Raw genomic sequence first — 61,605 nt, forward strand, 5'->3', positions numbered from 1 at the left:
CATTAAACATGCACAGCCATGCACAAACATACTTCAATGCAACAATTAGCAAGATCCAGCACTTCAAGTGAGACAAGTCTTCAATTACTCATCAAATGCCTGTTGAAACAGAAAAATCTTTAGTTTTCCGTGAAAATGAAAATCGGAAGGGTGCCAGTTGGACTCTTCTGAGAAAGGAGTTCCAGAGCAAGCAGACAACTACAGAGATGGCCTTCTTCTGTCTTTCCTCAAGGTATACCTGTGAGAATGATGATATAAAGACACAGGCCTCCCCACCAGATTTAAAACACAGACTAGTTTACAAGAGAACATAAGGTCCATAACACAACCTGGACCTGGGTTGTATAGGGCATCATAGGTCAAAATCAGCACTTTGAATGGTGCCTGGAAACTGGCTGAGACTCAAGGAAGCCACTTTTTAGGAACTACAACTTCCAATGATAGCTAGGGTTTCAAAAAACTGTCATCTGAAAAACATCTTCCATGTGATAGCTCTCTCCTGCCCATGTCAATTGTAGTGATTGCTAAGAATGAGAGCAGATTCCAAGCTGTGTTCCTGAGAACACCCCCCCTCCAACATCTTGTTTGTGAAGCAAGAGGGTTTTTAACCACACAAATCACTGCTGCTTGTTAAGAAAACTTCTAAAGCTGCTGCCTGCTTAGGCTATCTGGAGCCTGAGTGATTATACACATGTGCTTGGCTAACAGCCAACTCCAAAGCTGCCTTTTCTTCCAAGCTGATGTTTTCCTGATAAAGGGAGACGCTTTTCAAAAGATTCTTGTAAGCTCTCAGAGACAGGGCAACTCTTACTACTCCCACAGGGATGATGAACTCCCAATAAATTACCCTCAGAATGTTTTTTGATGTCAGCATTACCTCGAGTCCCTACCGCAGCTGCTGCTCGGGCACAATAAAGTTACATTGTAAGAAGCCAGACCTCCAGAGATACTGAAAGAAATCTTCCATAGGGAGGGTGGTCTCTCAAGCCATGGGCAGGACAGGAGGTGGTCCCTTTCAAATGCATTATTATGGGGAACCAAACTACTTTCATGGTGCAGGTGTTTCATGTTTCAGGGGCAACAAACTGATGTAACCAGAAAGTGGGCTCTTTTGCTACTCCTGGAAAAAAGGGTTGAAAATATTTTTTTTCATATTTAAAAAACATTTTATTTGTAAGCTAGCCAAAAACAATTCTAGCTGTCTTCAGTGGAGGCAGATGGGAAGCAGAGCATTTCTTTGCCTTTAAGGAATTTTTAGCACTTTCCATGAGAAAATAACACCACATCAGAAAAGGAGGGCATGCATATTGAAAGAATCAAGTAATTTCCAATGCAGTTTCTAGAAGACAAGAAAGAGAGTACAACATTGGCTAAGTTATAGCAGTGGTGGTTGGTTGCTGCCACATCAGTGGGATGATGAATCTGCTCCAAGTTTTGGTTAACTTTGCAGGAGCTGCTCAAAGTGCTGCGACCTCATCACTTTTACCTAAATCAGTGTCCTAGAATGCTTCCACCCAGTCTTCTGGATGGAGCCCAGAATGTTTGTGACTTCCAGCGGAGGCCCACCCCAGACTGGGCCTTTGTGATGAGGCCCCTGAACCCAATGGAAAGTATAAGTTTAGTATCTTTGATAGCTCAGGTGCTAGATAAAATCCATATTATATTTAAATTGTGAATTTTAAACCATGCACTGGTTGTTTGAGTATGTATTAATTGTGTATGTCCTTTTAAACTGATATTTTAGCATAGATTATGTGTTTAAATGTTTACATATGTATATTGCTGTTCCCCACCTGGTCCATGAAGAAAGGTGGATAAGGTGTTGTTGCTGCTGCTGTCCTGGTTCAAAAGCTTCTGCAGTTGAGATTCTAAATCAGTGGTTCTCAACCTGTGAGTCCCCAGATGTTTTGGCCTTCACCTGGGGACCCACTGGTTGAGAACCACTGTTCTAAGTTGTCATGGCCATTCTATATACAGTGTGGTCATATAATGATTTTATGTAATATGAAATTATGGACTTATGTGCTGTCCTTTTATAATTCGATTTTCCTTAAGAAGACCTTAGAGAGGAAAAAGAAAGAGGAGTGGAGAGGTAGAGGTTTATTGAATAGATACTTCAAACTTAGTGTTTTGGAAAGTGGGTTCAAAAAGTACTAAATAAAAAATAAAGCCCCTTTGGAACAACTAATTCGACATTTATTTATTTTAGAAATGTGGTAGGGGGCTTTGAACTGCTTACTTCCACATTTGGCCTAATAAGGAAAAGGGTGAAGGACCCCAATATCACTGGAGTGGAGAGTCTACTTTGAGTTTATAATTAACACTCAGAGAACTCTCCAAGGTGCTGAAGTGCATCACCAAATGAGGTTCATATCTCTAACCATCTCTAGTAGATAACTACCTGTGTGTGTTTGATACTTGCATTTCATATTGTATTGAATCTGAATGTAAAACACTAGCACTATAACTGTACATTACCCATTCCTCTCATAATTAGAATTAGGGAATATAAAGGGGAGGAAGGGAGGAGGAGTTCCCAGGCCTGCCTCAGTCAGGTAACTGGTTCTCCTACTTTCCATATATTGGACTGTAAAGCAAGGATTCTGCTGTAGTCATGTAGGCTACCTGTCTGATTTTGAACATGAGTAATTAGGTTTAAAAAGCATGTAGGCTATATTTAAAAAGCCTATACAAATAATACAGTTTTCCCTGTTTCACATCTTTACCTTCCAAGGTGTGGGAAAAGGTGAGGCTAGGCAACCAGCATGCAATAGTAAAGCCAGTTCTGTAATTATAGCTCTGTTCTTTATGCCTGAATCAGCAGATTCAAAACATTGTGTTGCCAGAGTCAGAACAACAAACAATACCCTTATCCACCCAGGTCAAAGTATATAGGTGCATCTACACATTAGAATTGAATGCAGATTGACACCACTTTAATTGCTATGGCTCAGTGCAGTTTACAAGGTTTTTAGCATCCTTCATCCGAAAGGGCTAGTGCCTCATCAAACTCCCAGGATTACATATTGTGAGCCATCACAATTAAATGGTGTCAAGCCATCCCAAGCAATACAATTATAACTATCACTAATTAAATCACCACCTACTGACCTTTCATGACACTTACAGCAGCTGGCTGAGCCAGTTGCCTCACTTGGTCTCATGGTACAGCTCCAAATGAGTATCTTTCTGTTTTAGCAGAGTAAGGCTCTCCACACACAACTGTTCTGCAATTCCAAGCAGCCCTAGCCAATGCTGGGAGCTGGAGTCCAACAGTCTCTGGAGAGAGCAGTTCTCACCTTTGCTCTCTTTTAATGAGACTGTTAAGGCAGAGGGATGGTATGTGAAGAAAATGCGTTAATCCCTTCCATGCGCACACACATACACTGATTTTGTTGCTACAACACAAAAGTACAGCACAGTGAAACTTGAACTGTACTATTACATTTAATAGAAGCTTTCCATTAGTAACACAGAGGGCAATGGCAGGTTGCTCTCTGATAAATATTTTTTAAAATAGGATTTATTTACATTATTGCACTGTGTGTGCACACACAAAATGCCAGTTTTAGAAACTATCAATGAAAATAACGGAACAAGTCTATCACTGCTTAACTGAAATTTCAGACATTCCATGAGCTTTCTTGGAGTGTGTCACAGTCATCAGTTGTATTAGAGCATCATGCCCACATGGAAGATGAAACCAACCCTGTCTCTTAATGATGCACATACTCTGAAACCTGATGGGATAATACTGATAATACTCATACTTGTATTAACAGAGTATCTGAGCACATTTTTGATCCAGTCAATTTGGGTCCAGCTTCCTTATTGCCTTGGAAGTGGAAAGCCAAAGGCAGAATGAAATAACATATGGGCCAGTGTTTCCAGCTGTGATGATCATATTATCTGCCTTGTCAGCACACAAAGACCTCAGAGAGGGAAAGCAAAGGATCAGCTTCAGTTCTTTTAAAAACCACCAAACGCTTTTAAATTTTACAGCATAGAGACGCCTTCGTTATTAGTCCCCTATTACACACAGAGTGGTGGGAAACCCAGGATTTTTTGTGGGGCTTTGCCAAGGTTCATGTGAAACCTTTGTTTTTGCATTTGGTTCATGTGGCTTCCATCCATACCCGCCTAAAGCCTTTCTAGAGTAGATATCAAAACACAAGATAAATTGAGATGTGCACTTAACCAGCATTTCCTGGCCTTTGGCCAAGCAAACCTTGTTAAGATCTTATGAAAATGTGAATTGCCCTAAGTACAAAGCTGTATTTAAAAACAGGGAGAGACTTCATTCATTTCTTAAGGCAGGATTTTTGAAAATTCTGATAGCATCACAGATACAATGGAATTGGAATACAGAGACTTGTGGGAAAAGACTCTCTGTCGACCACTCTGGTCACAGCTTGGAAAAGTTTCTTATGGGACTATAGCTTCCCAGAAAGTAACTATTTTGGGTTTTGATAATAGTCAACAATTTAAATGTTGGGATTCCAAATGCAGTCTTTGTAATCCTTTTTATACCCCAGTACTCTTACCTAAGGATTAGAATTTGTTGAACAGCATTGAGCATGTGTGGAATATATTGAACCACAACCCATTTTCCTGTATTTTTCAAAGTACTAGTTAAAATCAACTGTTTTCTACAAAACTGGTACACGTGGACCATATGGGGACAAGTGGGGCTGTTGCATAAAGAATGAAATGTAGTGGGGGCATGTATCCAGTGATTGACCTGTATACCCTTTCCCTTTACCATTCACTTTGGAGGACTATTGCCTGGTTTCTACTGTAATGCAAAGGCCATTTCAATGACAAGAGACTTTGGTATGTATGAATGCATGACCTCTGGGTTAATTAGAAGAGATATTCTGTGAGGTCTCAGAATGAGAGTCACTGACGTTTATCAGTTACCACAAGAAAGTAATACCACAGAGCTTGGCAGAGAAAAAGTAGAGTGAATTCAAATTCATTTACTGTACTTTCAAGATTTGTCACCCCCTTCCCTCAAACCAGGTACTTGTAGGACCCTGAAAGTAATGTTAAACCTAAAAATCACAGCTGTAAAAATTGAGCTCTACTAAATTTGAACATGATGTAAGTAAAAGTGATTAGTGTTCTTCCCATAATAATTGAAGCTGCCTTTCCACAACTGGACACTCCTATCTGATTCCCTGAGATGGATGTCACGTGGTCAATCTATTTCAAGGAAGAAAACATGAGTTCTTCCATCTAATTCAGATGGGAATTTCTAAGAGCTCACTGTTTTGCTTGAGAAACCAGGCACCAGGTTAGAATTACATAGGGTTCATTAAACATTTAAAATGTGTGTCCAGCTCTCAGCCACCGCCACCACCCCGGACTGCTGTTGACAGAGAATCCCCTGGAGACAGCTTCATTTGTCATTATTACTAGGTGTATCTAGATGCATTGAAGAGAGAAGTGAATGAGAAGAAATAGTTAAGTACAAGGTTTTTTTTTCTTTTAAAGGGTGTGTAGGGTTGTCCCCTCCCCTTGTTTGTTTGCTTGTATGTTGTTTTCTTTATTTCCTTCTCTGCATGCTAGGGCAGAGTCTCAATAAGTCCTAAATCAAAGAGAAATAAGATTTTATTAAAAGTACTGGGGTAGTTTGGTTCACTGAGGATTAATGTTGTTCTGAATCCTGTCTGTCACAGGATGTATACAACTTGATGTTAGAAACAAGATTGTCCCTCCTCTTTCATCTACATCCTGTGGAAAGGAGAGGAGCCCAAGGCAGCTGGAACAAAATATTCAAGGCATCTGAAACAAAAGAAGATAAGATAAGAATTCCTTATGGGCATTTAAATGGAGTTTGAGGAATGTGATACCTAGGCCTGTATTGGTGTTTGTCAAATGTATATAATAATAATAATAATAATAATAATAATAATAATAATAATAATAATAATAATAATAATCTTTATTTTATATCCCGCCCCATCTCCCCGAAGGGACTTGGGGCGGCTTACAACAGGGACAAGCCCGAAAACAGCAACACAAGACATTTGACCAAAAACATTCCAACGATTCACAAAATAAATAATAAATACATTAAAATACAAGCAATAAAATCAGAGAATTAAAAACAAAACCAGCGGGGACAGGTTTCATAAAGTGCTGTGTCATGGAAATGAGTGATAAAGTGCCGTATGCCCTTAAAACAGAGAGAAGCATTCTAATGCCAGCTGTATTGGGCCTGTTCATTCAAACGCGCTCTGGAACATCCATGTTTTTAATTCCCGGCGGAAAATGGGCAGGGAAGGAGCTAACCTGATCTCCTTAGGGAGAGAGTTCCAGAGCCGGGGGGCCACTGCCGAGAAGGCCCTCTCCCTCGTCCCCACCAGCCGCATTTGAGACAATGGCGGGTGTTTGTCAAATGTATATAAACCAAACATCATAGAGACTGGGACTCAGGAGCCATGGGTTCAAAACACAGGAAAGGAAATTCCACCTGAACATTAGGAAAAACTTCCTGACCATATGAGCTCTTCAACAGTAGAAATCTCTGCCACAGAGTGGGTGGAAGCTACTTCTTGGAGGCTTTTAAATAAAGGCTGGATGGCCATCTGTCAGGGGTACTTTGATGGTGCTTTTCCTGCATGGCAGGGGGTGGACTGGATGGCCCATGGTCTCTTACAACTCTATATTCTATGATTCAATGATCATAGCGGTATCTGACATGGTGGAGACATGTTATACAATGGATTGTACTTTGTGTAATATTTAAAATTACTTTTCATCTGGTCAATTGTGTAAATACCACATTTTTTCAGAGTGCAGGGAAGGGTATAGCTGGGATCACATTAGGCTAGCCAAGAGCCACAGAGACTCCTGGATCTAAGAGAAAGGAAAATTCTGCTGAAAATATTGGTGAAGGCCAACTTTGTTGGGATTAAAATTTTTCTAAGATCTCTATATCACAAGATGCATTAGAAACATGACTCACTCCTTGTATGTATGTATGTATGTATGTATGTATGTATGTATGTATGTATTTCCCCAATATGAAACTCAAATCATAGAATCATAGAATCATAGAATAGTAGAGTTGGAAGAGACCTGTCATCATGTAATTGCAGTAGAAATTGTTACTTATGCTCAAGGCTTGTAAACAAACAGACACCGTAATTGCCTCAGGCATAACATGCACACATATTGATCTACACTGAAGGGTAAGGCAATCGTTTGCAGTGTGCACTGATATAAGGAGAAAATGCAATTGTTTATTTGAAAAATGAACTCTAAGACATAGTGCTGTTTCTTGTATCTAAGGAGTGACTCTGCTTTGCCACAAGGTACTACTATCATTTATTGTAGTGGCTCCCAACTTTTTTTGACCAGCGTCTACTTTGACCATGCCCACTTTGACCAGGGTCCACTTGCCCAGAGACCACTTGAACAGGGATCACTTTGACCAGAGACCATTCTCCAATATTAGTACCAAAAGGGTTACGAATCAGTTTTTGGTCAACTTTAGATTTGGTTTGGTTATTTGGGATGCTGATTCAGAAAATTGCATTGGATAGACCACATTAGCTCTAGTTTCTGATACAGAACATATGCCATCCAGTAGTCGCCATCTGCTCGCCCACAGAAAACCATATTTAATAATCTAGAGCTGATGTGGTCTATCCGATACAATGGTCAGCTCTGCAAAAAGGAGCAGAAATAAAATAAATAAAGAGGAAGGAGGTTCGCAGACTTGGTTTTTATTCTCATGGCCCACTGCTGGGCCGTGGCCCACAGGTTAAGAGCCATTGATTTATTGGGTCCCATTTTTAAAGATGACAAATTGCAGTACTATCCCTTTATTAAAATGATCATCAGAACTGATTCTGTGTAACTGTTTTTCTGACCAGGAAATTAAAGAAGATTTGGTTACAGGCCAAAACCCAGCTGGATTCCCTGCAGCTCCATATGACAAGAATCAGGCCCCATCTACACTGCAATCAAATCCATTTCTGAATGCAGATTAACTGCATTGAACTCAGTGTAGACAGTGTAGACTCATGTAATCCAGTTCAAAACAGTTTATCTGCTTTCCCAAACTCGATTATATGGCAGTGTAGATGGTGTCTCAGATGGGGGAAATCAGATCACACACCCTATAGAGCTGCTGCTTTATAATGGAATTTGACAGCTGAGGGCCCTTTGTTGGAAGATTAGGGATAAAAACCATTAAAATAGTCATTTGATTATTTGACTTCATATTTGTGGCTTACTGGAACTCCTTTTCCTCCAGGCAACATCCTGAGCCAGGTTATAACCTATATTTAAGTCTGATTTTGGTCAGGAGATTGGAATTAATAACTTTTTTTCCCTTTTTTTAAAAAGTGAATATATAGAAATTTTCCCCATTTTGGCCTCAGCCAGAAATAATTTATTCTGACCAAGGAATAATACATGTTAGCAGCATTTACTAAATAGTTATGGCAAGACCTACTCTCTGTGAGGTCTGATTTGACAAGAGACCCAAACAAGTTCTCTTAAAATTTACCAAACTCAAGGGATATTTATTTTAAAACTTTGAGTAAGTGCGTGTGTGTTCAAGTTACAGAGAGAAAGGGGAAAAGACCAAAAAAAAGGAAGTTCCATAAAGTCATCATCCTTTCACCTATTTTTAAAGTGAAGGGTAAGTTCAAACCTTCAAAGATTTTTGCATTTGAAATTATTATTTTCTTGTGAGGGATACATAAAGTTTTTTTAAAAGATAGAAACATTGCTTCCAGTGAGGGCCTGTCAACACTGATCCAAAACCTTAAGTTCAACTAGAAATTTCTTCTGGATGCCAAGATGACGTCCAGAGACTTCCAGACTGTAATGCAAAATAAAATATGATGCTACTGGAACCTGTCCATCTGTCTGTTATTTTTGGTGTTGTTAATAATATTAATAATATTCATAACAATCTTTGAGAGTGTAATAATATGCATAAATAATATGCATAATAGTCTCATGCATTTGTATGGAATCGCTATTTGTTGCATTTGTATGGTCCCATTTCTGTTTCTGTCCATCACTTCAGAAAACAGGCACCTATATGAATGAGCCTATCCGCCTAAGGTAAAAAATAACCAAAGATTTTCAGACCTTGGGCGGCAAAGCGGCAGGGCCTGCCAGGGCCTGTAGGCCCTGCCTTCTGGGCCTACAGGCATCAAGCACTAGGCTGTAGTGTCTGCCTGCCAGGCCTATAAGTGTTGAGTGCCCGGCACTTAGCTGTAGGCCCTGCCAACCAGGGCCTCCAGCCAAGTGCCGAAAATCAGCCAACCAAATGATTACCGCCCCCCCCCCCTCTTTTTTCCATTTTGCTGCTCTTTGTCAGGACCCAGGCTGCAGAGCACCAATAACCATGCGCAGAGGCCAGAATCTATCTAATATCTTTATTAAAGGAATATATAAAGTCAGTAAAAACAAGTGAAGAATATAGTTCAGAAGTAGACCTTTCAGGAAAGGTCAAATATAGTCCAGGAAAACAATGTCCAATATGAGATATTAAAGTCCAAAGTTATAATCCAATAACCGAAACACACACCTTGCCAAGCAAAGCGTGGGGAAATGACAGGGTCCTTTTAGTCCAATGGAGCTTGACAACAAAGGCTGGAAGCAAACTAGATGCTTGGCAAACAAGGCTTGATATGTGGCAACAAGAGGCAAGAAGCAAGAACGAGGTCCGTGGCAAGATCCGAGGACAAGGCAGGCTTGAAACTGGAACAAGGTCCGAGGGAACTGGAGTAGCGTAGTCCACACACAATCTACTCCCGAAGCTGACGAATTGACTCCGCAAGGATTTCTTTGTGGCAAACACCTATATAGGATCTTGTTTTCCCGCCAAGGAACACTTTCCCTGGGGAACAAGAAACGAAACCCATACTGTGTCCAGATGCATGACTCCTTAAAGTTTCCCAAGGGAAGCAGACTTAATCAGCTAATTGTCTGGCAGCTATCCTGGCGCTCCGGCGAGTCGCCTCCCGAGCGCCTCTATCTTGATTATAATAATCCCGGCGAGAAAATGGGGGAGATTTCTGCTCAAGGCTTGTTTGGCTGATTTCTTGTGGGCAAACATCTTGCAGGTGCAAGGGCTCCAATTCTGGCTGAAACGGTGGGAAACCCAAGTTTTCCTCTTCATCTGCCTCAATAGTACCAGGAACGGGACTACATGGCCCATGAGTCATCACACTCTTTCAGTTCCAGAGGGGTTGTATTGTTCTGTGCTATCCGAATGGACAGAACGGTACAAAGACATGAAAGAAACAGATGAAACAGTATTTGGGTCCAATTCTAACGCATAATAATAATAAAGAAATATATATAGTACTTCTTTTAAAAGAGACAAAACTTCAATTCTTGAGTATGCTAAAGATATCAAATAGTGGAAGCACTAGGAAAGGCAAGCTCCTGCAATACAGGTTTTATGATTATTTTTCATACATTGCTGTACTTCTCTTTTAAACTCTTACTTGAAAATCTACTTGAAGATCATTACTATGATAGACCCCTCTCCTTCCCCTAAAAAGAGGGTTCGATTTGCATGAGCTGTTATAGATATATAGATGTATAGATGTAAATTTAATTATTATGGGCTAACCAGAGTTTTATTTATCTGGCAGTTCCTCTGGGAATAGTTTCTATAGTGGATTTGAATTTGACCTTTTCTCCTGCTGCAGCACTCCCACTTTCAGATTTTGGAAGGCGTTGGGAATGTGTGATGGGGAAAGAAAGATTGAAAACACTCTCATTCAACCGATAGAAAAGTAGTCTGGGTGGGAAGAATAAAATTACTATAGGATTGCTGTGAGTTTTTTGGGCTGTATGGCCATGTTCCAGTAGCATTCTCTCCTGCCATTTCACCTACATCTATGGCAGGCATCCTCAGAGGTTTGTGAGGTAAAATACTATAATTTTACAAGAAGTAAAATTCATTTCTGACTTATTGGCTGACCTAGTTTTGAAAGTAGGTGATGGGCAACTTTGAGCCTCCTGCTTTTCTCTTTATTAGCTATTTATATGTCAGACAAAGAGAAGTTATTAGACAGCCTTACAGAAGACACTTTAACAGTTGACAGTCTTGAAAATTCTCAAAGAAGATAATCTCAAAGAAGATAACATAATCTCCTGAATTTTATAAATCTTATGTGAAGATTAGCTAAAACAGTGATCATGATAATATCTTCTGATTGTAGACTCTATAAACAGGTATATAAGTCTGTAGAAAAGTACAATTCCTTCCCATATTCATTGGGATTTTCACAGAACTCTGTATTTTCAGACTTTGATTCATTTTTTAAAAAATTTGGGCTATTTATATCTAGTTAATTTCATGATTATTTTTATGCTGTGATACAACGCTATTTAACTTCTTGTGAATGTGCAGCTCATAGCTTTCATAGCATATTGTTTGTTTATTTGCAAATATTTCACAAAGAACAAACAGAACCATCATTTCTAAGCTACATAGTGATACATTACTGACAGGCTCTTCTTGTTATCTACCGTTTTATATCTTACTTGCTGTGAAGACACACTGGGGGAATAGCTTTCTATATGTCTGCCTACCCAAGCGGCTTTCGGTTTACCCTTTATTATTCCTCAAACCCTAAAGTAAACACTCTTGCAGCTGGTTACAGATAACCAAAAATATGTTTATTGAACACAGAAAATGGTAATTTCAAGCAGGAATCTTGAATGTTGAATCAGAAACATATACAGTAGAGTCTCACTTATCCAACACTCGTTTATCCAACGTTCTGGATTATCCAACACATTTTTGTAGTCAATGTTTTCAATATATCGTGATATTTTGGTGCTAAATTCGTAAATACAGTAATTACTACATAGCATTACTGCGTATTGAACTACTTTTTCTGCCAAATTTGTTGAATAACATGATGTTTTGGTGCTTAATTTGTAAAAGCATAACCTAATTTGATGTTTAATAGGCTTTTCCTTAGTCTCTCCTTATTATCCAACATATTCGCTTATCCAACATTCTGCCGACCCGTTTACGTTGGATAAGTGAGACTCTACTGTAATAGAAAACAAAGATTGTAGACTGAGTTTAATCACACAGAAAATAAACCTTTGCTGTATTATAATATATGATAATATGAGGTAAAATCACTGAAATTATACAGAAATAAAACTATATTGATTGAGAATGAAGGCTATAAAGACTATATGAGATAAGCACACAAGCTGCGAGGAAACTGTAAGGTAAGGTAGGTACTAGGCTGTGAGGTGAGGTAAGTACCAGCTGTGAGGTGAAAGCTTTCTATGATGTAGGCACAAGCAATTGTGGTATAAGCTTTAGGCTATGATGGTAACTATAAGCTGAGATATCTTTGAGGTAAGTACCTAAAGCTATGAGGAAACTATAAGCTATGCTCTTGGTAAGTACTAGCTATAGTGTATGGTAAATACTAGCTATGATGTTAAGTACCTAAAGCTATGAGGAAACTATAAGCTATGCGTTGACTATAAGGTAAGTACTAGCTATGATGTGACTATAAGGTGAGTACATAAAGCTATGAGGAAACTATAAGCACTATCTATAATGGTAAGTATGTGATTTAGGTTGCCTGTCTGAATTTGCCAGGTCAAAGAACCAAAACCAAATGCTAAGACCTATCTCTAAGAGGTTTTGCTCTGGAATGCAAAAGGAGGGAAAAAAGCCTCTAGAGACTAGCTCACAGGCTGAACCATCTCACCCAAACCTACAGGGGAGTCCCAAGCTCCACCCCCAAAACAAGAGCCAATTGAACATTCCACCCAAAAGCAGCAACCAGGAAATAAGCAGGAGAGGGAAAACCAAGTAAGACATCACACTTGCTTTCTGACTGCTTACAACAGCATGTTTGTTTAAATGTAGGACCAATTACAGTAGAGTCTCACTTATCCAAGCCTTGCTTATCCAAGCCTCTGGATAATCCAAGCCATTTTTGTAGTCAATGTTTTCAATATATCGTGATATTTTGGTGCTAAATTCGTAAATACAGTAATTACAACATAACATTACTGCATATTGAACTACTTTTTCTGTCAAATTTGTTGTATAACATGAAGTTTTGGTGCTTAATTTCTAAAATCATAATGTAATTTGATGTTTAATAGGCTTTTCCTTAATCCCTCCTTATTATCCAAGATATTCGCTTATCCAAGCTTCTGTCGGCCCGTTTAGCTTGGATAAATGAGACTCTACTGTATAGCAATCTGCTTCTCACACCGGTCTCTTCAAACATGAAATTAGTATATACACTTTCACTATGCAGTTGCATTCATTTTAATTTTAAATTAAAGGTCTGCATTACTAAAAGAATACCATTGTCCACAGTGATTTGTTTTGACATTTATATATATTAAAAAAAACCTCTCATATTTTGTTTTGCTCTTCTTGCTTAAAAGAATTTCTAATTAATCTTTGAATTTTCTGGCTTGATTTGCAACTTTTTATCCACTGGCACTGTTTGTGGGATGAATATTTCTGATTGTTTTTATTTTTGTTTCTTCCTGAAATGGGTATTTCATGAGAGGGAATGTTATATAAATACAAAACTGTCTTTCAAATCGGAAGTCTGGGTTTGACTTCACAATACACAGTCCATCTGTTATGAAGAAGGGTATGGGCTCACTGTTCAGAATGTTTCTTGCTCTGTTGAAACAAATACTATTTTTGGTCATCTCCAGAAGATCTGGTGTACATTCACACAACATGGTTATAGCACCTTTTTACCACCTCAACTGCCATAGCAATATCCCATGGGGTACTGGGATTAGCAGTGGAGGGAGGGGCCTTTAAAAAACCTCAGACAGGGATTTTACCTGGTGCCTCGGATCAAAATACAAATCTCAGTATTCAGTAGGAGGAAGCCATTGAAGTTAAAGTGGAATAATACTGCTATTAAGGACCTCATCAGATGGGTTTAGGGCTTCTTTTCCATGGGCTTCAGAATCGGAGCCCCACAAGAGTCCCACGGAGGCCATCACATGATGTAAGGGCATTTCTTGTGGGACTCCGTGGGACTCCATTTCTTCAGCGCATGGACACAGAGCCCTACACCTGTCTTCAGGAGTCTGGTGTCACCTGAACCCAAACAGCTTTAAGACAGGAGAAAGCAAGAGAAAAATGGACATCAATGCAGTAAGGATGTGCTATGGCTGATCATCCCAAAAGATGGAAAAAGATGGGAGGGAATGGGGTAAGATGGTGCTCTCTATTTTCCCCCGCTCTGTCTGATCAAGTCTTCAATGCCAAAAGTAAAAGAGGGCAGGCAAGGGGAGTGAATTCAATCTCCCCCTGCCTGCCCTCTATCTCTGTTGGTACTGTGGGGTGAGTGAACTAAGAGTGTGACTATTATGTGGGGAATGGCAAACTCCATGTTTGCTTTCCTGAAAATGAGGGTGTAACTATTGTGCGATGGCAACTATTATGTAATAATATATGCTATGTACCCTCAGGGAAACCTAATTATACTGTGGAGATAACATGTTTCCTGAGAGAGAGGGGGGGGGAGTGTGAGAGAGAGAACGTTGAAAGTTGCCAGCAAATAAGAGACAATTGCTTCATTCAGAAGCAAAAGTTTGAAGGTACAACAATGAAAATGATAAACCAAGAGGTGTTGTTCAGAATACATTAATATACTTACATTTTAAAATTTAAAGTGACAAAATATGTCACTTTAAAGTGATAAAGTACATTAATGTACTTACATATTAAAATTTAAAGTGATACAAAATTACTTGTTTTTTTCTATGCAGTGGCTATGGGCCATGTGGCTCCAGCAGAACATAAGTAGCCTGTATTGTTCCTGGAGCAATTAGCACATTCCAGTTGAGCCACTGGGCAGAGTGAGAAGGAGAGAAGAGGCTTCCTCATAATAGCTTTGCTGAGAAAGCTCCAAGTTCGTGGGAGTTCCTCCAGACACTGAGCAGAAAGCTGGCTGCTAATCGTAGAGGTCCTGATTTTTTTTTCTGTGCTAGCAAAACTATACTGAGAATGTACAGGCATCAGATGAAGACTAAGCTGATACTGCACAACCAAGAAAGAGCAATGCTCCATGCTGGAGGACATAGAAATTCCTAGAGAGAACACTTCTCAAAGCATGTGTAGGTTCTCTAGTACAATTCTATGAATAGCCTCCTGTGGAAGTTGCCCATAGAGTTGTGCTGCAAGACTTAGAGATCTCTCGAAGGAGGTTATCTCAGACCCCTATCTAAACAGCCAGTTAATGCAGTGTAGGGGAACAGTGTGGTTTATTCTGGGTTAGAATAATACTTGCAAATATCTAGACCAGGGGTCCCCAAACTAAGGCCCGGGGCCCGGATGCGGCCCTCCAGGCTCATTTACCTGGCCCCCGCCCTCATTTTTATAATATAATATTTTTATATCAGTTTTAATAATATAATATATTGTATATACATATACTATTGAGAAAAATATTATAATGTTATACACTATAATACTAATAATAATACCATATAATAATATTAATTATATGTTATATATTACATATACAGTAATATTACAGTATAGTGGTATAGTTCAATATAGTAATGTATAATGCTAATATTGTGCTATGCTAATAATATAATATATTGTATGTACATACAGCTGCTCCGAGTCCCCCTTCGTGGTAAGAAGAGTGGGATATAAATGTAGTAAATAAAGGTTGTAAATAAATAGATAATTAATTTTAGACTTAGGCTAAAGTCTGAAATGACTTGAAGGCACACAACAACAATCATAATTAACTTGACTATCTCATTGGCTAGTAGCAGGTCCACACTTTCCATTGAAATCCTGATAGGTTTATGTTGGTTAAAATTGTTTTCATTTTTAAATATTGCATTGTTCTTTAATTGTTATTGTTGTATTGCACTACAAATAACACATATGCATTGTGCATAGGAATTTGTTCGTATTTTTTTTCAAATGATAATTCGGCCCCTCAACAGTCTGAAAGATTGTGGACCGGCCCTCTGCTTTAAAAGTTTGAGGACCCCTGATCTAGACCTTCCAGGAAAGTCTGAATCTTTCAAGCTATGTCCCTTTGGGTACTGCTTCTTGGGACTGCCAGGCAGAATCCCAGGGGGGCAGTTTCCACACCTATTCCACCTTTATGGTCCCAGGAAGCCTAAAGGAAGCACCACACACACACCCCTCAGGGAATGACTACACAATGGTTTGCATAATCACAGTACCCTGAGAAGATACACAGAACACATAACGGGTTTCAGGAAGAGCCATGAGATTATCCCAATATAATCTGATTTTCTCCTTGGAAAGGTTTCCTCATATCTATAGCTAAATCATATTCCCCCTCCCCTGGGATAGCCATTGAATTTTCCAACATCCTGACCACCCTTTTGTCTACCTGACTGGCACCCATTGTATTGACCTAAGCAAAGACATCAAAACCCATTTCAATTGATTATCTCATGCTGCACCACATTCCTTTCTACTCACACTTCTCTCATGGGTGGATAAATAAACAGACACAAGTATTCAAATATACCAATTACAGTTTACTAAATTTCTCACCATGACTGAAGCTAATCAACAATGAGGATGAATGGAGCTCCGGGACCTATCTGAGAGTAGATCCTTGCCAGCACTGTTTTGGACGAATCAGAAGCTAGAACAGTAAAGTATCTTTGTTTTGAATAGCTGTAAAAGTGCTATAAATAAACCTGTATGTTTGCAATTACACTTATGTCATTTTTGGAGCACTGTCTCCGCTAACATCCTCTTTGGCCAAGGATAATAAACCATCTAATTGTTGCCTTAATCCCATCTGTGTCTTATTCAATCCTTTGGGAGCTTGACACCCCAGGCTCCGAACCTGTGGTTCTTGCAGTAGCTAAAAAAAATCACATACTATAAAGATGTGTTTCTGCTTATAGTCCCAGTATATGAATTTTGTTGTTGAACATTCGTCCTATTTGATTATTATTCTACATTTCCTAATCCTTTTGCTTGTACTTTTCATTCCATCATGGAACAAATGTGCCAGCAACTAACTTGTAATATTTTTGGTAAATCCATTCCTTGATCCAGGCCAGATTTATCAAAATGTCCAGGACTAAGTATAGGTAACCCACTCCAGATTTTCTACTGGGTGTCATGGAAGGGTAGAATAATTAGTCTACTGTCTTGGAGAGGGAAGAAGCTACAGAACACTAAATGCTGCATTTTTAAAACATCTGACGAGTCTTCAGTCTTAACCTGATTCTACACTGTTTGGAATAATATTCCATTGTCAGTGTAGATTCATATAATGCAGTTCCCAATGGCATTATATGGCAATGTAGATCCAGCCCACTAAACACAATACAGCCTATTGCTAACATGGGTTCGTTTAATGTCCAAAACCACTTTAGAGAGACCAATTGTAGGTAAACACAGCAAGACTATTCCACAATTCACAGTTTTTAATACACTAAATTCTAAAAGTCCCTGCATTGTACAGGACACTATTCAGCTATCCAAACATGTTACAGATATTGCAGGAGCTCCAAAGCTTTTGGTCTTAAAATCAATACTGGGATGTTTAGGGTGATAGAGACCTTTTCCAAACACCTCTCTGGGGCCAAGAATTGTTTCACAACTTACATGGAAGAAATAAACAGTATCTGCTCAGGAAACATGCAGAAAATCAGGTTGATCAATCTGACTGATTTTATTGCAGCACCCATGTTTCTGACTTCTCTTCCTCATAGAAAAAAGCCATGGGTCACAGGGTATACAGCTAAAACTGCAGTCTCTTGTCAGAGAACACTTGCCTGCATCTTCAAATGTCCTGTCCGACTGCTTGACATGGGGCCAGAGGCAGTTCAACCACCAGGCCAACTAGGCAGTTGCCTGTGGCGCCATCTTGTTGGGGGCGCCATTGAGGCAACTCCTGTCTCCTGCAGCCTGCCTCCGCAAGGTATTGAACTGCTTTTTCTGTTGATTTGTTGTAAAACATGATATTTTAGTGCTTAATTTGCAAAATCTTAATGTAATTTGATGTTTAATAGGCTTTTCCTTAACCCCACTTGAAAAATACCTAGGGGCGGCTCTGCATGGGGCCAGCCTAAATTAGATGATACAATATGATCAGAACTATAATTCTCAAATGTGCTGAAAAAAATATGTGTTTAAATGCCCTCCTGTGCACCAGTAGCATTCTTAAGAACTGAAAGAACTGAAGAATTATACTGGCTATATAGTTATATAAAACAGGTATGAAAATCAAATTGCTGATAATAAATAAGCATTTGCTAAGCCTGCTAAACAGGCTGATTTTCCTTTTTATGAATGATAGGTGAAGCATTTTCTGCAGAGCCCACTGTAAACGCTACATGTCATGGCTAACAGATTTGTGTAAATTTTTAGGCCACATTCAAAAGCTTTTTAATGCTACCAAATTGGTTGTGTTCCCAACATTGAGCTAAAGTGACCCCATTTGGGGTCAGGACCCACAGTTTAAGAAGCAGTGCGCTATAAGAAGAAGGGATGAAAAAGAAGATTGGGCTATATTAGGTCAAAATTTAACAGAAGGTTTCAAATTTTAAAGCTCATTGTGTTCTTTCTATCACAAAGAGATGTGCCAGTGATGGTGTTAGCTCTGTCATCTCTGTAATGAAATCAATTATTCTTACCACCTTATCACATGGCAGATGTCGCTTCATGCCCCGCATTGCCCCACTCCTCCAGCTGTTGGTCCCATGAGGGGAAGCGTGGTGTGCAAGTGAAGTTCCCCCCATTAAAGTCAATGAAAACACGGGAAACCCCCCTTCACCCACAGAGCTGGCACAACGTTGTGTGATGGGAGCCTGCCAGCTCCATGGGTGACCGCAGGTAGATCGACTCATGCCACCAATTTTAGCCACATGTGATAAGGTCATTAGGCATTGTTCACTCCAAGAAGGCTAAAAGCATAATATATCTGGAAGCTACTGAGACCCAAGATTTGGATGTGGACTTTTAATCACAACTTGTTGTATAATTTTCCCTCCTAACTGTATCTCTGGATTAATATTTACTCATGTGTGTTCCTTTTATATACATGCCCCAGACCTCTGAGTGCCTGTATCAAGATCCATATATCAAGAATGAAGCTGCCTCTGCATTTCAAGCTGTGATTCAACTTGTTGATTGCCTGTGACACTCACCTGAAAGGAAGCCAACCTGGTGAAAAGTTACAAGAGGTGGAGAGAAAGTAATTCCAGCCACAGGCATTGCTTCATTAGAGAAATGTCTGTTTTCATTAAATGGAGAAAGAACAGATTGCACTAACCTACAATGCATGGCAGGGGTAGTGGAGAATAGAGGGGAAGCAGCAATAGCTGGGCTATTTTATGTCCAATTCAAACAGAAATTAGTACAACTGTAATATATGAGCACAGTATTCCAGCGTCAGAAAAACCTTTACCTCCTGTAACAGCAGCAAGGCATTATTTCATTGTTTTAGGGATTTTATGTTTTACTGTATTTTGCTGTATAGACAGTACAGGTACCCCTGCATGTTTCCTGGAATTGAAGATACGTAATTTATCTGCAATTCTAAACAAGAGGAAGCCAAGGGATTGGGGTGTAACTCTTTTAGGTTCCTTCCTTCAACAAAGGTAATATCTTAATATAAAAATGGTAGCAAAGGAAAACAGAAACAGGAAAGGCTACACATAAATATCCATACCATTGCTTCTTGCAATGCTGTCTTAAGCATGCATGAAGTTTATAACAAGAGCTTTTAATTTTTGCTTTTACGGTGAAAAGGGCTCTGCTATTCCCTGTGATAAACAGTGCTGTAGCTTTGCAGTGGCCAATTAGAAAGAAACTGTCTAAATGTGAAAAATAATGTAAAGCACATGGCAGAATTGGTATGGTGGCACTTATATAGAGCTAAAACACATGGTCTGATAATAAATAATTGTGTATTAGCGACAATTAAGAGAGTGTATTGTATACTGTGCCCTTAAAATCATTATTGTAACCACCACAAACCTGTAACCAGGGTTGGTGCCATTAACTTCGCAGCTATTTCAAGTGTGGATCTCAGGGGATACTGACATTTGAGGGGCACCATTTTATAGAAGTTAGACTTTTTAAAAATCCTTGTAAAATGAAAGTAACTATTTTCCAACAACTATCATGTCAGACTACACAGAGAAGCCATTGAAATCCACAAGCATGTGGACAACTTCAACAGAAAGGAAGAAACCATGAAAATGAACAAAATCTGGCTACCAGTATTACAAAACTCCAAAATCAAAACAGTAGATGGGAACCAACACTCTGAGGGCAGAGGACAGAGGATGCCCCCAGGCAAGAGACAAAAACCTTTCCAATGCTAATTAGGGTGATTAACTGAAACATTAATGCTGGTTTCCCAGTGACAAAGGACTCTTGCCACACCCTGGACTCTACACAGATATATATTCTTTCCTTTCCTTACTTAGTTTATCCATACCTCACAACCTCTGAGGATGCCTGCCATAGATGTGGGCGAAACGTCAGGAGAGAATACTTCTGGAACATGGCCACACAGCCCGAAAGACATACAACAACCCTGTGATCCCGGCCATGAAAGCCTTCGACGACATATTTATATTTTCTTTCCTTTTTATTTTGAGACACATACTGAAACGGTGCCATGGAATACAATTGAATATAAAGTCAAATAGTGTTGTATTAATTATTCTTGCAATTCTAAATACATTTTGCAGTTTCAAATGTTGTGCTTTCTGTTTTTCTTCAAGTTAGCCCTATGAAGGAGGGGAAAGTGCCAACAGAAAGCTTTGCCCAAGATGCAAAATAACTTGGCACAGACTGCCTGTAAGACAAAATGCTGACCATGATATTACAATAGGGATACCAGATTTCTGAGGGAAACACAATCCTGATTCTGAATGCTTGCAAATTCTATTATGGAAAGTGTAGGTGGTCCACTTTTTTGGAGTTGGTCCCCAAATGTTATGGCTGCCAGTTGAACAGCACCCCCTAGCAAAAGACTGGGGAACATGACTGGCTACTGACTTAAAGACATTGACAATGAAGTGTTTTTTCTAAGTGTAAACTACAATTTCCACAGAGGATTAAACATCTTCATGAATTCTTTCTTCCTCTCCTCCTGGAGAGCCTATCTATTATTATGTTTACCAATTTGAGGAGATGAGTGGGAAGCAATGGATCCCCACCACCTCCATTTTGTCTGGCTCTGGAACTGCAATTCTGCTCTCTGTTTCCATTTTGTACATATGACTGCCTGCCCCTGTTTCAATTGGCTTAGCCCTTTAGATGAGAATATTCTGCTACTATTGGAGTTTGGATTGTTTCAGGTGACTTACAAGGAAGCTTTTCACAGGCATTTCTTCACTTTTGGGTGAAGACGAAGGATTCTGCACTTTACAAGTGTTATATTATTTGAGAGCAAGGTGGGGATGTCTTGCAGGAAACTCCCACAAGTTCATCTACATACAAAGCTTTGCATCATTAATGGCAGCAGCCAATATTTCAAGGTGATACATCAGCACTTTTCTTTCATTTGTGCCGTGAACAAAAACAGGATTGATAAATGGAAAAAGGCACTCCATTTAAACAGAGGAATCAAAGGAAGCTGTGGAGTATGACATGAGAAAACATCTGACAAGTTTGTCATAACGGCTTCTGTGGTTCCCCAGGTCTCCTTTATTGTGTCTTTTGTAACATGACATGCCTTTAGGAAAGAGCAGGTCTCATTGGTCAAGGCCTCAGAGCTCAGAAAATGGTTCTGAGGCCCAAAAAAGGGAAATTTGCATACAGGAAACATACAACTGGAAAGATAGATCCTTTCAGCACTAACCATGTTTTTATCTGCCAGTTCATTACTTCCTTTCCTGCTTTCAGTAACTAGAATTCTCTCCAGCCCTGTACTTTAATTTTTGTATTAATTAATGTGTGTGAGAGAGTGGGAGGGGGTGTAGAGAGATTGGAGGGAGGCTACTAGCTTTTTGCTACTCACTGAGTTTCACAATAACTGTTGCTCTTGTTGGGGATGTATTTGCCTTGCCTTTCCCATTCTCACTTCTGTGGCCTTTTCCTGACAGGCTAGAAAGGCTAACTCCTCCAATATGATCACTATTTATATAGCACTTTGTGTATACAGCATACCCAGCATTTTTCAACTTTTCATCTTGCATGCTTGACAAGGTAGGTTTCCCCAAGTGACTCATCAAGGATTAATCTCATCTGCCTATTTATCTATTCTTCCTACAAGAATGTGTTCAGGGCTGCTTGCCTTCAGGGTTCATGGATTACCATCCTCTTGTTCCACATACCCTCAAGCTTTTCACACCAGAAAAGAGGAAAAAAGCTCTTAGGTTCCTCTCCCACCATCCCTGCTTGTAATGTCTGAAGGCTCATCTCCAACTTTTCATTGTTAAGATGACTATAACTGTGAAGGAGCTATGATCGTGCAAGGTAAAAGTGTTTGAGAGTTCTTCACCAGGAGTGGCATTACTAGCTTAGGGATTGACCCAAGACATTTTGCTGCCAGAGATGGAACAGCAAATGGTGGCCAACCCCTCTCATGATATATCAAACACCTCTCTCTATCTGACTGACTAGAAACATACAACGAAAATATAGCCACTGAAAATTAATTGCCTTTTCATGATATCTGAAATCTATTGCTTGAGGAAATTGTATTATGGTGCATCTTCAATTGCATACTTATCAAAAGGGGTGTGTGTGTGTGTGTGTGTGTGTGTATGAATCCATGCCATGGCAGTTGCATGGCAGTTGCTACTGTGTCTTTGAACTACATTAACAGGATTTGTGGGATACTACAAAACTTATCTAAAAATCTGGAGTAAACTGTGACTTTGGGCACGTTGAAAAAGCTTATGCCACCATCCCACTTTCCCTTGGCTGAGACATCCCAGGGACAGGGGAGGACATCCACCATGCCCCATTGATCTGGCAGTTGTGGTGTGCTAGATATGAAAATGGTGTTGGACACTGCTTGCCACTTGGAGTGATGATATTCAAAGTAACCAAGCAATTGGAGAAGAAGGGTGAAAGGAAGGAGTGATTCCTCCCCATCCCCCTTTCATGTTGCCTCATTGCTCTGAATATAATTATTCCAGATACTGAGCAGTATCCAGCACCATTTCCATGCCCAGTGAGCTCTGGAAACACCAGATTGATGGAGGGCAAGGTACATTTCATGACTTAGTGGTGCCAGTTACAGTGGTGCCTGGCCCTCCAGCTGCCATCCAACTCTGAAGCCAGCTCAGGGGCATGCTGATCTGGGGTACCCCAGTCCGGATCAGCATTATCAATGACCAGTGAAGATGCACTCTTCATCTGCGTAATGGTGGGCCCAGACCAGTAACAATTGCAACAGAGTATTGTATACATATCTATCAGGAAGTGGATTGCAATCGTCCATGTTGTTTAGATGGATATAAATAGCAGCTCCTTCACATAGCTCCCTTCTCTCCTTCAGGACTCACTGTTGTTATTTTTTTGTTCCCATTGCCATTCAATGGCCAGTGAAGAGTGAAGATCAGTGGGGAAGCATTTAGTTATGGTATATGCCTGTAGATAAATGAACACTAATGTCCAAAGAATTTCCATATGGTCCTGGACATGGCCTTCGTTATTGTGCATTTGGCTATGGTTCAGCCATCATGACATAGCCAAATATTTTTCTATTACTCCTTGATCTCTATTGGCCACTAAATGGCCACAGAGAGGGTAGAAGAATGAGATACTTGGTTTCTAAACTAGTTGGAGATCCTTGCACAACACAGTGAATTCCTCTCTCCATAATGACAGAAAACCTACCCTAGAACTATGCTTGTATATGTTGGTGTGTAAAATCCAATATATGCCACCTACATATATGTTCAAAAGAAAACAATATTTTGAAAACCATTATCATATCAGAGGTTTAAAAAGGCTCACTGGAAATTCCTGTTGCATTAGACCTGCTCTATAAAGGTCATGTGCAGAAATAAGGGTCAAATCTTAATTTTGAAAATAAATTTGTGGTTTTGTGCATCATGGGACTCGCAGCCCATGATCTGTCAGGAACAGTTCATACCTCCATCCTCCCTGTACTGTTTTTATAGCAGATTTCCAAAATATGAAATCGTATGTTTTACGTTTAATGTAGTAGTCACAAGTTGTATCTGAAACAAAAATCAAACATAAGTTTCTAGGAGAGATGGCAGTGATGCAAACATAACTACTTTTCTACTATGTATTTCTTTTTGTGCTGCTCTCAGAAATCAAATAAATTTGCAGGATTTTAAGCGCTGAAAATCCTGCAAAGTATGTTTGTAAAAGAAGGCAGTTGGATGAAATAACAGTGCTCACTGGAATTGACAACTACCTATGTCCAATTTTCATCACTTGTGTCACTGAACTGGCCTCAGAAAGTCAAGAGGCAAGTTTCTTTCCAAATTCTGAGAACAGAGGGATTGATGAGGGAATACAAAGCAATGGCCACCTCATATTAAATCTATGAATTTGCCACAAGACTTCAGCCTGAATCTTGTTGGTTAGTCCTAACTAAAGTAGAACCATTGAAACAAATGGTGACTGGTGAGCCATGACATAGATAGATCCGTTCCCTTTAGTTGTCCTACTCTAGTTGAGACTAACCAACAGGATCCAAGACTGTGTTCTTTATAGTGAGACATTCCTTCATGATTCCCATTCCACACAAAGAGGCAAAGTTTATCCAGAATGACATTTACCTTTCTGAAAATTCCCCTTTCTAATTGTGACACTCTGGGTGTTGTACTGATATTGAAGGCCAAAATGCACAGAGACCTAACTGAGAAGCACATCTGTCAGAGCATTTTCTGCTGCTGCACTGAATGGTACTGCTAGGACCTCATACTTAGTTCATTCCTACAGCACAGCATAAAAGCAATTTTGTTTCAGCAGGGACTTGTGTGGTCTTTCCTTTTATTGTATTGAATCAGCTGCTGTGCTGGGTGGGGGCTGTGATGACTTAAGTTAATGATGCCGGTGGTGGCAAAGGCTGTTCAGATCTGGCATTAATCAGTCAGTGGGAAGTTTGTTTTATTGTTAGGCTGTGTAAATAAAGACAGGATAGCCTCCCCCTTAGGGCGGAGGTCCAGGAGAAGCCCAGACAACACTTATAACCAGCCCCATGGGATACGGGTGGAGTAGGTTTAAATAAAATAAAATAAACTAGGGCTTCCAGATGGCTGGAATGTCCAGCAGAGTAGAGTAATCATGCTAAATGTACAATAACAAAAGCAAATTCACCAATTTTCATAGTATGCACCAAAGACATAATTGGATGTATAAGACAGTATGCCATATCATTTGTGACTGATCCAACAGCTAAAATTAAAGGTACATAAGATTTATAGCTAGAAAACAAAAATAGTAGTTTAGAGTATTCTGGCCGCTTATCAGATATACAGTATTATTAAGCCTCGTAAATTCCTGCTTCCAGCCAAGCTCCTCTTACCAAAATATGGATCACTTTAATAGTGGCTAGGTTTTGTGCTGCAGCTATAAAATAAAGGTATCAGATTGTGGATGATTTTAGTGGATTATGTTTTAACCCACATGTTTTAATATGTATTTTCACATATTTTAATCAAGTGTCATTTGTAAACCATGCTTCAGACTCCACATGGATTTGTAATTGTATATACCATGTTTCAGACTTGTTGTGGATATGTTTTAAAGATGAAGCCAATTACATTGATGGTATATCTTGGATTTTCTGCCTTTAATGTTTTAAATTTCTGGTTTTAATATTTCAGAAACCTCTGATTTTAATGTTTTAACATTTCAGAGTTCTGGTCTGAGACTGTGATAACTTCAATTCAATTCAGGTACATAACAACATTTCATGTATTGTCAAAGGCTTTCATGGCTGGAATCACAGGGTTGCTGTGTGTTTTCCAGGCTGTATGGCCATGTTCCAGAAGTATTTAAACTATTAAGCAAATGCACATCAAAGCCTTGCTAACATCAGTTCAATAAGGCTCAATGCAGATGAGGATGTGCAGTCAGATCACATGCATCCTAGACCCCTGCCCATCCTGGCTGGTGAGAGAAGCCAGAGGGGGATTGGCCGAGTGGGTGAAGGTGGTGATGAATGCCTCCCTTTGGGAAGGCATTTTTCCAGAGAGCCTTAAATTGGCTGTGATCAAACCGCTGTTGAAGAAGCTATCACTGGATCCCACTCAATTGGATAGCTATCGGCCTATTTCCAATCTACCCTTTTTGGGCAAGGCCGTGGAATGTATGGTGGCCGCACAACTCCAGGCATTCTTGGTAGACACCCATTTTCTAGATCCAGCGCAGTCTGGCTTTAGGCCGGGACATGGTACCGAGACAGCCTTGGTCGCCTTAGTTGATGATCTACGCAGGAAACTGGACAGGGGGAGTGTGTCCCTGCTGGTTCTGCTGGACCTCTCAGCGGCCTTCGATACCGTCGATTACAGTATCCTTCTGGGACGCCTTGCCGGGATGGGGCTCAGAGGTACTGTTCTGCAGTGGGGGACACCAGCTCGGCCCCACAACAATTGTCTTGTGGGGTCCTGCAGGGGTCAGTACTGTCCCCCATGTTGTTTAACATATACATGAAGCCGCTGGGAGAGATCATCCGGAGTTTTGGGGTGTGGTGTCATCTGTACGCAGATGATGTCCAGCTCTGTCACTTCTTCCCACCTGTCACTAAAGAGGCTGTCCAGGTCCTGAACTGGTGCTTGGCTGCTGTGTCGGACTGGATGAGGGCAAACAAATTGAAACTGAATCCAAACAAGACAGAGGTCCGCCTGGTCAGTCGTAGGGCTGAACAGGATATAGGGTTACAGCCTGTGCTGGACGGGGTCGCACTCCCCCTGAAGACACAGGTTCGCAGTCTGGGTGTTCTCCTGGACTCATCGCTGAGCCTGGAACCCCAGGTCTCGGCGGTGGCCAGGGAAGCATTCGCACAACTAAGACTTGTGCACCAGCTGTGCCTGTACCTTGGGAGGTCTGACTTGGCCATGGTGGTCCACGCTCTGGTTACATCCCGTCTGGACTACTGCAACGCTGTCTACATGGGGTTGCCTTTGAAGACGGCCCGGAAGCTGCAATGAGTACAACGGGCGGCAGCCAGATTAATAACTGGGGCAGCATACAGGGACCGTACCGCCCCGCTGCTAAGACAGCTCCCCTGGCTGCCGATATGCTGCTGCTGCTCAGTCATTTAGTCATCTCCGACTCTTCATGACCACATGGACCAGCCCACGCCAGAGCTCCCTGTCGGCCGTCACCGCCCCCAGTTCCTTCAAGATCAAGCCAGTTACTTCAAGGATACCATCCATCCATCTCGCCCTTGGTCAGCCTGTCTTCCTTTTTCCTTCCATTTTCCCCAGCATTATGATCTTTTCCAAGCTTTCCTGTCTCCTCATGATGTGGCCAAAATACTTCAGCCGATATGCTACTGAGCCCAATTCAAAGTGCTGGTTTTGACCTATAAAGCCCTAAACGTTTCTGGCCCAATCTACTTGTCCGAACATATCTCCTCCTATGAGCCAACAAGATCCCTAAGGTCATCTGGTGAGGCCCTGCTCTCGGTCCCGCCTGCCTCACAAGTGCGGCTGGTGGGAACGAGGGACAGGGCCTTCTTGGTGGTAGCTCCCTGGCTGTGGAACACCCTCCCCAGAGATATTCGACAAGCTCCAACACTTTTGGGCTTCAGAAGAGCCCTAAAAACATGGTTATGTGCTCAGGCTTTTAATGAATAATGGCAAAGGCGACACGGACTGACTTATGGCTAAAGCATGACTTTTTTGGGAAGAATGGATCTGGCTATATGTTTTAAAATTTTTATACTGTATTTAATAGTTTTAATTGATTTTATGTACTGCGTGATTTTGATTTTGTGTAGGCATGAAATTACTGCCATTGTTATAAGCTGTCCTGAGTCCCTTCAGGTGAGAAGGGCGGGATATAAATGTTGGAAATAAATAAATAATCTCCAGTAACATTGCAGAAAACTGTTTACATGGCCTAGATTCTGACTTCTTCAGGATAATTTCAGCATCACAATTATTAGCTTCTAAGCTTAATACTTTTCCTTAGAGGAAACAAAGAATTAGCCATACAAGTTGCTAGATGCTACTACCCTGTTTCCCCGAAAATAAGACAGGGTCTTATATTAATTTTTGCTCCCAAAGATGCACTAGGTCTTATTTTCAGTGGATGTCTTAGTTTTCCATGAAGAAGAGCTCACATTTATTGTTGAAAACCAAAATGAACATTTATTATATACTGTAAAGTAGTTGTCATCACAAACCAGCATAACCAAACTATGAATCCTATCAAGAATTTCTTGTTACTACCATTATTTACATGTACAACAATCTATGGTACCTCTTTCAGTTTAGGTTTCACAAGGTTTCCACGCTGATTTCTCTCTATTCTAGTTTCAATGTAGTCATGAATGTGAATAATATAATATACTATAATAATAATATGATAATATAATAATAATAATATGATATACAATATATTAATGAGATAATATAATAATAGGATATAATAATAACAGAATATGATAATAATATGGAATTAATAGGATAATATAATAATGGGATATAATAACAGAATAGCATAATAATATAATAATAGGATAATATAATAGAATAATAGAATGGAATAGAATGATATAAAATATATTAATAGAATAATATAAAATGGAATATAATAATAACAGAATATGCTAATAATAATAAAATAATAATATGATAATATAATAGAATAATAGTATAGAATATAATGATATAAAATATATTAATAGGATAATATAATAATGGGATATAATAATAGTAACAGAATATGATGATAATAATATGGTAATAGAATAATAGTATAAAGTAATAAGTTTCATGGCATAGGATAGGAATAAGAATGAGAGGAGAATCTCTATGCATCCTGTACCTTTAAGAAACAGAAAGAGCAGGACAAGTGGCCCTTGCCCTGGCTCCAGGAGCCAATCAGAAGCCTTGGGGGCGAAGGGAGAATGGCCAGGACGGAGCCTTCTCTCGGAAGGAAGAAACGGCAGCGCAGCAGCAGCCACGGAGGCTGGGGGACAGGCAAGGCAAGGCCAGCAAGCACTTTCTCTCCCTCCCTCCGGTGTATGAATGAGTGCTGCTTCTGCCCTGCAGCCATGCTTCCCAATGGAACTCTGCTGCAGCCTTAGTTGCTAGGTCTTACTTTCAGGGGAGGCCTTATATTTGGCAATCCCCCCAAACCCCTACTAGGTCTTATTTTTTGGGGAGGTCTTATTTTAGGGGAAACACGGTATGCTGCGCTGAGGATTGAACATAGCGAAGTAGATTCTCCATTTCATGTGGTCCACACATTTGCAAATACACATATGTGCAAACGTGCACAGGCATGTAGCCCGGGGGGGGGGGGGGCTTGAGGGGCTTCAGCCTCCCCCCCAAAAAAATTCTCAGGGTGGTCCGCGAGAGGGCCTTACAATTATTATTTAAACTGTTATGTTTATTCATATCATGATCTGATTACCACGCTCAATATATTCCATATGCATGGGGGGATTAGGATAATGATACAAAAGGTTTGCTAGGGTAGACCCTCTCCCACTCAGACTCAGCCCCCCCCCTCCCCGAACCAAAACCCCAGCCCCTCCTGAAACAAAATCCTGGCTACGGGCCTGCATGTGCATGCACACACACTGTCTTCCAGCAGCTCATCACTGCTGCCTTCTCAGGGTTTTCCAGCTGCCTCACTTTGCATAAGAGTAGCCTTGGTGGAACACGGCAACTCTATGCTTCTTAGCAATAAAGTCCCCACAAGAAAACAATACAGTAATTATCACATTTGAATCTCATTGTATGCCTGAGGCAGTCTTTATACTGTCAAAATACATGTATCACTCATAGAATAGAAAAGAGTTTTGAAAAGAGTGACATATCTGAAAGTCGATTTAGATATGGTGTGCTGGGTGCCCCATTTTCTATGCCTTCATTAGAAGGTGACTCGGACATCTTAAGCTTGCTAAAATCTACATAATGCTTATGGTCTGCTGCCATTTGGCAGGCCAAGGAGATCCCAGCACTTTGCAGCCACAGAAAAGTATCTTATCTTCTGGATGTGGTTTACTGCCCAGCCTGTTAAGAAATGATGAGGGTAAGTGCATCAACAAAGAGGAGATTGAAGCTTCCCATTTACAGACAATCAATAGTAACTGAATCACACAGATGCCAGGAGCCACTCTTAGGGGTACATCAGCATAGGAGCTTCTACCACTCCTCAGGTTTTGCTATGATGCCTTTAGGTGTACCCTAATATGGATTATAGATTAACCTGCATTCTGTTTGCTGATATTCATCTTAAACTATGGAAAATACAAAATAATCATGTTGCTGCCCTTAATATTTTTCTAATGAACTATGTAAAGATATTAAAGGTAAAGGTTTTCCCCTGACATTAAGTCTAGTCGTGTCCAACTCTGAGGGGTGGTGCTCATCTCCATTTCTAAGCTGATGAGCTGGCATTGTCCGTCGACGCCTCCATTGTCATATGGCCAGCATGACTGCATGGGGCACTGTTAACTTCCCACTGGAGCCGTATCTATTGATCTACATTTGCATGTTTTCAAACTGCTAATTCACAGAAGCTGGGGCTAACAACAGGAACTCACCTCGCTCCCCGGATTCAAACCATCGACCTTTCAGTCAGTAAGTTCAGCAGCACAGTGGTTTGATCTGCTGCACCACCGGTGGCTCCATGTAAAAATATAGTTTTAAATATTTAACACTACTTAGCTATCATACCAGGTGCTGAAGCTCTATTCTTTGTCACAGAAAGTATTCCTTGTCTAGAAAACCCCATGACATTCATAGTGTCCATAAATCAACAAGCAACTTGAAGGTACATAAACACAGTCATGCATTTCAGCATTCCTTCTGTACTTCGCATCATTTGTGATCGGACTCACTCTGTCAGAAGTGCATCATTAGTGAAAGATACTAAAGATCTTTGATATCCACTGGGTTCTTGGACTCCTTGTGGGTCCCAAAATCTGTGGATGCCCAAGTCCAATTATATACAATGGTGTAGTAAAATGACAACCCTTACATAAAATGGCAAGATTTACCTTTTGTATATTTTTAAAAACACATTTTCAAGCTGTAGATGATTGAACCTGTGGATACAGAGCACCGGCGGTGGCTATATTTTGTTTAGGCTGATTCAGAAGAGTAGATCCAGTTTACATTTTAATTCTCTGTCTTGCTTCAAAGTAGCAACACTTTGTATTTCTCCCCATAATGGGGATTATAATTCAGAAACTAATGTAATTTGCCTCTGGTGTTTTTTGGCTGGAAATTGAATAAATTATTAAGTATAACCAGGGCCATAGACAGAATTTTTTTTTGAGGGGGGGTTTGAAACATTTTTTAGCGAATCATGAATAGTAATTCCATAACGCAAAACAATTTAGAAATCAAGCTCCATCGATAAACTTCAGTGGACACTCAAGACAGATAAACATCAGTGGACACTCATGAGGATTTAGTTTACCAGTTAATGTTCATGAAAAAATCGGGGGGGGGGGGGGGTTAGCCTGAAAAATTTCGTGGGGGGTGGGGGTTGAACCCTGTTACGGGTTTGTGAAAGAAGAAACTGGTGTTTTTCCCTTAACACACCAGGTGACCAGGTGTTTTTCCCTTAACACACATACACACAAGTGGCGATCTCACAAAAACTTAGTCAAATACATGCATATGCAGCAATAAACTCCTACCCCCCCCCCCACCCGCTACAGCCCTGAGTATAACAATCTATTCTATGTGAATAAACCTGCTTTTATGGGCCCTTTAAATGTGGATTTCTCTTTCTTTCTTTCTTTCTTTCTTTCTTTCTTTCTTTCTTTCTTTCTTTCTTTCTTTCTTTCTTTCTTTCTTTCTGTGTGCTACCTATAACCATCATGCAACATTTCAGGTATCATTTCCATTTCTAACATAAGAAAGCTCATAAAGGTTCAGATAGAAAGAGTATTTCTGCAAGGTGCAGGTTTTAATTTTGAGATAATTAGTTTGCAAAAAATCATTTTGTAGAGCAAGAGTTTATAGGCAATTCAAGCCCGCTCATTCATGCAGGGTGACTGGCAGCTTCCATGCCATCTTGCTGTCATTTCCATCCTGACAGAGGTTTTAGCATTCACTCAAAGGCCCTTCATGCATTCTGTAGTGTGCAAAGACTGTACCACGTGAACAATAGTTCAGCTATTATCCTGTCTTAACAAATCAGATTAAATCTAGGGCTTGATACAACTAAACAGAGATGCCTCTAAAAGCATTTGCTAGCATTTCTTAGAAATGGCAGTGAATAAATGGGAATCTGGTTTCATGGCTGGCCCTGAAAAAGAAACCATCAGAATCAAAATGATCTTTCTATCCTCTTAGAGTATCTTGAAAATCTAATAATCTGACTTTTATGCCAATTTTCCACTTTACTTCTACTGCCACTAGCCCAGAAACACTGAACTGTTTAACAAAGCAGAACCATAACATAACAGTGTAGAATGCAGCATTTTGCAGCCGAGAGTGTAGGATAAAACAGAATCTAGCATAGAATTTATTTATTCACCGCCCAGGCTTCTGGCTGTTTTTAGCTGATGGATTAGCTAAATGTGGGTTGTTGGTATGCCATCCATCTCCTGTGGTTGCAAAAATTCAACCCAGGTTTCCAACCCGGAGGGTGGAATTCTTTGGATGGCAGCAGAGCTCAGCTCAGCATTCTATTCCTTTTGCTAAAGAGGCCGATCTGAGTCGGGAGTGACAGAATAGGGTACTGCTCAAATCTCCAGACTTGCAGCACTCTTCCACCAACAGATACACAGAGTGTCTGTAAATATTCAAGAGATCTCCATGGTGCAGCATTCTCCCATACCCCACACCTTATTTTGGGCCCTTCCCTTGTGGGGTTGATTTAAGGATGCTTGTTGTTGTGACTGCGCCTTCGGGGATTATGGTTGATGGGGATGGAATTCGAAGAGGAAGAAAAAACCCTCGTGATGAGGGTTCACTGGAGGAGTTGCGCAGGAAGCGACTTAGAGAGCTATATGGGGGATCTTCTGAGGAAGATTCAGATGGGGAGATGGATGCTGAGGAACAGGTGGTGGCTGGGGAAGCGGGCACTGAATGGGCACAGCCACCAGAGATGTCTGGGGATTTGGAGTCTATGGATACTTCTGAACCTGGGGTTTCTGCAGGAGCTGATCCCAATTGGGATGCTTGGAGAAGGGAGGATGGTTCTTTAAGTGTTCATGGGGCTAAGTGTGGGCAGGATGATTGGGACTCCGACGAATTGCTAGGTACTCCAGATCCACGAGCTCTAGCTGTGTGGAGCTCAGACTCTGAGTAGATTTGGGACACCTGGTGTTTGGGTGTGAGTGTTTGGTCACCCAGGAGGAAGGGGAATAAAATGGGAATGTTTGGCCTCTGCACTTTGCGTGTGGCAAGGTGTTGCTGAGGCGCCATTGGGATCTCTGTGTTTCCATGAAGACTGGACTTGGACTATGACTTGAATCTGCTGTTATCACCTAGCTTGGCTCTCGCTGTGTCTTATCGTGGACCTGTTTTGGATGACTGCACCCTCTTCAGACCTTGGATCAGAATTTGACCTTGCTACTGCCTTCGCCCTGTGATTGATGACTACTATCGGCTTTTGACTCCTGGCTTGCTCTTTGGACACCGCTGTTATCTCCTGACCTGACCTTGGAATCCCGGACGACGTCTTTTCTCCATCCTTTTGGAGCCTTCGGCTTTATCCACATTGTGGAAGCAGTCTACTGCATTCTTAGTTTGTTTGTTTGTTTCCTGACCAATTTGGTGTTTTCTTTTGGGAACTGTTCCTTTGAAAACTACAGAGCCGGCTGGCAGGGCTTGGACTCAGAAAGTGCAGTTTGCACTAAGTTTGTTTAGCTTTGTTTTTACCTGCTTGTGTTGCTGAATTATATTTTTGTTTGAACTGCTCTTGAAGCACTGATAGTGAAGTGTTTCAAGGTTTTTTCTGTGTTAACATTACTTTTTGGCTTATCTGCTGAATAAACTCTATTTTTGTTCGCTAATTGGCATCTGACTCTTGATACTTGTTGACTGGAAGGGTTTTGTATAACTTGGATTGAGGGGATGTCGTGTTTTCATATCGTGCAGGGTTTTTTTAAACCATTTGTTTGCCGCTTTGAGTCCCACCTGTGGGAGGAAAGCAGAATATAAATAAACAAATAACTTCTGAGTTTTTGCTTAGGGAAAAATTCAGTCATAGTGACTAGGATCCACAGGTGCACCTGTACTGGTAAGAAAATTGGCTATGATCTGCAAGTATGCTCACTGGGATAAGTGCTTCACTTCCAAGGTCAGATGGGGACTAGTGCCATTAGAGTGCCATATTTGGACCACAGAAAATTTACTTCTGCTTAGTGTTTTGAGAATCCCCTTTGCTCCATAAAATATCACGGCTCTGATTATTTGTTCCTTTTGATTTTTCCAGTTGTTCCTCTTTCCCTCTGCTATTTCTAATTCTCTCTTAGCATGTAAACTCCTTGGGGAATGGGCTTTGCTTGTTTATGAATGCTGTATAAAGAAATAGTGCTATCAAAGTGCATTAATAATAAAATTGCAGAAATGGATCTTGTCTTCACTGTCAATAACTACAGGAAAAGGAAAAGGAATCTGATTTAGGCCCCTTCCACACAGCTGAATAGAATCCCACATTTTCTGCTTTGAACTGGAATATATGGCAGTGTGGACTCAGATAACCTAGTTCAAAGCCGATATTGTAGGATTTTCTGCCTTGATATTCTGGGTTATATGGCTGTGTGGAAGGGCCCTTAGAAACCAGGGACAAATCATGGTTGAAACTGCTCTTGCACCAGGATATTATCACATGAAAAGCTGGAGCATTGATCCTGCTACTTTGCTATAGAACAATATAACATAGATAGTAGTGGTAAAAAACCATTTACAGCAGATGTCTACTTCTTTGTTTCTTATCCAAGGAATATTTAGGAATTTATTTCATTAAGCCACCATCCCACAGCATTTGTATGATCACAGTTCTCAGTAAGGTACTGGGCTGAGCACACCCTGTATTGCATGTCATTGTAGTCACCTTCGTTGTGTCATGGTCCCATGGCCATATTTCCTGTTAGGAAAGGAACTCCACTTTCCTACACTTCTGCAGCTCCATAAGGTTTTATTCTATATATATATATATAGTAGAGTCTCACTTATCCAAGCTAAACGGGCCGGCAGAAGCTTGGATAAGCAAATATCTTGGATAATAAAGAGGGATTAAGGAAAAGCCTATTAAACATCAAATTAGGTTATGATTTTACAAGTTAAGCACCAAAACATCATGTTTTACAACAAATTTGACAGAAAAAGTACTGTATTTACGAATTTAGCACCAAAATATCACGATATTTTGAAAACATTGACTACAAAAATGGCTTGGATTATCCAGAGGCTTGGATAAGTGAGGCTTGGATTAGTGAGACTCTACTGTGTATATATATATATATATATAGGAACTTGATGGTTTCATCAAAGTTTCATTTTAAAAAATCCTTTTAATTTTAATTACTGGAAGAGGGTGTGAGGGAGAGAACAGAGCAATCCTATCCATTGATATCATTGCTAGAGCTAGGAATAATCACACCAGGTAAGTTGGAGCACTGTGGCACAATCAAGGGCTATTTATGGGTCTTGCCATTAAATAGCAGTGGAAGGATTTGTTTTGGGGAGATGGCAGAACAGCAATGGCTTGCATATGGCATTGTACTTCTCTGCCAATTTGCCACCTCTGTTTGATAAATTCCTTAGGGTTGTTTTACTGAGATCCAATACCAATTCTGTCACTTGGGAAATATTATTCTCAGAGCAAGAAGTTCAATGGAGAAACTCTGGGGAAGATGGCAGATAGTTTGAAAAGATGAAGCCCGGGCTGTGGCGCAGGCTGATAAAGCAGTCAGCTGCAACAAATCACTCTGACTAAGAGGTCATGAGTTCGAGGCCAGCTCGGAGCTGCGTTTGTCTCTGTCTTTGTTCTATGTTAAGGCATTGAATGTTTGCCTTATATGTGTGATGTGATCTGCCCTGAGTCCCCTTCGGGGTGAGAAGGGCAGAATATAAATACTGTAAATAAATAAATAAATGCAATTGTTTTGCAATGCACAGACTTTTTCGCTGTAAATCCAAAGCAGTCCTTTAATTAGCAAATGCTGCAAAATTCCACTGCCCCTCTTCCTCCCAGGATTATGCAGTCTCTTGATATTGTTTCCACTATTTCCAGCTCTATCCCTGGCTCCATGCAGCAAGCCTATGTTCCTTTGCTGTGTAGGAATTATGCCGATCCCAGATTCCTGTAGCAGAGAACAGAGTTCGTTGGCAGGACAGGACAGCACGTGCGCATTGATTTCGCCCCTCTCCCCTGTTCAGGGGGCTGTGGCATGTCAAGTATCTTGGAGATGGCCTCTTCGCTCTCTCCAGCCTGCTCAAGCCCTCTCCTCCCTGCCACTGGGTCTGCTGTAATGGAAGCCTTGACATTCAGGCAATCAGCAAACATCCTCGCTGGGCAGATGCCGCCCTCTTTATTTGGGCGTGCAGTGCTTTGACCTCAGCACGACACTCGTCTCTTGACCAAAACAGTCTTACCATTCCAGCTTTGCCACTACAGAGGATCCTCTAAGTGGATCAGATGTTACAACCATAGTAAACACAGCAGAGGGAGAGAGGGAAGGAGCGAGCGGTACAGCCCTTTTTTAGCTGTGCCTTGAGAAACTGTGTCATATGCATTCATCCAAACAAGGCAAGGCGTGCCTCCTGGTGATCTGCAATCCACTTCCCCTGCAAAGCCAGTTTCTTCTGCCCTCTACCTGCAGTTGCTCACTGGCAATGGGCAGTGAATTTCCCTTTTTGTAAATGCCAGCCAACAGTTCAGAAGTACCTTGTTTACAAATTCAGACCTACATTTTGCTTCTACACTACATCTGAATCATTAAATTCTTGCATCCCTTTTTATGGCATCTGATTTCAGAGCCAAGAGGCAGCTTTAAATGCAACCACTATAATAGATCCTTCAGTTTTGTTCTGTAGTGCAATCCCTGGTACATTATCACCAATCAGGTGAGAATAAATAACAAGATAAAGTTTTCCACTAGTTTCAATTGCTATTGTTGGAGCCCCCAATGGCACAATGGGTAACCCTTGTGCCAGCAAGACTGCTGGCTGACAGGTTGGCGCTTCGAATCCAGGAAGAGTGGGTGAGCTCTCTCTGTCAGCTCGGCCTGTTCTCTCACACCAGAAGTGACTTGTATTTTCTCAAGTTGCTCCTGACATGAAAAAAAATGCTAGTGTTAACCCTACCATTAAAAAAGAGAGAGGTGCCTACTGAGGTAATAGATTTTGGATGTCGTTAAGATCAGTAAATTATTAGTTATCGTACATTCTTTTACTGTCAGGGATAGGAAGACATGCTTATGGGATTACCTGCCTTAAGGGCCAAATACATTGCACCTATGTACTAGGGATGGAACAAATATTTTAAAGCACCCTCCACTGAATTAGTAAAAAGAAAATCACAGTTTTCAACTATTGAGAAATTCTGACAAAAATTATCCTGGACCAGTGAGAAATCTTTGCAGTTCAAGATTGATTCTGTACAAAAATGGGATGTGGTTGGTTTTCACAGAAAAATAATACTCCTGTGCAAAAATGTATTTTCTATGCAGGAAAAACTGCACCTTGCACAGAAAATGGTGGTGGTCGTGCAAATCAAGCATGTGCCAATTTGCACATAATGACCTCAATTACACATATAATACGTTCACATTGCAAATAAATTTTCAAAAACAAATTTCATAGTTGAAAGAAAATTGCTAAATGCACTTGTTGCTTCCTTGAAGAAATGAAGAATTACTTTTTTAATTGCCTCTCGAAATAAGATCTCTGGTCCGCCATATTAATTAATTTCTTTACATAAATGTGAAATCCAAAAGTGCAAACATTTTAAAGCAACATTGACTCAATTTTCCAAAGAAAGCACTTTTGTCATGGTACGTTACAAACACCAGAATATTTAGCAAAATGACATAGGAGTAAAAGTTGTAGATGATTTTTCTTGTGATGCAAAAACACATTTTAGCCAAGTGGTCTCATTTCTCTATTTATGTATGAATAATATACTGTATATATTCGAGTATAAGCCTAGTTTTTCAGCCCTTTTTTTAAGACTGAAAAAGCCCCCTTCGGCTTATACTCGGGTGAGGGTCCTGGTTGGCTTATATTTGGGTCAGCTTATACTCGAGAATATCTGGTACATTTATTATTTTTCTCTATTATTATTGGTATTATTACATTTATTATGTTTCTCTATTATTGTTGCTACTATTACATTTATTTTACTCTATTTTTATTTTATTATTACTAATAATACATTTATTATTTCACTCTGATCTTATTATTATTATTGCATTTATTATTTTACTCTATTTATTATTACATGTATTAATTTCTATTATTATTATTACATGTATTATTTTACTCTATTATTATTAAAAGGATACATAAGCACATTTACATTGAAGAAGATGAGAATAATGATTTAATCAGAGTTCAACAGTCTTATCTTAAATTTGAGCTTTATGTAAATATTCAAAAATATTTAACCTACTGATGCCTCAATTAATGTAATTTTATTGGTATCTATTTTTATTTCTGAAATTTACCACCCTCGGCTTATACTAGAGTCAATGTTTTCCCATTTTTTTTGTGGTAAAATTAGGTGCCTCGGCTTATATTTGGGTCAGCTTATACTCGAGTATATATGGTATATTAGCCCAGTGTGGCTCACATGGCAAATAACAAATTAGAAGTATAAGACACCCACCCTCAATCAATTTATTCAAGTATCACTTTAAAATGTTAGAAATCCTATAAACAGATAAACTAACCAAACTACACTTCAGCAGATGTTGACACTAGAGCTGGGCAGAAATTTTGATGCAATGTGAAAATTCAGCGAAGAGATTTGACTGTACAGTACTTTTTTTTAAGCTATGATTAATTTGAATCTCTATAATATAGCGTGTATGTGAGGAGCGGTGTGTGCATATTGTTCAATTTAGATCATTTTTCAGATATACTTTTGAAAGATTAGGTTGCCTACTTCTTGCCCATCTTATTTACATGAAAATCCTAACTCAGAAAAACAACCTTTTAAAAAAGTGAACCACTTGTAGATCATATTACTGAACTGTTGATTCAAATGTTTTATTTTGCTACCAAACCACCATCTTCCCCCATTTCTGTTCATGTAAATGAATTATCAATTGCAGGGACTAAAATTAGGACAGTCACCCCAAATAAGAATTCTGACACACACACTCATGTGATACTTGATCCAATAACTCAGTACTATTTCAGTTGAATATTTAGAAATACCATTTAGGCATCCAATGGAAAGGGGCAAGCAAAGTTTCCAAGGGACTGTCAACACAGCAAATAAATAAAAGATATTTAGGTGTGAATGATGCTAAAATTCTTGGGGACTGCAGGAAAAAAACTCATTGGAGACAAGCATTATTGTTTGAGAGTGAATGGCCTCACCCCACCCAACCTACATCCCTGTGGTTGTGTGGTCATATTGAGAAATCCTGCAGACCAGTTCATCCTCAGTAGATTCAAAGGAGAAGGTCTGTATCATCTCAGGCAACAATATTTATTTTTATGCAAGCAGGTAAACAGGTAGAAAAATAAACCCTGAACAACCCCATACTGCTCCAAAATAGCATTTTACCATTTTTGCTAATTTTGCTATTGATTTAGAAAGACTTATGCTAATTGAAAAATTTCATATGTAAAAAGACTACTTATTTTATATCTAATAAAACTAACAAAGTCCCAAACCTGAAGCCCAGATTATTAATTCTGACCACAATAAATACAGTTAGTAGAAACAGAAGCCCTAGCTTCCATAGGCACTCCTCATTTTGATTATTATCATTATGATTTTATCATATGTCGAATCTAAGGCCTTATCAACATTGGCTATTTAAATGCAGTTCACACAACAAACTCCCACAATAGTATGCGAAAGAAAGCCCTTAATGCTTATCAGTACTTTGGCTTGTGTAATCACCATCTGGGTTCCAGGATTTTTTATGGACCCTTCCATGCAGGCACTAAAATCTAGTTTAAAGACAGCTCAAGGTTGAGGTGTCTGCAAAACATACACCCTTAACATGAGCTGCAACACACATCCAGCTGAAAACAGCATATTTTAAAAAAAACTCACCAGAAAATTTGGATAAAACTATAAAATCTACTGAAGAGCATCAATGTATATACAATGTAGATCAGAAACCTGGAAGCAAAATGCAGACTGCTTATATGGACAGGGTCAAAGCTGAAGCTTCTGAAGAATGAACCAAGATACACAGCTCAGCCAGAAAGTAAATAAATACCTCCCCTCCCCCGAGTGGAAACCACATGCTGATTCTTTTAAGCACTTGTCTCTGGACAAGGTAGGGAAAAAAAAAAAACATTCCTTGCATCAGATCAATTCGCACTCAGCTGAAGTTTGTGGCCATTGTTCCAGCCAGTTCATGGGGTGCCCATGTAGGCACTCCACAGTGAACTGGTTCTCTTTAATCCATGTCCAGACCCAGATTAAATGGCTTTGTAGAACCATCTTATGCAATCAACTGCACAGAGAAACCACTTTCTTTAATACTGGTTTGAAACTAGATAAAGTAGATGGGCCTTAGGACTGAGTAATCTCAAGGGTGGTGATAGCAGCTGAAATCTCAGGAAATTCAGTGTGGAGTTCTTACTCTGAAATCGTACAAAACGTTTTAGTGGGTTTTATCAACCACAATGGCTTTTGACATACCACAGCAAATATGGTGTTGTTCCTCTCACTTTTAATGATGCTGTATACTTTAAGTTTTCTGTGTATTTTTTAAAAATTGAATACTTTCTTGTCTGTTTTTTTGTTCTTGTAATGGAAGCCACTTTGAAAAATTTGAAAAAGCAAGGTATAAATAATTAAAATCTATCTTTCCACCCTCCTTCCCTCCCTCCAATCAGACTTTAGAAGACTAAAAACAAATACTGATTCTATTCCAATAACTAACTGCCAAAACATATGTGAAGCAAATCCATACATACACTTACAATACAGCATAATTGGAAACAAAGCTTGCAGAGACAGAGGGTGAATAGACACCAAATGGATCCTGAACTCCAATAGAACCAGGGAAATGATCCTTTGTATAGTTCCAAGGAAGTGAATTCTTTGGGCAACATGCTAAGGATAAAATCTTCCAGGTCTTGGTTAAGTCTAACAGCAAGTTGGTTGAATACACATCATTAAATAAAAGAAACACAATAATGCTGTCAGTGCTGGATATACACAGTGGATTTATTTTTTATGCAAAGAGCCATGAACACTCCCTTTCACACTTGCAAAGTTGGAAAATACATAAAGATCTAATTTTTGCCTCCTTCGCCTCACCCACTCGGAGCATTGACATCATACCAAACTCCTACCCAAGTCAATGCTATCCTTGCGATGTTGAACTGTGGCAGTCCAAGAGAGTGCAGGAAAGTGCAAAGGGAAATTAATGATGTTGCCCTTTGCTTGCTTGCTTGCTTGCTTTTTGCCTAGTTTTTCTATCATATCTAAAGCCTCAACACAAAAATGCTGTCAGGTTCAGATGGCTTGTTGCTTGACAAGTCAGAGTCAGTCTGTAAAGAAAACGTTCCCTTTGTTTGAAAGGATAGTTGTTCTGAAACATACATGTAATTGGCAAGCTAGGCATTGGGTTAAAATAACTTCTGAAAATAACTCCTGACGTGATTGCTAGTCTGGACAGAGCCTTTAGAATGGGTGAAATGAGAAGCCACACCTAGATATGGAGGTTGTACCTACTGTCATATGTGCTCCGCTGTGACACTGGGAATAGCTGGGGTGGAGTCTAATAAACACAACCTCAAATAATTTCATTTTTCCCTGGCTGACTCTGCAAGAAAAGTGACTTAATGTCTCCTTAGAATTGGATGCACAGTATAGTCAAAGAAAAAGAGATATCAGCAAAAGTTTTTATATTTTTACCACTGTGCACTGCTTTGAGTCTCTTTAAGAGAAACAACAGTATATAAATAAATATAAAATAATAAACATATTTTTAAAATAAAGGAAACCCAACTGTAAATGGAATTGAAAGCTGTCTCCTTCAGTAAAAAATATATAGGGAAAACCTCTGCTTATTCAGTGATGAAGGAAAAGAAACATTCTACATGCCCCCAACATTCCTAATTATACTATAATTATATTTTCCTTCCTAGATGCCACCCATTGCCACTGGCAGCATGCTTGGTTTAGAATGCATGACTGGACCCTGGTCACTCAGTATGTGTTGTGACTGATTGGGGATTTTAAGGGCGGCATCTCCATGCTAGAACCAGTGTGGCCTAACAGATTGGGCTCTGAATGACAAGGGTTCAAACCCCTCTTCTGCCATCAACAGAGCGAGTCTCAAATTCTCTTGTCCTCTTATTTGGCAATGTGATAAGGAGCTGAGGGAAGTTAAAATCCAAAACGCCAATGGTTCTAGATTGGGGAAGATCGCTCTACTGCCAGCATTGATTCCTGGCTTAAAAACTGCATCCAGAAAACAGTTCAAAAAGCAGGAAGTCCATCTGAAGTACAATAAAGCCTATTAAAAAGGCTTTGTATAGCTGATTTAGTTTTTATATTTAAAAAATCCAGAAACTTAATCAAAAAATTTAAATGATGTATTAAATGTATTGACATAAACTGAATAACAATAAATCAGAAAGTATGGGTATCATATTATGTAGCTTCACATACAGAGGCATAATTCAATATTGCAGGAACTAATGACACATATAAGCATTCTACATTATCAGAAAAAATAATCTTTTTATTAGTGGAAAATGTTTAAACAGTTTAAAAAGAAAATAGACCAGCTATATAAAATGAGTAGACATCAACCTATATAAGAAGAGGGCTAGTGCAGAATTAAGAGGTCAATTTTGCTTTAAAAAAATAAAATAAAACTGTACTGTACTGTTTTTTATGTCTAAAATTCGCAAAAAAATTTAAAATATTAGTTTTACTTTGGATTATCACAAAAATGAGTATGAAGAAACAGGTAATAAAAGCCTCAGGGAAAGCAGGATGACTAGTGGCTCTATATAAAAATGAATGCTATTATGTAGCAATATTTGTAATTTAGAATAGACACAGCCAACTGGGAGCGCAGCAACTTGGAACTATGAACAGATAGGATTCAATTTACCATTAAAGAAAACATTGTGGCAAGAAAAGGATGTAAGATGTTCTCGGAAACATAATTGCATATAAGCAATCTAATCATATATCTTTCTAAAGACACTGCGAGTTGCAATGGCCAAGTGGGGAATTGAACTCTTGGCTCTAAAATCCTATCCCTATGCTCAGGTACTGACCTATATTAAATATCACTAAACTGCTGCAAAGTCCGCTTCAACGGCACTTTGAAATTTTATTTAAACATTAATGGCTGAATGTGCTGTATTATCTGTACACCCCATTACCTAAACCATTACTACAATGTATCTTTATGTTCCTTTTAACTGCAAAGTTCCTGTCTTGCAAGGTTTTGATCTCTTTCAATTGTGCAATTCTTCTAACAATTTTTAAAGGGTGGGCATGAATAAAGACGGACTGGGAGGTGTTACATCTCAGCAGCTGTGGTAAGCTAAAAGCACTTTCATGGTTCTTGAAACTCTTGCAGAGACTGCTCAAAGCAAGATAGGTTTCCAATGAGAGGTGTCATTTTTAGAGCATTCTGTGGTAAAGTCCTTGGATAGCTATGATGCAAAACAAACACTTGATATATTGGTCTTCAGCCTGATCCAGTAATGAACATACATTTTTACATTCAAATGTTAAAATAAGCATATCTATGTAGTGCCTTCTTACTTTTGGTCTGGTTTTTCAGACAAAAAAATCTTGACTTTTTCTTTTTTTCAGCTTTGGAAAATGAGCTCTTCCCTATTGATTTAAGTGTTACCATCAAACCTTCCAACATAGAGAAGAAAAATAGTGGACCAGATCCAAGCATAATTTACTTGGCAAAGCAAAAACCAGGCTCTCCAACGTTACTGCTGTTCTGAACAAGGAAGCTATAAACTGTCCTAATTTGGCTCACATTTACAATACCCATCAGCTCTAAGTGCACAATATTAAATATGCAAACTGCTTTCTTAAAGTATAGTGTGTTCACCTTTCCCTTTAGGTCACTTTTTTACTTGCCTCCGTATATGTTGTCTGTCACTTTGGCCACATTGTCATTGGTAGGAAGTGAGCCAATATATCACCTAAACAAGGCAGACAGCGTCTGGATTCTGTCGGTACACCAGCGGGAACACCTGTATTTAATCTTACCAGCCACAGAACAATGAAGTGCCTTTCAAATTGCAGTTGGCTGTTAGTCAGGAATCCATATTGCAATAACTAGTTGGATCTACTGCATCTGTAGTTTTAGGTTTGTTGAGGATTGCTTTTGTTTCCTTTTGTTTCTTTGTTTTGTGTTACCTTACTAACTCTGCATCTCCTTTTTCGCTACGTAGTGCATTCAGTAGTGAACAACCAGGATTTGTGGGAAGTATGTACATGAAATAGAAACCACCACTGGCCTATCCTCAACAAAAACCCCCCACAAATATGAAATTATAGTACCTTCAGATGATGTAAAGGTTTGCTTTCTAGGAAAGCAAAAGAGAAAGGAGTTGAAGTCTTCCTTCTCTAACACCAAGAACAGGAATACATTTTCATTCTATAGAGTCAGTGGTTTGAATGTTTAGGTTATGACTGTGGAAACCAGGATTCAAGTCCCCACTCATCGATAGAAACACACTGGGTGACCTTGGGCAAGTCACAATCTCCCAGCCTCAGAGGAAGACAAAGGCAACCTCCTACTCTGAAAACCACATGATATGTTCACTTTAGGTTATCATAAAATCAGAAATGGCTTGAAGGCACACAACATCAACATTTATTCTGTTTTTGAACATTTACGTTTATTTGCTTTTTGGAAATGACAAATGCACAGTATATTTGAGAACAGAACAAGTAACTTAGGCTCCTTCCGCACAGCTGTATAAAATGCACATTGAACTGAATTATATGACAGTGGACTCAGATAACCCAGTTCAAAGCAGATATTATGGATTATCTACCTTGACATTCTGGGTTATATTTATTTATTTTATTTATTTACAGTATTTATATTCCACCCTTCTCACCCCGAAGGGGACTCAGGGCGGATCACATTACACATATAAGGCAAACATTCAATGCCTTAACATAGAACAAAGACAAGACAAACACGGGGCTCCGAGCTGGCCTCGAACTCATGACCTCCTGGTCAGAGTGATTCATTGCAGCTGGCTGCAGCTGGTTGCTCAACAGCCTGCGCCACAGCCTGGCCCCTGTGTGGAAGGGCCCTTAAACAGCACAAACACAATGTAATGCACACCATTATCAATATCAGGGAATGGATATTTATACAAACATCCATATATATATAAATGTTCTGACCATTTCTGCTTTAAGGTAAACAGCAAAACTAAACAACCAAAACACACGAAATTTGGCCACAAAAGACATGGTCATCCGGACTGTATTTAGACATCAAAAAACAAAAACAAAACAATTTTGAAATCACTCAAAACACCCCAAAAATGAATACTGCTCTCTGCGCACACACGGAGGAGCCCCCACCCTTGGAAAACCTATGTCACTGACAGGCAGCAGCACGTGCATCCCAATCGAACTTTGAAAACTGTTAGTGCACTGGCCAGGGCTGGTGGAATGCGCAACGCGAGGGAGGAGGACATTAGGCCTACTCAACCACATCAGGCAAGTTCTCCAGAGTGTGGAGGTGAACGAGGCAGAGGAGAAAAGGGGGAAGGGAAGCTTTATTGCGCCAAATTGCTATCTGTGTGTGTAAAGAAATCCTTGCAAAGAAATCCTTGTAAAGTTGGTTTGCAAAAGGGAACTCTGCAAAAGAGCTCAGCCTTTTTGCAGAGGCAAAGCCACGCCTAAAACAATGTATCTATTTGCTGGCAGGTGGCTGAGATTGTCAGTTGGGAATCTGGGCTTCAAGAGAGAGCACAGGAAAGTCAGGCTCTCTAGCTACGGTCAAGTAGCTGTTTTGAATATGCTATGCTGTATATATTGATGCTGATTGATTAGTTATTGATCTTATGCAACTACATGGACATTGTAAGATTGCAGAACTGTTTATTTGATTTCAACTCTACAAGCAAGAGTAAAGTTCTTTTGTTCTTTTAATTCCTCTGCCTGGTCTGAGTCTTTTGCACATGGTGTTATCTGGATGCTACTGATTCCGCTATACTCTCCCCTGGTAACAAGCTTTCCCCTTTTCCTGCTTTTAAAAACTTATTTTCTTTTAATTCAGTCAGGGACTTCTCTGACAAAATGGACCCCGCTCCCCCTTCAGCGGCTCTTCCCGTTCTTCCTCCAGCCGGACATGTCTGAAAAGGGCAGAGCACAAACGCTGGTGGGAGGAGGGAGGGAGGGAGAACGAAAGAGCCAGGAGGGAATAACCAACACTGCCATTACTTCGGTAACGCCTCAATTTCTAACCAGGCGCACTCCGAAGGGCTGTGAGGCCATTTCTTTTAGGTCAATCAAGCACTTCTCTGACAAAATGGGCCCCCCTCCGCCTTCGGCAGCTCTTCCGCCCTCCCTCCAGCCCTACCTCCAGCCGGATCCGTCCGAAAAGGGCAGAGCCAATGCCGCCATTACTTCAGTAATGTCTCAGTTTTCTAACCAGCCCCGCTCTGAAGCGCTGCAAGGCCGTTTCTTTCCTTTCTTCCTGGGAGGTGGAGTTCTGTGTTCGGAGGTGTAAGCTGGCCCTTGAGCCTTGTTGTTGGACTGTCCTGGTGTTCTGTACTTCAACTCCAAGAATCTCAAATAGCCGGTTTGGGATTGTGGAAGTTGAAGTCCATATGGGGGCCCATTTTGTCAGAGAAGTGCTTGATTGTGGAGGTGGAGGAGGCAGAGAAGAAAAGGGTGAAGGGAAGCTTTCCACTTTTCCTGCTTTAAAAACCCTTTTTTCTTTTAATTCAGTCAGGGACTTCTCTCACAAAAAGGACCTTCCTCCCACTTCAGCGGCTCTTCCACCCTCCCTCCCGTACTCCCTCCGGCAGGACACATCCAAAAAGGGCAGAGGGCGAACGCTGGTGGGAGGAGGGAAGGAGGAAGATAGAGCCGGGAGGGAATAAGCCCCTAACATCTTATAAACAAGGACAATATACATAAAAATCAGGGAAAATACTTCCAACATTCTGAAAACAGGGAAATTCCAAACAGGACACATCCAGGGCCAGCTAACACCTCCCAACACTTCACCCAGGCAGGAAGCAGCCACTCTATCATGCTACAAGCCCATTACATGCTAATCAAGGTGACACAATGCAACATTCATTCTTGCATCCCACAGACAGAACTTCTTTCTCCAACACTGGACAAACTGTATTCCACAAGTATACAAACAACAATAGCCTGTCTGGTTCCTAGCAGGGGAAATCCATTAAAAAAACAAAACCTCGCTCCCACTAGTACAACACTCTTACTTACTCTGGAAAAATAATGCAAAATAATATAATGTATAAAATCAGGACAACAAATAAAGGAGAACCATCAGAAAACAAGGGAATTCCACAAATAAACAAATCTGGGCCAGCTAACACCTCCTTACAATGGATTCCCCCAGGAAGGAAGCAGCCAGGCTTTGAAGCTGCAAGGCCATTACATGCTAATCAAGGTGACTAATAACAGCATGCATACCTGCCGCACTGAGACAATTCATTGTATTCCAGCTCACCAAAGTAGAATTCCCTTAGAAAGAAAATGGCCAGGCGTTGAGGCTGCAAGACTATTCACTGCTATTCCACTTAAACCACAGCAACACGTGCCCGGGCAAAGCTAGTGTTTATATAAAAGAAGAGAAATAAAACTATTTTATGAGGAAAGAGAACTGTTTCAAAGTCTCTGCTCCCATGGCCCTTTAGATGTTGTTAAACACCAACTGCCGTTTCCACTATCTGAAGCCAGCATGGCCCCTTGTGAGTTATGGTGGAGTTATTAATAACAAGATGGAAGATGTAAAGGTTTTCCACCCCTGCTCAGTGGCATCTAGACTGAGTGTGTGTGTGTGTGTGTGTGTGTGTGTGTGTGTGTGTGTGTGTAAGTTAGGAGTCTAAAACAGGAGTGGGATCCATGGGACTACAATTCTCAGCAACTCTAGCCTCTACATAGCCAGTCATACTTGGAAATACAGACCAACAATATCTTGAAAGCCACATGATTCCAACCTCTGGATTAAAATTACCAAACTGTGACACTGAGGGCAATGTCTTCTAGGTCTTCTGATGTCTCCTGTATTTAAATGACTCAGGTTTTTAAATTTGAAACTGCTGTTCCACTGCAGTCAAGCTATCATTGATAGTGAATACATACCACATTGAGCACCCTCAATACCACACCTCTCTCATTTTTTTCAGTTGTGCCAATTCATCAATTTGAGGTCCTATAATAATACTTCCACATGTTTTCATAATCCCACACTCCTGCACTGCTGTTGTTCCTTACTTATCTTTATTTTTAGTGAAATTGTGCAATCCCAGCATAAAAAACACAAATACAAATCTATCTATACAGATAATAAAAGTGAAAATTTGTATGTGTGTATGTGGCACAAGTGTCCACTCACACAGACAGCCTCTGGCCTCCACAAACAGACTATAGTTCCCAATACTGGGGAGCCGCCAAGTCACTCCCTCACTTGACTTTGTAGGTTATAGTGAGCACCATGAACATGCAGTCCAAACCCTGCCAGTTTCCTCCACAAACACCATTCTGCCCCCCACCCAAGTGAAGGCTTTCACGTAGGGACAATTTCCTCCTAGATGTTCTGTTTCTCCTCCAGAATGGACATCCCAGGGTTCCTTAATTTGCATGACCCCACCCACAGTCTCTCCCTTAACCCTTTCTTACCCTTTCCTATGCCACACAGTTAACAGAGGAGTTGATCAGCAACTGAACATACTAGAGAACTTTGGGGAGAATTCACACCATAATTTAAAAGAGTTGTACTTTACCTACATCCAGGGAGTACTGTTAACCCAGCCCACAATACATCTGGACCACACTGGCCATGGGTGATAGGACTTCCAGTACCTTCACTGATACTGTGACCCCCACCAACAATTGACTGGGACCAAACTTGGCACAGAGAATCCCCATGACCAACTGAACATACTGCAGGGGGTAGTGCGAATGGACCTTGATTTTGGAAGTTAGAGTTCACCTGCATCCAGAAAGCACTGAACCCAGCTGACGTCTGATCTTGACCAAACTTGGCACAAAGACCCAACATGGTCAACTGTGAATACTGGCAGGGTTTGGGGGTGATTGCCCTGGGAACCTGGCAGTTGTAGTTCACTATTATCCAGACAGCATGGAACCCAGCCAATGACGGATCTGGACCACACTTAACAAAGCAAACAAACAATGCCTTCTTCCAATAAAACGGTTCTCAAATGTTTTTGCCTTCAACTCCCAGAAATCCTAACAGCTGGTAAACTGGCTGGGATTTCTGGGACTTGTAGGCCAAAACACCTAGGGACCACTGTTCTAATAACCCGGGCACCGCCAGGTCTCCAAGCTAGTATAAAATGAAAAGGGAAATAGCCAGCTTGTGAAAAGTGAAGTGGGGAGAATCCCAGCCCTTGATGTCATTTTGCTGCTAGCATGCTAACACAGAAGTGAAAGGTAGCAACTGTACCAAGATATGTGATGGGAACATTGCAGGACTGGGAGCTATTGATGGGCTTTACCCATTAATAGCTAGGAATGGAAGAGTGGAAAGCAGATTGGCAGTGAGCTGTATATGAAGTCATACAATAGGAACCAAAGGTACAGTCCAGCTGCAAGGCTCGTTTGCCTGCCTTGTAAAATGAAGGCCTGAAAGTAGCCCAAAATCGCTAGTGTTTCAGAATGAACTTCACTCTGAACAGTGCTATAACTCATATTGAAATTTGAACACAATTGTTTTTTCTGCATAATGCATGAGTACTCACTGGCACTTTGATATTACTACGACTTCTATGGCCCTTACTTGGCACATCTACTAAACTGGTAAACTCAGTGGTGCCATGGGTCCATACCTTTCCTGTCACTCTGCTCCCTCCCATCTAATTATGTGCTTGAACATGTCTGCTAACATATGATTCTTACTGCTCAAAATCAAGAGCAGTGGAGATTTCTTGTACTGTGTATATATGACACAGCTCTGTATGTATACCCTGTTTCCCCTAAAATAAGACATCCCCAGAAAATAAGACCTAGTAGAGGTTTTGCAGAATTGCTAAATATAAGGCCTCCCCCGAAAGTAAGACCTAGCAAAGTTTTTGTTTGGAAGCATGTCCGCTGAACAGAACACCAGAGCATGCAGGATCGGTAAATGTACGTACCAAAGAGTGTTGTACATGGAAATAATGGTAGTAACAAGAAATTCTTGATAGGGTTCACAGTTTGGTTATGCTGGTTTGTGATGACAACTACTGTATAGTATATAATAAATGTTCCTTTTTTTGTTCAACAATAAATGCGAATTCTTCTTCATGGAAAAGTAAGACATCCCCTGAAAATAAGACCTAGAGCATCTTTGGGAACAAAAAATAATATAAGACACGGTCTTATTTTCGGGGAAACACGGTATGTGCCATTTAAATTAATTGAGAGTAGGAAAGCTGGGAGAATCAGAGATAAACCTCTTACGCCTCCATTCCTCCTTTGGCTTGCTTTTGTGAATATGTGAAAAGTCCTCTAATGCTTGAAATTCATTTTTCATATACAGCCAATTGCAAAGTTATAAACATCCAACTTACAAACAACTCCTAATTAAGAATGGGGGTAAGACAACAAGAAGTGAGAGAAATCTACCCCTCAGAAGGGAAATTCACTCCTGGAAGAGTTATCATGGGAAAAAGGTGTCTCAACTAAAGCTTTCTCACCAATCCTTGTTTTCACAACAAGCCAATGTTTTCAAAATCCAATTATCACAGGGATGGAAAGTGAGGTGAAATCTTCTGAACAGGGGCACAGACAGCAAAACAAATGTTACAGGGGTATTAACCATTCCCTATGCTATCCTAAACTTTAAACAATGAGCTAGAGTTACACTTTTAAAATGTACCTGTTCCAACGTACATACAAATTCAGCTTAAGGACAAAATTACAGAACCTCTCTTATTTATAACCTAGGGACTGCATATGCACTCTTATTTGTTACCAGTGATGTATACTTCCCTGCATTCCATTTATGTTACATACTTGACAACCAGTCAAAATGATAAAGAAAAGGATCTAATGATACATGTCAGTTGCTGAGAGATTTTAAGGTAGCTCCTCATAGTGCCACAGTAAAGGTGCTATTCCTGCAGAGATACGTGCTTGCCTTTCCTCTTATTGGCAACATCTGCCAGCTTCATTGGCAGAACACGGAGAGGGACTCTTCTTCTGGAAAAAATGACCAAGTTCTGGGTAACAGAGGGGCCCCAAGCTGAATCGTTGCTCCCCATCTCCAAGGCACTATAGCCAAATGCTGAGTCTTTTCTAACCCCAAAAGGGCTAACTGTTGTGCTGAATCGGGGTGTCACTGGAAGTGCTCCAGTTATACCTTCTTCCTGAAACCCAAGGCTGTGCTTCTTCTGGGAGAGGTTAGCTTGGCTACTGGGTGATCCATCAGAGCTCCTCCTTGGTGTTCCCAGAAACTCTTCAATTTTTGACTTATCCTCCTCCACAAGCTTCTTGACCACAGATGAGGTATAAGTGGTGTAGGCTGGCCACTGACAGGTGTAAATCAGATGAGGAGGGATGCCAATATTGCCTGACACGAGGCTTCGTTCTAGAACCCAAAAGACAAAGAATCTCTTTAAAACGAATTTGCAGGAGTCAGGTTTAAACAGCACTGATGCAAAATACTTTGCTTCCCTAGGCAGAGCAACAAATAGCACCCTCCTTCTCAAAAGTAAGGGACCCTGCAAGGATACAAATATAGTTTATATCTTTCTTATAAATAAGAAAAAAAAGACATTTAAAATTTTTTTTGTACTATAGCTGATTAAAAGAGCTTTTTTACATTTAAGTTATTTTTTACCATAAGGTAAAGATAAAGGTTTTCCCCTGCCATTAAGTCTACTCGTGTCCAACTCTGGGGGTTGGTGCTCATCTCCATTTCCACACCGAAGAGCCGGGGTTGTCCTTAGACACCTCCAAGGTCATGTGGCTGGCATGACTGCCTGGAGCGCTGTTACTTTCCCGCTGGAGCGATACCTATTGATCTACTCACATTTGCATGTTTTCAAACTGCTAGGTTAGCAGAAGCTAAGTCTAATAGCAGGCGCTCATTCTGCTCCCCAGATTCAAACTGCCGACTTTTTGGTCAACAAGTTCAGCAGCTCAGAGATTTAACCCACTGCACCAGCGGGGGCATATCATAATGTACAAAAATATCATAATCCTCCCAAAAACTGGTACTCATGGCAGCTTACTGATTAAAATAAATACTGGCTCTCCATCCATGGATACAATCAACCAGAGCTTGAAAATATTGGGGTGGGGGGACAGAATGCAGTAAAGAAGATGAATGCTACTTAATCCGCATTACCACAAGCATAGGGAAATAATAGACACATTAAATTTCTATGCTGGTCAGGACACATCTGGAGTGCTGAGTTCAGCTTTGGGCATATCATTTTCAGAAGGATGAAGTAAGTTGGTGCAGGTTCACAAATAAGCAGAACAAAATGTATGGGGAATCTTGGTGAAGAGGAGATTGAGTGGTGACTTGATTTAATTCTTTAAATATCTCAAAAGAGGAAGGGGCAGTTCTATACTCTGCTACTGAAAGGTCAGCGGTTTGAATTCAGGGAGCAGAATGAGCTCCCACTGTTAGCTCCAGCTTCTGCCAACCTAGCAATTCAAAAACATGCAAATGTGAGTAGATCAATAGGTACCACTTCAGAGGGAAGGTAATGGTGCTCCATGCAGTCATGCTGGCCACATGACCTTCGAGGCATCTATGGACAACGCTGGCTCTTTGGCTTAGAAATGGAGATGAGCACCACACCCCAGAGTCAGACATGACTAAATGTCATGGGGAAACATTTACCTTTACTTTTACCATAAAGAGTAGGAACAGGTCTGTTTTTAAGCTACAGGAGGCTAGAAGTCAATCAAACATTAGAAGGAACTTCTTGACAGTAGGAACAGTTTTGGCAATGGAACCTGGAATTGCATGGTTCCCTTCTCTGAATGTCTTCAAATAGAGGCCAGCCAGTTACATTTCTGTGGGGATAATTTAGATGGAGATCTTGCAATTAATAGTGAATTGGACTTGTTGACCTATGAGGCCCCGTTCAACTCTATGAGTTTATAATACAGTGATACTTTGACTTAAGAATTTAATTCATTCTGTAATCATGTTATAAAGTCAAAACATTTTTCTCTCAAAGTGAATTTTCCTATTGAAGTGCATTGAATTGTGATTAATCTGTTATCAAAAGTCAGACGCCAATTAGAGAGAAAAATAGTTTATTAAAGCAACAGTCCAAAAAATAGCTCAACAAACTAAAAAGACTTAAAACACTTAACTTTCAGTGTTATTAAGTAGAACAAGCGGGTAAAACCCCAAAAAACAAGAACTGGCAAATAATCCGGATTAGCCAGAGATATAATCCAGGTTAAATTTAAAGTTCTAGAACTTGACCCAAAAGTTCACAATGGGCTGAAAAATGGAGGCATAAACTAAAGCAAGTAGTATTGAAGCTCACAAACCTTTCCCAAAACTCAAAAGTACAAATAGGAGTTCAAAACAAACAAACGCCCAAACTGAGCTAGGGAACTCCCAGTTGAGAGCAGCAAAGCCAGCGAAACAGCGAGACGCTGGTGAGTTCGCAGCAACTGCTGCTGGAACATACACCAAACCAAGAGTTAAAGGAGCAGAGCGGGAAAGCGTTGTCAAGCCGGTCCGAAGTTGGGATAAACCAGCAGTGCCAAGCTGCTGCAGAAGCAAACGCCAAGCCAGGAGTTAAAGGAGCAGAGCTGGAGAACGTCGTCAAGCCCGAAGCCGGGATAAGCAGATAGCGTCGGTTTCAGGAGTGAAGGTAGTAGTCAGCAACAGCAGACAGCCACGGAATAGAAAACAACGCCAAGCCAAGGATTGACCGCGAAGAGCAAAGCCAAGTCAAGTTCCAGTCCAAGGTCCAAGGTCTGAGAGGTTGAAGTCATCCAAGAAGGTCACAACATGAAATGGCACAGAGAGCCAAAGCAACGAGGGCAAACAGCAGCTAATACAAAATAGTAATAACAGTGTAGTCCAGGAAAACGCACACAATTCCAGCCCTCCATTGCAGAATAACCCAGATTAAACTTACATCCGTTGCAAAGTCCCAGTCCAGTCTTCAGTAACACACACAGGAAACCCAATGGCGCCCAGCAACACCTTGCCACACGCAAGGTATAATGGCCAAACAACCCCAATATATCCAGGTCTCCCTGGGCTTCCAAACTATCCACGCCCAAAGAGCAGGTGTCTCAACTTCTTAATCTGAATCAGAACTCCACACAGCCAATGCCCTTGGGTCAGGCGTTCCTAATTCCTCATCAGAGTCCCAATCATCCTGCCCATGCCCAACTCTATCCACACCTGTGGACCCCCTCTCTCTCCTCCAAGCAGACCAAGTTGGATCTGCTTCTGAAGACACCCAAGCTTCCCCAGCATCAGCAGTATCCATGGGCCCCAATTTGTCGCCAAGCATCTCCGGTGCCCGTGCCCAATTCCTCCGTTAACACCTGTTCCCCAGCATCCATTTCCACCTCAGGATCCCCACATGAATCCTCCTCAGAAGACTCCCCATCAGTCTCCCTGACCCTTTTCCTAAACAAATCCTCCAACGAGCCCTCCTCGCGAGGGTTTTTCCTTCCTCTCCTGATCCCACCACTATCATTCACAGTCTCCAAAGGCGCATTCACAACATCTGTTCAGGTCCCCAAAAGATCACCCCATTTTTTTGTTATTTGTTTAAAAATAAAAAATGCCCTTTATAAATTATAAGTAACCAGCTGTGCTCGGCCACGCATTGCTGTGGCTTATGGGAATGTGGAATAGTAATGAATAGCCCTGCAGCCTTAAAGCCTGACCACTTTCTTCAGTGCAATTCAACCAGACCAACAAAGGATTAACCTTGGTAGAAGGCAGCCAGGCTTTGAAGAAGCGATACTACTCTGTACTATTGAAGCTGACCAACCAATGATTCCACTAGATAGAAAGCAGCCAGGCTTTGAAGCAGCGAGGCTATTCATTGCAATTCTAGCAGCCCAAAAAAAATTCCCCTAGAATGCAAGTGCCAAGCCTTCCAAGCAACAAACCTATTTCGTTGCATTCCAGCTCACCAAACAAGGATTCCCAACAGAAGAAAACAGCCAGGCTTTGAGGCTGCAAGGCTATTCACTGCTATTCCACCTGGCCAACAAATGATTCCCATAAGCCGCAGCAACGCGTGGCCGGGCACAGCAAGTAGGTGTATAAAATGTTCAGGGATAGGCAGTGCTTGGTTCCACACAGCCACTGTGGCAAGGAAACACATTTGAGACAACAAAATGTGTGTTGGCCAGTGTAACAGAAAGGCAAAACATCATCATTTTCTTCATACTGTAATTCCAGCCTGCCTCCCTCTCCCTCTTGCTCTCTCCCTGAAGTGAAACATACTGTACCAGGAATAAAAAGCACACAAGTGGACAACAATCTCCAAAAGTGGAGAAGAGCATGCAGGCAAAAGCAAGCAGGCTGAGGCACTGAGCCACGAGATACAATGGCGGCTCCAATCTGCTTGAAGCCCTGTACTCGCTGTTTAGGCTGAGGGTCTTCTGCCCCAGGGTGGACTGCAATCTCTGGAGTGGGAGCTCTAGATTGGACTCCTCCCAGAATGTTCAGGGGAAACACTCACATGGAGCTGGAGTTTCTACCTTGCAGAGCCAGAGTCTCTCCAGTTAGGAATCCAGTCCAGGTGTTGTTTTTCTCTGCCTTGCTGCTAGAACTGGTTTAGGGGGAAAGAGGTCTCTTTTGCACTGGTCATAAGTCAAATGTCAAAAGGTCACTCTAGGCAGAGGGAGGATTTGTACATTAAAAGATACTCTTGGGACATTCTCATGTAGAGGTTCTACTGTACTGTGGAGACTTTAAAAACATGTTATTCAAGACCCCAAGAGATTTCAGAACGAATTTCTCCCCCCCCCCATGTTTCCCACAGCCAATCCCTTTATTCTAAACATAAAAGAGATGAATATCTGATTAATAATCATAACTTCAGGCTGTTTGACAAAATGAGTGTACACCTTTCTTAGGAATGGCTTTGGGATGATCCTGACAACCTTTCAAGTATCCAGAAGAAATGAGACCACCCTGCAAAATCTGCTTTGCAATGTTTGGATGGAAAGGAGTGAAGAAGAGTGCCCCTTTGTTTTCATCAGTGGATCTACTCAGGAAGAAGTGAATACATGGATCAATGGCATGGCTATGGCTACCTTTTTGGATGATCCTTTTTTGCTTTGGTTTTTCTTCCAGGGTGTGGCTGTCTTGGTGAGCTCACTTACAACAAAATTTACTACTATGTCATTTCTCTCCAGGCAAATCCACTAGTTTGCAATATGCATGAGAAATTATAAATCAATTTATGAGGATAAGCAGTAATGTCTGTGCCTGCAGACAATAGATCAGATTGCAAAGAAGATATGTTATTGCTTACATGAAGAAGCAAACAACAACCTTCTTTCTCCTGAATAATGATCATTGCCCTAGGCTTTTCTCTCTGCATGCAGGTTGTACTCATGTAGAGACAAGTAGAATAAAAACATTTCAAGGCAAGATAGTTTTAAAAATTGCACTTGTCTTTGTACCAGAAGTAAATATGCTGGACTGAATGTAACTGAAGTGTGTGAGAGTTTTATGTGAGAGGATTCCATCCTGATTTGGAGAACTTGCCATGTAATGATAAGGAAGATCTGGGAAAGAACATCCCGCTGCACAAGACAGATTTTTTATCCTATTCCCAAGCTTCCACAGATAAAGATCTGATGTGAAACAAATCCCAAAGCATCCTGAACAATTATAGGCAGATAAAACATTCCAAGTGCAGCCAATAAAACAGAAATGTCAAAGCTTGTAAGGACAAATTCATGGATACAGAATTAGCAGAGCTTAGTGCACAATGTCCAAGAATGTGCCAAAGCAAGCAAATAAACATGGGACAAAGAGCCTCAGACATGGAAATCTACATAGATTCACAAATGGCAAGATCTAACCATTTCCATCTAGATGATTACAAAGCACAAAAAGGTCCCCCCCACACTTTCTGTTCCAGATAGTTCAATGCTCCAGATGTGCCCTGAACATAAAAACTGATTGTTTTCAAAGGAAACAACAGAGAGATTACCTCTGAATTTGAGTAGAGGCCATCAAGGCCAACCCCAGTTCATTGGATGGACAGATGTACTACCAGACAGAGAGATGAAGTCACCCTAGGTTGGGTTGGGCTCCCACCACAGAAGCAACATTTTCTCGTTACTTTTAAAATTTACTTTTAGAGGTGTTTTACAGGCATTTTAAGTGGATTATTTCTGTTGTGACTGCGCCTTCGGGGATTATGGTTGATGGTGATGGAATTCGAAGAGGAAGAAAAAACCCTCGTGATGAGGGTTCACTGGAGGAGTTGCGCAGGAAGTGACTTAGAGAGCTATATTGGGGATCTTCTGAGGAAGATTCAGATGGGGAGATGGATGCTGAGGAACAGGTGGTGGCTGGGGAAGCAGGCACTGAATGGGCACAGCCACCGGAGATGTCTGGGGATTTGGGGCCTATGGATACTTCTGAACCTGGGGTTTCTGCAGGAGCTGATCCCAATTGGGATGCTTGGAGAAGGGAGGATGGTTCTTTAAGTGTTCATGGGGCTAAGTGTGGGCAGGATGATTGGGACTCCGACGAATTGCTAGGTACTCCAGATCCACGAGCTCTAGCTGTGTGGAGTTCAGACTCTGAGTAGATTTGGGACACCTGGTGTTTGGGTGTGTGTGTTTGGTCACCCAGGAGGAAGGGGAATAAAATGGGAATGTTTGGCCACTGCACTTTGCGTGTGGCAAGGTGTTGCTGAGGCGCCATTGGGATCTCTGTGTTTCCATGAAGACTGGACTTGGACTATGATTTGAATCTGCTGATATCACCTAGCTTGGCTCTCCCTGTGTCTTATCGTGGACCTGTTTTGGATGACTGCACCCTCTTCGGACTTTGGATTGAATTTGACCTGTCTTCTGTCTACACCCTCTGACTGACGGCTACTCCCGGCTTCTGACTATTGGTTTGTCTTTCGGAATTTCTGCTGCCTCCTGACCTGACCTTGGATTCCTCTGACGACGGCTATTCATAATCCCTTTGAGGCTTTCGGCTTATCTGCACCGTGGAAGCAGCTTTATTGCTTTTCTAGTTTGTTTATTTTCCAGCAATTAACTCTATTTGTTTTCCAAAGCTGAATTGAAGCGTTATTTAGTTTTTTATTGAATGCCAGCATGGGAAATTAGCGTGGCTCGTTTTTGAGTTATTATTGTCCAATCTACTCTCGATACACTGAAAAGTGAAGTGTTTCAAGGATATTTCCTGTGTTTATGTTATTTTCTGGCTTATCTTCGGAATAAACTCTGTTTGTATGTTAACTGGCGTCTGACTCTTGACAATTTCTCCCTTTTTTCTACTATTCTCTATCAATCATACCTTTCCAACTGTAGTATAAACATCAGTAATAAAAGTAATAATAAACATACATTAAAAAAACTTGCATCAACATTTTTAGTCACACTTTTGTAGCTGCTTCAAAATTGTAACTTCTAGATCCTGGTCCAACCCAGTTCTGATCCTGAGCACAGGATCCCTGCAAAAGTGGCAAAATGCTATTTTTTTAACCTGACAGAACCCCTCTCTGGGTATCTCAGTGTCCTCCAATATGGCTTTATGATCAACTTCAACTTGAAGTTGACTATAGAGTTGTACTGGAGAATATTATGATTACTAGAGAGACAAATTCACAAATACTCAAATCTGTAAATGTTAAACTCGCAAATTTGTGGATGGGGCGACTGTACAGCACCTTTGGTGCATTGCTGCCCAGTCTTTCCCTAAAGCTGTCTAACTTTCTGAACTGCTCTGTTCCAATTACAAACAATTCACACTACCAGTAAGCTATATTATATCACTCATTCCTTCTAAATCAAAGGATGCGACACTGAGGATCTCTCCCTCTCCAAGGAAGAAAAAAAATGGCATAATCACAGAAGAGGGACTCAGTGGAACTAACAATTCTCTCCCCCTCCTAAAGCTGGCATTAAAAATCAGTTTGTTTCTTGGATGACAAATTTCAGCTCAGCACTTTCCTAGTGTGTCAGGACCCTGGCTGCAGAGCACCAATAACCATGCGCAGAGACCAGAATCTATCTAATATCTTTATTAAGAAAATATATAAAGTCAATAAAAACAAGTGTAGAATATAGTTCAGAAGTAGACCTTTCAGGAAAGGTCAAATATAGTCCAGGAAAATAATGTCCAATATGTGATATTAAAGTCCAAAGTTATAATCCAATAACCGAAACACACACTTTGCCAAGCAAAGTGTGGGGAAATGACAAGGTCCTTAGGTCCATAGAAACTTGGCAATCAGGCTGGAAAGCAAACTTGATACTTGGCTAGAACAAGACTTGAAACGAGGCAACAAGAGTAAACAAGATCCGTGGCAAACGCGGGACAAGGCAAGGCTGGAAACTTGATCCGTGGGCAAACGCGGGACAAGGCAAGGCTGGAAACTTGGTCCGGGGAACAGGAAACTGGAGTACGAAGTCTACACACGATCTCACTCCTCCAGCTGACGAATTGACTCCGCAAGGATTTCTTTGCGGGCAAACACCTATATAGGATCTTGTTTTCCCGCCAAGGAACACTTTCCCTGGGGAACAAGAAACGAAACCCATACTGTGTCCAGATGCATGACTCCTTAAAGTTTCCCAAGGGAAACAGACTTAATCAGCTAATTGTCTGGCAGCTATCCTGGCGCTCCTGCGAGTCGCCTCCCGAGCGCTTCTATCTTTATTATAATAATCCCGGCGAGAAAATGGGGGAGATTTCTGCTCAAGGCTTGTTTGGCTGACTTCTCGTGGCCAAACATCTTGCAGGTGCAAGGGCTCCAATTCTGGCTGAAACGGTGGAAAACCCAAGTTTTCCTCTTCATCTGCCACAATAGTACTAGGAACGGGACTACATGGCCCATGAGTCATCACATAGTGTGACCCACCCACCCACTCATAGACAAGGGCAGGGGGACAGATAATTTCCAATTTCTAATCTTGTACCATACTGATGTTTCACTGAACTTAAGCCCCATCCTGCTTTTGAGACCTTTAACACTTTGGCCTATAACATTCTAGCTCTCGGCCCCCTTTCTGCATGCCTTTTCTCTTCTCTATGGTTACCCAAGCCAGAAGGACTATGATGTTTTCCTTTATTTGCATGTCATGTCCCTTAGAGTAATTCAGTTTTCCAAGGGGTGGCAGGAAGCCATTTGATGAGAATAAATCCCTTGAAACAAAAACTCAGCTGATAAAAATCTTGGAAGAGTTTCCCCTGGGACTGCATAGCCTTTTGTTAAGAAGTGTTCCCTGGCCCAGTCATCATGAACAAGCCCACTGGTGACAGATAGGACAAGAGATTTCATGATTTGACCTTGTGCAGTAAAGGGGAGGGGGAATTCAATCTCTAGGGAAAAAAATCTTTTTCATGAAAAGGGTGGGGAGGAGAACACACAAATGTCAGAGCCATCTATCCAGCAGTAAACCTCATGATAAGTTATTGCTTCTTATTCTGGCCAGAAATTGGCATGGAGGCAATTTTCACACTCTTCTATTTAAAGACAATTTTCCTGTGGGGTGAGAGGGAGGATAGAGGGAAAAGAATTAAAGCTGTTGGCTGTAACTCAGCATGCTCTGACAGCATATATAAGACCAAGTAGTAAAACCAAAGGAGGGGAAATGGAATTATCCTTTGTAAGAGGGAACTTTTCAAAAGGGTAAGTTCTTTAACTTTTTTGAAAAATTGAGGGTGGGGGAAGAGACTCTTTCCATGCTCTTCTTTGTTTTAAAAGCAGTGTGTTCTTAACAGCTCTTACTACTAAAAATCTATAGAGCTCCAGAGCTGGACTCCTATATATTTTGCCATGTGGTTTCCACATTTCTTTCTCTGTGTGTCTCCTAGTCGGAAGGCACTCTTATCTCCAAAGACAACTGAGGGTAGAATGAGGAGTGGCAAATGTTTTGCAACTGAGAGACAAAGTAATGAAAAACAT

The 61,605-nt window shown here is 40.7% G+C and overlaps 4 long non-coding RNA genes across 7 annotated transcripts in view; 3 read left to right on the plus strand and 1 right to left on the minus strand.

The window, feature by feature from the left end:
- The first annotated feature begins 4,281 nt into the window (after positions 1 to 4,281).
- LOC134295829 (uncharacterized) lies at positions 4,282 to 5,852 on the plus strand. The gene is made up of 2 exons (XR_010002426.1): positions 4,282 to 4,450; positions 5,682 to 5,852. It is a non-coding gene; the product is annotated as an uncharacterized LOC134295829 (long non-coding RNA).
- A 6,525-nt stretch (positions 5,853 to 12,377) lies between these two features.
- Positions 12,378 to 19,289, plus strand: LOC134296272 (uncharacterized). 3 transcript variants are annotated; one of them, XR_010002916.1, is made up of 3 exons: positions 12,378 to 12,413; positions 17,740 to 17,948; positions 19,080 to 19,289. It is a non-coding gene; the product is annotated as an uncharacterized LOC134296272 (long non-coding RNA). The 3 variants fall into 3 exon arrangements; XR_010002915.1 differs by lacking the exon at positions 12,378 to 12,413 and adding an exon at positions 12,429 to 12,835; XR_010002914.1 differs by lacking the exon at positions 12,378 to 12,413 and having other exon boundaries at positions 12,429 to 17,948.
- A 32,648-nt stretch (positions 19,290 to 51,937) lies between these two features.
- The window catches only part of LOC134296273 (uncharacterized), a 49,487-nt gene continuing 39,819 nt past the window's right edge, over positions 51,938 to 61,605 (minus strand). Inside the window, exon 3 of the long non-coding RNA XR_010002917.1 lies at positions 51,938 to 52,076. This is a non-coding gene — a long non-coding RNA (uncharacterized LOC134296273). The remainder of the gene's footprint in view (positions 52,077 to 61,605) is intronic.
- LOC103277810 (uncharacterized) overlaps positions 61,216 to 61,605 on the plus strand; it is a 60,316-nt gene continuing 59,926 nt past the window's right edge. For both annotated transcript variants that reach the window (XR_010002919.1, XR_010002918.1), the window contains exon 1: positions 61,216 to 61,329. This is a non-coding gene — a long non-coding RNA (uncharacterized LOC103277810). The remainder of the gene's footprint in view (positions 61,330 to 61,605) is intronic.

The sequence above is a fragment of the Anolis carolinensis genome, chromosome 2, assembly GCF_035594765.1.
Source record: "Anolis carolinensis isolate JA03-04 chromosome 2, rAnoCar3.1.pri, whole genome shotgun sequence".
Lineage (NCBI taxonomy): Eukaryota > Metazoa > Chordata > Lepidosauria > Squamata > Dactyloidae > Anolis > Anolis carolinensis.